The sequence below is a fragment of the Hylobates moloch genome, unplaced genomic scaffold, assembly GCF_009828535.3.
Source record: "Hylobates moloch isolate HMO894 unplaced genomic scaffold, HMol_V3 SCAFFOLD_24, whole genome shotgun sequence".
Taxonomy (NCBI): Eukaryota; Metazoa; Chordata; class Mammalia; order Primates; family Hylobatidae; genus Hylobates; species Hylobates moloch.
Window position 1 is genome coordinate 35848649 of NW_026652299.1, and position 69554 is coordinate 35918202.

A 69554-nucleotide genomic window follows, 5' to 3' on the forward strand; every position below is an offset into this window, starting at 1 on the left:
AAAAAAAAAAAAAAAAAGTTGCTGGATTTTCTGTCTGTGTGTGCTCTCTTCACACTGCACACACTGTAGTTAGATATGCTTAGTCGTTAATGAAACTGCCTTCTTCCTTTTCTGTTTTGTGGAGAGGACTCTGCCTTGCTAGGGATTTATCTCCCCACCAGCTCTCATTAGAGTCCTGTAAGGAACTGCTCCCACTGTCCTTGTTCACAGGTGAGGAGCCTGGGCTAGGAAGGCCCAGGTGAGCAGGCTAGTGGGTGTCAGAATGCAGTTACCTTCCTGAGCCACCGCGGACCACAGGCCTTCCAGATGCCCTTGCTGGCAGCACCTGTGGTGTCCTTCAGGTTCCTGTGACTTGATCTAAAGTTGTGTAGCTGGAGAAAGCTTGTGGAGGAGGTGCTTTGTAAACTGGGAAGTGCTACAGAAGATTTAAGAGAGAAGAAATGCCAATGAAATGTGTCATCTCAGGTATTTGTTGATGGTCTGAGGAGTGAAGCTGTGATAAGCCCTGGGCCACCTGGAAGCCCTGCCTGCTGCCTGCCCATAGAGGCCAGGACACCAGCTGGGCACGCTACCTGACTGTCCTGTAAAAGGGAAGCCACATCTGACTGCTGCAGGGAAACCAATGATTGTGTCGTCAAAATCTTAAGGAGAAGGCTAGGCCAAGACTTCAGGAGACCGATCCAAGACGGTCCTGAATGGGAGGACCCTGGGTCAGGGCAGACCCCCGTTCCTGCCATCAGTTAGAAGTGAGATGAGATTGGAGGTAACCAAGGAAACTCCAAACTCTTTAGTTTTAAAACTGATTTTTGGCCATGACCTGATTTTGAAAAGCCACAAGGTAAGGCCAGGTGCAGTGGCTCATGCCTGTAATCTCAGCACTTTGGGAGGCTGAGGCCCGCAAATTGCTTGAGCCTGGGAGTTTGAGACCAGCCGGGGCAACATGGTGAAACCCTGTCTCTACCAAAAATCAAAAAATTAGCTGGGTGTGGTAGTGTGTGCCTGTAGTCCCAGCTACTTGGGAGGCTGAGGTGGGAGGATTGCTTGAGCCCCGGAGGCAGAGGTTTCAGTAAGATGGTGCCACTGCTCTCCAGCCTGGGCGACAGAGTGAGACTCTGTCTCAAAAGAAAAAAAAAAAGCCACAAAGTGTATCTTTTTGGAGAGAATATTTGTTGGTGGGCCCCTGACACGGGTGTTTTAAAACCCTTCTAGATGATTCTTTTTTTTTTTTTTTTTTTTGAGACAAAGTCTCACTCTGTTATCCAGGCTTGAGTGCAGTGAGTGGCGCGATCTCAGCTCACTGCAACCTCTGTCTCCCAGGTTCAAGCGATTCTCCTGCCTCAGCCTCCCAAGTAGCAGGGACTATAGGCACATGCCACCATGCCCGGCTAATTTTTGTATTTTTAATAGAGACAGGGTTTCACCATATTGATCAGGCTGGTCTCCAACTCCTGACTTCAGGTGATCCATCCGCCTCTGCCCTTCAAAGTGCTAGGATTACAGGCCTGAGCCACGGCTGGGAAGGAGACCCACTGCTCACTGCCCAGGGGCAAAGGCTGTGCAGATGGAAGGGCCAGGCTAGAGGAGGTGACCAGCCTAATAAGTGATTGGTGAGTGGCAGAGTGGTGCCGTAATCTATCTGTCCTGACTCCAAAATCTTTCAGAATCCCAAAATCATGCAAATTACCTTAAAGACCACGAGGCTTCCACAGACCATGCATGGGTCTTATATTCTTGGCTGAGCTCTCTCATTTGATCTTCACTGCAGTCCTATGAAATTGGCACCTGTTGGCCGGGCGCGGTGGCTCACGCTTGTAATCCCAGCACTTTGGGAGGCCGAGGTGGGCGGATCACGAGGTCAGGAGATCGAGACCATGGTGAAACCCCGTCTCTACTACAAATACAAAAAATTAGCCGGGCGTGGTGGCGGGCGCCTGTAGTCCCAGCTACTCGGAGAGGCTGAGGCAGGAGAATGGTGTGAACTCGGGAGGCGGAGCTTGCAGTGAGCCGAGATTGTGCCACTGCACTCCAGCCTGGGCGACAGAGCGAGACTCCGTCTCAAAAAAAAAAAAAAAAGAAAAAAAGAAATTGGCACCTGTACTTTGATCTCCATTTTCTAGATGAGAAAAATGGAGACTTTGCCATATTAAGCAACGTGCCCAGCAACACGCAGCCAGGAGCCCAGAAAGCCTGACGCTGGAGGCGCCCCTGCGTGAGCTAACTGCAGCTCTGAGATGTGCTGTGAGTATAAAATTCTCATCGGATTTTGAAAACGTAGTCCTAAAAACAAGTAAAATATCTAATGAACAATTGTTCATATTGATTAATCGGTTAAATGATAATATTTTTGATACACTGGGTCACAAATCAATGTCATTTTTTTTGCTTTTTCAAAGTGGAAACTGGAAAATCTAAAAATGTGGGTTGTGCCTTCTTCCCAGTGGACAGCGTTGCTGGAAGCCTGCCCCTCCCCGCGCTCAGTCCAGGGACGCTGGCGTTTCTGCGGGGCGGTGCCAGGAGCCGCGAGAGCGCCAGGCAGGGCTCAGGCTTTCTGTCTGGGATTCATGTCCAGGTGCCGGCCTGATCCTGAGCAGGCGCTTCAGGTGCCCGAGAGTCCATTCCCAAATCTGAAGAAGGGGCGAAGAACTCTCCGCACAGAGAAGCGTCCAGCACAGCGCTAGGGAGGGCGGGGGTGCGGGGTCCGGGTGAGAGGACGGCGAGGGCGGACGTGGCGGCGCTCAGGGAGGCTCGCCCAGGGCCGATGCGCCTTCCAGACCCCCGGCGAACGGAAACGTTAGAACCTCCCTAGAACTGACTCGAAATAAGCCACGTAAGGGGCTGGGAGAGGAGCCATGTAGAAACTGATACAGTGCTGCCCGCGAGCCCGGAGGCCGCCAGAAGATTCCTGCGGGCCGCACAAGTCTCAGGGGCTGTGGAGGGGCCAGGAGCCTGCGGGGCTGCCCGTCCCTCTGGCCCCGCCCCGCCCCGACGCCGCCTGCTGCTGTCACCGCTATCCTATGATATAGGACATATGTCCTATGATATAGCTGGGCCATAGCTATGAAAACAGGCAGTGCTTAAGTAGATCAAAGCGGCTGTTCAGAAAGTACGGGCTCCTCCACGGGTGCAGTTCGCAGAGCAGCTCTGGGGAGATACACTGAGTCGTCTGTCAGCACGAGGGGACTGGTGGGCACCGGAAAATGGGGATGAGAAGAAGGGCGTAAAGGGGCGTTGGCGCAGGTGACAGGCTGCAAGTCAGCGCCCGAGGCTGCAGCACACTCCCACCCCGGGCCGGAAGGGCAGGGACTGCACGGGTACCCTGGGGACAGAGTGCAAGTGACTCCGTGTCCCCTACCCCAGAGTACAGCGTGTAACTGTACACCCTGGAGGTTTCCCAGCCAGCCTCCTGGGTTTCAGGCAGGTGGCTAGGGTGGGTGTGGGTCTGAAGGGAGACCCCAGCCAGGGCGCATTGCTGCAGCCGTAAACCCCCGCAGGTCTGTGTAGCTCCCCCAGCCACTCAGCCGCCCTAAAGAAGGAAGCTGGAAGCCGACATCCCTGGGTGTGTTCAGCTGCCCAAGGCCACCAGCACCTTGTGTGTTTCCCTCTTCCTGCTTGGCAGGGAACAGCTGGAAGCCGACATCCCTGGGTGTGTTCAGCTGCCCAAGGCCACCAGCAGCTTGTGTGTTTCCCTCTTCCTGCTTGGCAGGGAACAGCTGGAAGCCGACATCCCTGGGTGTGTTCAGCTGCCCAAGGCCACCAGCAGCTTGTGTGTTTCCCTCTTTCTGCTTGGCGGGGAACAGCTGGAAGCCATCTTGTGCTGAGACTGGTCGTTTCATGGCCACAGATGGCTGCACTCCACCAGGAAGGAGAAGGAGCACCGGCCGCCTTGCAAGCCTGTCTTCTGTGGAAGAAACCACTTCCCTGGGAGACCAGAACTAAGTCACTTGACTCCTCTCAGCTGCAAGAAGAATGGGCAGCCCTGATGGGCACACCCTCGATTCCCAGCTGTGGCTGGCACGGTTGCTGCAGTGTGGGTGGGAGGTATGTCAACAAGTGGGGGTGGCTGGGTGGGAGGACACTGTGAGGGCCTGGGTCACCAGTGACCCCAGAGACTGCAATGCACTCCAGGTAGGAAGTCTGCATTGCTCATCACAGTCTTTCAGTGCCCTAGAATGCCGGCAAAGAATCTGCTTTTAAACACAGGTTAAACGATGATGACGCTCAGTCGATGGGAGCTTGTCATTTGGGCAGAAAGTATGCAGTCCACTATTGGGGCTTCTGGGACTGGGAAATGGGAACACTCACATTTTGGTCTTGGAGAAAGATCCCAGTTACAACTGAAGTGATTCTAAAGTACCAGGTTAGCTCATCTTCTAGCATTTTTTCCTCCTAAGTAAAAAGCTTGAAAAGCATGAAAGATTTGGGCTCCTCAGCAGGGCTTGAGCCTTCAGAGGTAGGAGCGATCCACCCAGCTAACCACCCCACATGAGCCAAGCACATGTTAAACTCTTCCCAAACGAGCCGCTTGGCAGGACACCATCTAAGGGCAAAGGCTTTAGAGGTGGGTGAGTTACACTATACTCAGTGGTGCTGCGGGGCTGGAGCACTGCCATGGTCTCCCAAGCTTGTCAAGATCCTAGTTACCCGGAGCATTCACAGCCTGCTGTTTGCACTAACTGAAAATACTTAAGTGAAAGAGAAAGTCCTCATTCATCCCTTGGACAAGGAGGAAGCCCCATGGCACGCACTGTAGACCCTGCTCCCAGGTTGCCATCGTTCTGTTTATTGGCTCTCAAATACTTGAAAGTCCACTTAATAATAAGGTCATCCAGTGCGTTTCTCCTTGTCACACACAGAGCTATCATGAGGGAAACTTGTAAGTGCCTTGTTGAAAACCTGGAGCACTCTGGCTTTGTCACAGTGTTTCCCAAAGTATGTTCCTCCCAACAGTTGGGCCTGGGAGCAACTCTGTGGAAGGAGGTTCTGTGGTGACATCATGTCACCTTCATGTATCAACAGCTGTATGTCCCTTTGAAAATAAAACTCTTTAACAGAAAACTCCATTCCTTTTATTCATGTAATATTAATTAACATCTGTGGTGGGCAAAATAACGGCCCCTCAGAGATGTCCCTGTCACAATTGCTGGAATCTGTGACTATAGTGGTTTATATAACAAAGGGGAAATCAAGGTTGCAGGTAAGATTAAGGTTGCCAACTAGCTGATCCCAGATAAGGAGGGTATACTGGATGACTCATTGGCCCAGTGGAATCACAAGGGTCCTCAAATGTGGAAGAGGGAGGAAGGAAGTCAGAGGAGAGATGATGACAGAAGCAAGGTCAGAGAGAGATTTAAAGATGCTATGCAGCTAGCTTTGAAGATGGAGGAAGGGGCCACAGGCCAAGGACTGCTGCAGCCACTGGAAGCTGGAAGACACAGGATGTAGATTCTCCCCTAGAGCCCCCAGAAGGAAAGCAGCCTTGCTGATTCCTTGAGTTAGTCCAGTGAGATACATGCGGGACTTCTGATCCCCAGGTCAAATGTCTAGTGTGGCATCCACATGTTCGGGAGAGAATCGGGCGCCTAGACAACACACCGGACATTTGACCTAGAGCTAAGATAGGGAGTGAGAGCAGGCATGAAGATACGGTCTGAGATCAACATCGAACTCAGGAACAACAGGCAGCGCTTGCCTGCCTGAGGCACTCACATCTGTGTGTGAGGTGCCCATGGCATGAGCACACAGTTAACCTCCGAGTTGTCACGGAACCAACCACAGCAACCGCTGTGAGCAAAAAGTCACGAGCTTGTGCTCACTGTTGCTGCCATGCAAGCTAGCAGACTAGGCCCCTCTTTCCCTGATCTTATTTTTAATATCTCTGGCAATGAAACAGTGTGTGCTAACCCAAAGAAAAAGTAAGTCATGTCCATGGATAACCTTGGATGTGAGCTGGTCCCTTTTGAATGCTGTGCTCCTGTTTCTCCATGTCCACCCACTCTCTGGAGAGCAGCCAGGCAGATAACGTGGGAACGTGGAAATGTAAAGTGGAGACTCATACTCCCACTTCCAGTAGTAACGATTTCTTAAGTTTTTCCAGCTAGAGAGTAGGTGTACTCTGGATGCTGGGGAGCTGCAACCAAGCTTGGGGGCCATGGTTGTCACCCAGCATCTTTGCCATTTGCTTGTCAGAGTTCTCCCAAAGCTGGTGCTTTTATCCAGGTGGTTCATTCTTAAGAATATTTATCTCACCCACTGCTTAATTTTGGGTAAGAGACTCTGGAAAGAAACCATTTCTTGCACTTTGCTAAATCATCATCAGTCGTCAGTGGCCTCTAACACCAGGCTCTCCGCCCAGTGTCCATTGCCGACAGCCCTGCTGAGCTGGAGGCTCAGCATCTGCTCAGTGTGGCTCCAGGCATTTGCAGCCTTGCTGACCTGGTGGGGGCTCAGGGCAAAGCCACAAACAGGCTGTGTCCAGGAAGCTCCTCTGTTGGCTTGAGCACCATCTAAACTGAGCTCGTTCAACAGAACAGAAGTGTCAAGCCAACATGTAGTTCCTTGAGTCTCTTGCATTCCCCAGACCCTGGGGTGTGCACTTCTGGGGGTGATGTAATAATTACAGAGTACTCTGATGAAAAGTTTTTTTATTTTATTAATTGTACTGGTATTTATGATGTAAAAAGTAAAAAGAAGGATCAGATGACATCCAAAGAAAAATGTTAAGAAAAACAGAAAAAAATCAGAGACAGCCACGACAAACATCATAAAGTTGTGCCCTGTGACTGATGCTGGGGCACCCTGATAGGGCAGAGGGCTCCTTTCCAGTACCTTGGGGCAATGCCCAGTGAATGTCTTCTCTTGGAGGACACGTGCACCTCTGCGCACTTGCTTCCATCCCTCTCCACTTCTGGGCACATTATCTCCTGATTAATTTAAGTTTCTTGGTAAAAGGGTCTCCTGCAACTCCACCTGTTACACATCGCTTTCTATTTTTCCATATTCTTTTCCAGGAAGAGCCTATTTGCATGAGGAAATTTGCATATTTCTCTGTGGCTGTTATTCTCATGTAGCGAGTTTGCATTTGGCTTATTTCACTCAATATTGTATCGGAAGCATTTTCCATGGTGCATATCATCCCAAAATAATTCTCAACTGTAGGTGTGGTTGTTTCCTGTTTTTTAAAAGTTTTTAAATTTTTTGTAGAGATGAGGTCTCACCGTGCTTCCCAGCCTAGTCTCAAACTGCTGGGCTCAAGCCATCCTCCTGCCTCAGCCTGCCAAAGGCATGAGCCACCCCCACCCAGCCTGTTTCCTTTTTTTTTTTTTCTCTTTTTAAATGAATACCACTGGACGCACAGCTCTTGCCTTCTACTGAACTTTCAGTTATTTTTTGGGGAATAAATTATTGCAAGTGGGTCAAAGCACATAAATGTTCACACTTCTTAACTGCCTGCCCCACTAAGCTTGAGGCCTCTTCGCTCATAGAAACAATGGTGACCTTTTTTCTCAATATGCAAAGGAACTTATCAAAGAAACTTTTCAAAGAATGAGATTAAAAAAAAGTGGAAAAATGATGAAGGATATGAATGTTACCTCAGAAAAAAAGAATACACTTGGTCACAAGCATATGAGACATGCTCAACCTCACTGATAATTAAAAACATGCAAATTCAAGCAAAAAAAAAAAGTCTTATAAGCAAGGACTGAAAAGTTTGGTAATAGCCCCGATGGTAAGGTCTGGGGAACAGTCACTGTCATTATGCTCTGCAGACATGTCAATCGACAAAGCTGTAGGGGAGGATGACTTGGCAACCACTGTTCTCAGTGCTGGGGACAGCAGCACTGTCCAGTAGCACTTCCTGCCACCGTGGAATGTTCTGGACCTGGATCCAGCATGGCTGCCACAAGCCACGTGTGCTTACTGAGCACTTGAAATCTGACTGGCGGAGGCCGGGCGCGGTGGCTCACGCCTGTAATCCCAGCACTTTGGGAGGCCAAGGCAGGCAGATTACAAGGTCAGGAGATCGAGACCATCTTGGCTAACACGGTGAAACCCCGTCTTTACTAAAAATACAAAAAGTTAGCCAGGCGTGGTGGTGGGCGCCTGTAGTCCCAGCTACTCGGGAGGCTGAGGTAGAGAATGGTGTGAACCCGGGGGGCGGAGCTTGCAGTGAGCTGAGATGGCGCCACTGCACTACAGCCTGGGCGACAGTGTGAGACTCCGTCTCAAAAAAAAAAAAAAAAAAGAAATGTGACTGGTGCGATGGAGGGACTGGATTTTTAAAATTTTTATTTGCTTTTAATAAACGAACTGAAATAGCCACACATGGCTAGTGGCACCTGTATTAGATAAGTGACACCTGCATAAGGACGCTGGCTCTAGGAAGCCCAGCAGCCTGTGATGGATCTGCTTTGAGAACATGGCATAGCTGAGTGCCCTATGCTGGGCTGTGGTTAAGCCAGCTGAGTTAAGCACATCTCAGGGAACTTTGTGTGCAAAACAAGAAAGAGGAATTGAAAACAGAGAAATAGTGGGAAGAGGCAGAGGAGAAGAATGAGAATTGCCTGTTGCCACTTTTGAAGTGTGGCCTCCAGGCCTTGCAGCTGTATCTCAATGGCCAGGAGCAGCACCCTGGACCTGCGTGAAGTCTGGCTGAGTAGCCACTGAGAAGGGTCTTTGCTGCCTCAGGTCCCAGGTGTGGCCATCAGTACTTGTCAGGACCAGAGCAGGGGACTGTGCCTTACAGCTGGATCAGCTAACCAACACTCTCTGGCTGTTCCTGGCTCTTACATGTGGAACCAAAAATGTTATTGTGTAGTTTGGTAAAAACAAATCATTACCTCGTACATGATGGCTTATAAATCTGGATGCAATGGATTTGCACCAAATGAAGCATAGCTTAGTTTCTTCATGATCTGGTCTAGTGTAAAAAGAGGGGATGCTGTTTGTCATGTCAATGACAGGGGATGGGAGAGAGAGTGGCCACTCTGCCAGTGGTTTCCTGCACCGTCTGTGTTGTGCACTAGCGTTTCCCAAAGGGAGCAATATATTGGACCCTTTTCAAGGCAAATAGTCTTGACGATGCCTGATAATTCATCTAGGGACCCTAGTTAAGTGTTCTATAATTATTAAAGAGAGTTAGAATTATAAGCCAATTTTAGTTGACATATATATATACATACATATATATATATATATATATACACACACACACACACATATGTACACATATATATATATATATATATACACACACACACACACATATGTACACATATATATATTTTAACCTTTAAAAAATTCTTCCTGGCTGAGCGTGGTAGCTCACGCCTGTAATCCCAGCACTTTGGGAGGCTGAGGGGGGTGGATCACGAGGTCAAGATATCGAGACCATCCTGGCCAACATGGTGAAACCCTATCTCTGCTACAAATAACAACAACAACAACAACAATAGCTGGTCATGGTGGCAGGCGCCTGTAGTCCCAGTGACTTGGGAGGCTGAGGCAGGAGAATCGTTTGAACTCAGGAGGTGGAGGTTGCAGTGAGCCGAGATCGTACCACTGCACTCCAGCCTGGGCAACCAGAGTGAGACGCTGTCTCAAAAAAAAAAAAAAAAATTCTTCCATTCTTCTCATTTATTTTGATCACATGTATTACTTCCAAATATAGTCGTAAGAGAGATAGATGCTAGATAGGTGGATAGGCATTTTCTACCTCAAATGTATGTAATATTCCATATTTTCAAATGTACCTCTATAATTTTTTAAATATTTAGCTTCTTTTTTTTTGAGATGGAGTCTCACTCTGTTGCCCAGGCTGGAGCGCAGCGGTATGATCTCAGCTCACTGCAGGCTCCGCCTCCCGGGTTCACGCCACTGTCCTGCCTCAGCCTCCCAATCGGCTGGGACTACAGGTGCCCGCCACCACGCCCAGCTAATTTTTTGTATTTTTAGTAGAGACGGGGTTTCACCATGTTGGCCAGGATGGTCTCGATCTCCTGACCTCGTGTTCTGCCCGCCTTGGCCTCCCAAAGTGTTGGGATTACAGGCATGAGCCACCGCACCCAGCCCTAAATGTTTAGCTTTTAAAAATTCCTTGTGAAATCTGTCCAGGTGCAGTGGCTCACGCCTATAATCCCAGCACTTTGGGAGGTCGAGGCAGGTGGATCATGAGGTCAGGAGTTCAAGAGCAGCCTGGCTAATATGGTGAAACCGTGTCCTTACCAAAAATAAAAAAATTAGCTGGGTGTGGTGGTGTGCACCTGTAGTCCCAGCCACTTGGGAGGCTGAGGCAGAAGAATTGCTTGAACCTGGGAGGCGGAGGTTGCAGTGAGCCAAGATCATGCCATATTGTACTTCAGCCTGGGCTATAGAGTGAGACTCCATCTCAAAAGGAAAAAAAAAATCCTTGTGAAATGTATGTTTGTTAATGGTGAAAAACAGAGCTGCCAAATTATTTTTTTCCACCTTTGTAATCAGTTCTCTACACACCAATCTATTCCCTTTTCCCACCCACTCAAAACATCCCATAATCCCCAATATACGTGGGCTTTTTTTCAGACCTATATTTTGTTCCATTGCTCCATCTCTGCCATTTTAATTGCTATAGCTCTTTTTTCTTTCTTTTTTTTTTTTTTTTTGAGATGGAGTCTCACTCTGTCGCCCAGGCTGGAGTGCAGTGGCGTGATCTTGGCTCACTGCAACCTCCACCTTCTGGGTTCAAGCGATTCTCCTGCCTCAGCCTCCCGAGTAGCTGGGACTACAGGTGCCTGCCACCATGCCCAGCTAATTTTCTTTAGTTTTAGTAGAGAAGGGGTTTCGCCATTTCGGCCAGGCTGGTCTTGAACTCCTGACCTCGTGATCTGCCTGCCTCAGCCTCCCAAAGTGCTGGGATTACAGGCATGAGCCACCGCACCTGGCCTTAATTGCTATAGCTCTTAAAATTTAAAGCTGTTCCTGGACATTTTCTCTCATAGATGAATAGTAGAATCCATTTGTCAAATTTCATTTTCAAATTATTTTGGTAACTTGATTAAATATGCAGTATTTTCTAAGCTGACAACACAATATAGTCTGAAGGTGGAGGTGAGTCAATAGGTTTTCCTCCCTCACTCCCCAAACAGCCCCCATTTCCACATGGCCTCCCTCTGACATGCAGCCCTGGTCACTGGCCAAGAGAAATCTCTCTGCCCATGCCAGAGGCCTTCCTCTCCCTCACTCTCTAGTTTTCTTTATGGCATTGGTCAGCACCAAATAATATGTCACATTATTTATGCATCTTTTAGATTTATCGTCCATCTCTTCTTGCTATAAGTGAAAACTTTGAGTTAAAAAGGGCAGAGCTCTCATTGACTTATTCACTGATCTATCCCCAAGGCACATCATAGACACAGAATGTTCATAGAATGAATGAGTGAATTTGGAGTGATGGCATTTGAGATGTGAAATTTGCCATCTCATTTGAACACCAACCTTGGTCTTTAGGGCTAACTCCTCTCCAGGTGTAAGATCCTGGGAAGGTGCTCTCTGTTGAGGAAGAGCAACTTCCCCATGGAGAAAGGCCTTTGTTTGATCAACACCACATCATTTCATTTAATTTGATCTTCTCAACAATTCTGGAAGGAAGACAATGCAGATTCAACTGCAGGTGGGAATGTAAACTGGTACAACCTTTTGGAAAAAGAGTTTGGCTTAACATGTCTTAATCATGTTCTCCCCTACCCCTCAGTCAGAGACCACCAGAACACACTATAGGCTAATAAACTGGGCTTGTTCCTCGTTGCAGCAAGGAAGAACACATACCCTGAGGAGCCTTGTGTGTCCCACTCAGTAAGGTCGTTAGAAAGAAACGATGATAGGATTAGGGCTTGGGTGACCTGCAAGGGGGTTTGAGGAACCCGGGCTCTGCTTGGATGGATGCTGTCAGGAAGTGGGGCTAGCTCTAGGGTTGGGGGTCTTTCTTTACAAGCAGGAGGAAGGAAGCCAGGCGAGAGCTGCCCAGTAAGGCAGCTGCCATGCTCAAGCAGCCAGCACAGGGCATCGCGGTTTCTGTGGTGGGATGGTGCATTTGCGCTCAGATGTGAGTCCGGAGGGGCTTGGTCCTATCTCGATCCCTCATGGTCGGGGTGGACTTGCCTGACATGTTATGTTCCATGACATAGTTTACATTCAGCAGAATACCAGGGCACAGCTCCTGCATGTCAGGGGCTGCTGTCCTCTTTCTCACTGCCTTTTAACCCAAGGAGTCCACTTTTGGGCATCAATCATAAGCAAATAGACACACAGGCAAATGAAAAATGTAAGGCCGAGTGCAGTGACTCATGCCTGTAATCCCAGCTACTCGGGAGGCTGAGGCAGGAGAATCGCTTGAACCTGGGAGGCGAAGGTTGCAGTGAGCCGAGATTATACCACTGCACTCCAGCCTGGCGACAGACTCAAAAAAAAAAAAAAAAAAAGAAAAAAAAGAAAGAAAAAATGTATGTACATCTCACCATTATTATTAATAGAAAAAATGCCCTCCAAATATAGGTGCAGTAAAGAAGTTTTATAAAGCAAATACGTGCCACAGGCCATGCTGGGCAGGGCAGAGTGCAGATAAGGCTGAGGATGGCGTGACCACGAGCGGCCACCATAAGCTGGTGTGTGACGAAGCCCTGCAAAGATGGCTCACTGGCCCAGAGACACTCAAGGACAGTGCTAAATAGAGAAGTGAGACATACGACTATAAATACAGTGTACTATCAGTCATGTAAGGGAAAATCTTTATTCATTCAACAAATACTTCCTGAGGACTGTCTTTTCTCTGTGACTCATGATGATGGTATAGGAAGATGACACAGAATGTCCTAGAGGGAGACTGGCTAAGTTCCTGGACCTGGCATCATGAGGCCTAACTACCAGCTGCTGAGGTCCAGAAATTGGACGTTTTTCCCCATGTACTCCAAATTGATGACGCTTCTGAGAACCAAACAATGACAACCGAGTTCATGTTTTGGTGACTGCCAAGAGGGCGTGGGCACAGTTGTAAATCCACTCTGTTGACTGCCAGCTGGGGACGACTTCTCCAGTGAGAGGACAGCTCAGTCGTGCTCAGGAACTTTCTGGTAGCAGAAAGACCTGATTCGGCCTTGGCAGGGGTCGGGCTGGCCCTGGAATTAAAGCCAGGTGAGAAAGAGCATCTTGGACGAGAGTCACCAGGCCCCAGAGGGTGAGAGCAAATCCTGGGCGGGCTCCTGATCTAAAGGATGGATTTTGGGTGAGTCCCCAAACAGGCCATGTCCTTTCAGGTGACATGTTTTACATTTCATATCTACTGTGTAAAACAAATTATCCCCAATCTCAGAAGCTTGACAACAATACTTCTTATCTCACAGCTTCCCTGAGTCAGGAATCTGGGTGTGGCTATTTGGGGTCCTCCAGAACAGGGTGTCTCATGGCATCTCAGGCACAGTACAACCGCAGGTCTGGGTCTTCGCATCTCCTGCAACGTATGCTTTACATTCTGCTCTTTTTTTTCCAGCAAGGCCTTTCCATGTCCACATCTAAGCATACACAGCAAGTTTCTTGGCCTGCTTTTTAAGTCTGAGTATTCTAGGTAATCCAGTAACTCCTGGCCCTCAACTTCCCAACTCCTGACTGGGAGACCAATCTGATCCACCCGTGCTGGTTGCAGGCCGGTGCCTGAGCCATGGCCTGTCCAACAGGTCAGGTGAGTGGCTGGACGTGCCCTCAGCACCCTGCACAGCATCCCCTCCTTCCTCGCCTCCCACTTGCACCCTGCTCCCTGAGTGTGCCTAGCCCCTTGGCATGTCCTTTAATGCCAACAATTCCTTCCAGACCAGAGACACAGGCAGGAGCTGAATGCATGCCACCTCCTCGCAGGTCCATGGGGTCGAAAACTGGCCTTGCCCCCAGCCTGCCCTGTCCCAACACCTTGGCTCCTCCTTCCACTCATTCCGAGTGTCACCCCTGTGGGTGTGAATGTGGGAATGAGACCTGGTGTAGACAAAGCCACTGAAGCAAATTCTGTCCCTTAAACCTGTGGAACCAAAGCAAGACTGGCAACTCTGACCCTCCTGTGCCTGCTCTGCCCTCCCAGTGACTCTAGCTCCCTAAGCTGAAACCCAGATACAGCTTCAAAGGGCATCCAGAGGCCACACAGGATGTGGGCTTATCTCTTGCCCTCATGCAGGGGAACAGCTTCCCAGTGTGAATAAGACATTTAATCAGCCAGTCCTGCTCAGAGCCCTAGATCCACCCTGCTCTTGCTAACCTGAAGAACATACATTAGGCTGGGCATGGTGGCATGTGCCTGCAGTCCCATCAACCTGGGAGGCTGAAATGAGAGGATTGCTTGAGCTCAGGTGGCCAAGGCTGCAGTGAGCCATGATCCAGCCACTGCACTCCAGCCTGGGTGACAGAATGAGACCCTGTCCCTAAAAAAAAGAACAGACACTGCAACAAGCACTCTATCTTGTTATAAATTTCACCTGCGAAGAACTCCCTCCTTTGACCTGCTTGCCTGAAGGTCGTTGGCCCTGAGCAGGTAGTCAACGTTCTTTTACCACTTTGTAGTTGCACCTCCATTTCTGTTGCCCTTATCCTTCTTCACATCCACTGGTAACTGTCTCCTGACTGATTTCCTCACCACCACTACCTGCATCCTCTCCCCTTTCCCTCATCTAGGAAACACGGTGCTTTCTAGTTCTAACATATCATGATTTTCTGTCTCTCACCTACCCAAAACACCATGTCCTCAATTCCACATTAAAGCTAAAACTAGCTATTCATCTTAGAACCACAGAACTCAGCTGTCAAGAAGAAAACAGTGTTGTGCATCTCTCTTCAAAACTGCATACATCAAGAAGCTTCAGACTTGGGGAAAACATAAAAATAGCTGATGTTGGAAAGAGGAGGGGTGGGGCATTGGGGAGGAGAAAGGAGGAGCCAAAAATTGGTAGGAGATGGCCATGAAGCATATTCTGTCTTCCAGCAAATGGTGAAGCCATTCTAGAAATACACTCATTACTCCACTCAGTCCTGGGGAGTCTAAATTTCTTTGTAATACATCTCCAACTAGAAGCATTTATCAGACATAAAATCCCCTAGACATCTAACTTGCCTTTCCAGGAAAAAAAAAAAAGACAAATATAATTTAACAATAAACTTGTGTAGGAAGACAGACACTAATGGTGTGAGCTGCACATAGTTGGTGTTAATGGTAAATTTCTTGAAGTCTGATTATTCTAGTGTAATCAAAATCCTCCTCAATTCAAATACCTCTTAGGCTCTCTTGACCCATCACTAGACTGCCTGAAAAGCAGGAAAGTTCAGTCACTTAGAGAACACGTCTTAGGCACATTATTCTGTTGCTGGCACGTGGGACACATGAGCTGATGAACTGAGTGTGCCTATGGGGTCAGGTTTGTCTACGCAAAGACAAACGAACAAAGGCCTCTGAACGAATAGTTGCCAGCGGCCTATGCAGCGACTACTTCCTCCCCACTCACTCGGCAACTTGGGCCACATTTCTGTATTGCAGGGTTGGAATGGGCTTTGTTCAGCCTCAGTGAGGAAGGGACCAAACACATTTGTCCCAGGTTCAAGGAGAACATGAGATTCTCCCATTTTCCAAATGTCAACACTGGGGATGGTATGTATACAGCAGGCACATTTCTGGGGAAGTCGGCTATCTCACCAAAATATTCCAAATAATTGTTGATATTCTGGATGCTGACTGCTTTACTTAAAGGCATCCGCTGTACATATGACAATGCAAATTTGAAACATTGGCTGGTAGCAGCAGAGCTACTGATCCCAAACCCTGGTGGGGCTCTTTGACTGGTCTGAAAGTCAGGGTGGAGAAAGTTCAACTTTAGAGCTCTTTCCCACCAAGAGTTTTCTTTTCTTATTAAATTCAAAAAATGTTTATTGATCAACAACTCAGTGCTAAACCTATGGGAGAACCCAAAGACTTAAAAACCTGGGGTCCTGCTCTCCAAGACATGTTAAATGAGATAATATAAAAATTTCTATTTCTGGTACCTGAAAAAGGCTTAGGGCTGGAGAGGTGACATCGTTCAGCTTGCTGACCTCATCAATCATCTGTCCCCAGACAGGCAGACAGACCTCTTGGAGAAGTCATCCTCAAAAGTAAGGCTGCAGGGCCAGGGTCTGCTTGAGAGCAATGGAATCCAATGGAAATCACTTCTCAAGTACACTTTATGTTTGGACATTTCTCAGCTCTTAAAGCTTCTGACATTGATTGGATGCTGGTATGGCTTTATAAACACTTGTCTTTTTCATATATTCTTAAGGATTCATGTCTCCTCAACCATTTCGTATATTCTAAAATAACTATGCCATAAAATAAATAAAACAATTTCCACTTACTACATAGTTTATTCAGATATTGACCTTATGTTTGGGCTGAACTTAGCTATAATTGAACAAAGAGTGATAAGCCATCATTGCTTAGTGATATTTTCTATCATCTTCACTGAGGCTGCAGTTGGCATTCTCCAGGCTCTTTCCAACAAGACCATTTCTCTGGTACACAACTGAGCAATTACACTGACTGAGCTGAAATCCACAAGCATTTGCAGAGCACTGCTCTGTGCAGGGGAAGCTCCAAACACGTAGGTGGCAAAGAGGAGCAAGATCCATCCCTGACCCACAGAACCTGCCTGTAGCCTCCGGATCCTGCCGGCCCAGGGCAGGGGTGTGATGAGGTGGACACCAAGTGCTCTGAGGAGCAGTGTCGGGGAAGAGAAGTTCTGGAGAGGGAGAAGGCCCCACATCCCCAGGGTAGGTGAGATGTGAGCTGGGTTTCCCGGGATGAAGGAGACTGGCCGAAGGAGAGGGTAGGGAGGAGCACTCTAGGAAGGCAGTGGAGTTTGGTGGAGCACTGACTGTGGGTGGGAGGCAGGAGAGGAGGCGGGAGCAGGGCCTGGAGGGTAAGGTTACCAGGGACTGAGAAGCCATTAGACTCTCAGCAGCAGCCCTGAGCTCTTGGGCCTGCACTTTGTTTTTTATCAAGCCCCCGCACCATGTTAATATCAGAGAAGCTCAGGGGATCCCTATGTCAAGTGGCAATTCCTCACCTTCCCTTCTGCTGCATGAGGTCAGATATCAGCTGCTCAATATCCAGCAGCAACTTTTAATACCATGTTTTGTTTCTGAAGGTAGCAGGGACATGTAAGCTTGGGAGTAAGTGAAAAATGCACTGAATCGAGAGTAAGAAAACAGAAACAGTTTTCATCAATTATGTAAAGCAGCTCTCTGCCCCTGAGACTGAAAACAAACCTAGCCACAAATGGGGCCTAGTTTTCTCTCGGGACATCATGGTCTAAGACAAATGAATGCCATAGAAAGGAGAGAAGTCAAGGCAGGGGATGTTGAAGCACTGTCTGTGAGGGAGAATTGGCCAGGCCTCTCTCCTGGCCCCCGGCAGTTTGCTGGCAATCTTTGGCATTCCTTGGTTTGCAGACGCTTCATCCCCATCTCTGCCTCCATCTCCAATGACCTTCTTCTCTCCGTCTCTGCGTCTCCCTCTGCTTTCTCTTATAAAGACATCAGTCATTGGGCTTAGGGCCCATCCTAAATCCAGGATGATTTCATCTCTAGGTGTTTTAATTACATTTGCAAAGACCCTTTTTCCAAATAAGGTCACATTCACAGGTTCTAGAAGTTAGGACTTGGACCTATGTTTTTGGGGGCCACCATTCAACCCACTACCTCCAAGAAAGACCTGTAGGAGAGCAAGAGACGGGTGGAGGATTGCCTCTCCCATTGCTGAGCTTTCTTAACAAGAGAACGGTTTTTATATCAGCCTGAAGTAGTGATCTGCATGAGCAAAGACATGGGTCTGGAAAGGGGAAGAGAATATTTGAGACAAGGTATCATACTTTACTAGAAGTGAGGAAGCCCAGAGTAAATGGTGTGAGATAAATCAGCCTGCACACTTCCTAAGTGTCAGCGCTGTTCTAGGAGCTGGGACAGTAGCTGTAAATCAAACAAAAACTCCTGCCCTCAGGCAGCTTACATTCTGATCAGGAGAGACAGATAGGAAACAATATTAAGAGGTAAATGTTCAAATATATTAGAGGCAGAATCTAGGAGAAAAGTATCTAAGGCACAGAGAATAACCAGGGCAAATGCCTGAGTGGAAACTGTGCTTGCCATGCTGGGCCAGGAGTGAGGCTACTGGGTGTGAACTCGGAAACCAAGAAAGCGCAGAGACTGGACTCTCCTTGCACACTGACAAGGTGGCCTGCACAGCTCCACATCACATGCACATGTGTATAAAACACCAGACCAAGGCCAGGTGCAGTGACTCACGCCAGTAATCCCAGCACTTCATGAGGCAGGGGCAGGTAGATCACGAGGTCAGGAGTTCGAGACCAGCCTTGCCAATGTGGTGAAACCCCATCTCTACTAAAAATACAAATATTAGCTGGGCATAGTGGTACATGTGTTTAATCCCGGCTACTTGAGAGGCTGAGGCAGAAGAATTGCTTGAACCTGGGAGGCGGAGACAGAGGTTGCAGTGAACCAAGATTGCGACATTGCACTCCAGCCTGGGACACAAAGCAAGACTCCATCTTTGGGGAAGAAAACAAGGAAAAAAAAAACAGACCTCTGAATCGGAGAAATGGGCAGTTTATTACTCACAGTGAACACAGCAGCCAGAACAGTATCTTTAGCCACTTTCCCACGCCCCTATTCCCAAGAAGAGGGGATGTGGATCATGCCACCTGGGCAGGCAGTGGGTCTGCATCCCAGGAGAGGGACCCGAAACTGGGAGACTCGGAGATTTTATCAGGGCTGTGGAGGACCTGCCTTTCCTCTCCTCCAGAGATAAATGACTCATTATCCAGCAACATAGAGGTCAGCACCGACCTCACCAGCAGCAGGCTCACAGGAGTGGCAGGGGCATTGGGAGAGTGGGAGGCAGCACAGGGTCAGCTCTTTCACCAAAACAGAGAAACAGGGCAGCTCTAGAGTGGAAGTAGGGGCACAGAGAACAGGAAGGAAAGGCGGCCGGCAAAGGTATGACATCACACCAGCTCCCACTGTGGGCACCCAAACCCAAGCCTCTTGGGAAAGTCTGGGAACTGTTAAAAATCCACACCTCAGCATCACCTTGCCAAGGGGTGGGGCGGGGTATGTACACATCCCCATCATTCCCTGATTGAAGGCTGCAGGAGAGTGGAGTTCATGCCAAGGCACTTGAGATCAACCACGGATGCAGCCAGGCAGAGGCAGAGGAAGGCCGGCCCTCACCCAGAGAAGGGCAGGACAGGGGTGGACATGGGGCCCAGGGCACTGCGGCAGTGCATACAGGGACCTGGGCAGGCACAGTGTCAGTCAGAGGTCCAGAGACCTGAAAGTGAGAGGGGCGGGACCCTTGAGGTTCAGGGAAAGAGCATCTTATACTTTTTCCATTTTGCAGTGACTTGGAGATTTGTCCACACCAGTGCAGAGAGACGCGTCCTCCTTTTTTTTCTTTTAACAGCTGCTTAACGTTTTATCCTAGCAGGAACCCTAGCATGGGTCATTTAAAGTGTTTCAAATCTTAGGGGGCTGAACCTGGTGGCTCACACCTGTAATCTCAGCACTTTGGGAGGCTGAGGCAGGAGGATTTCTTGAGCTTGGGAGTTCAAGACCAGTCTGGGCAACATGGCAAAAACTCATCTCTTAAAAAAAAAAAAAATAGATCTGTAGTCCCAGCTACTCGGCAGGCTGTGTGAACAGCAAGGGGCCAGTCTGGTTTGGAGTCTGTCTGGCGGGGGTCTGGCTGGGGTCTGTCTAGATAGGGCCTGATTTGCTGGGGGTCCATCTGTCTGAATAGCTGGAGATGTGTACTCATTTGGGGGACTTGTCTGTCAATCTGGAGGATGATGTCTGACCAGCTGGGGTCCATCCATCAAGATGAGAGTCTGGCCAGCTGGCTGGGATGTCAGGATTCCCTGTGGCTGATGTCTGTCTGTCTGGCAGTCCATCTGGTTGGTTAGGAGTCTGTCTGGCCAGAAGGTCTGTCAGCCAGCTAGCCCACCTGAGGGTGGGGGTGGTGTCTAACTGAGAAGTCTGTGTGTCTGTTCAGCTGGGGATCTGTTTATATCTGTCTAGTAATCTGTCTAACTTAGGGGGTCCACCTGGCTGTCCAGCTAGCAGAGGTGTCTGTCTTTTGGGGGCTCTGTTTGGTGGTCTCTCTGGCTGCACTGGTCTATCAAGCTGTTGGCTGGTCTCTCTCTCTCTCTCTGGCTGGGGGTCCCTTTGTCCACCTGTGGACTGTATCGCTGAGGGTTTGGCTGTCTGTCCAGGTTGGTGGTCCATCTGTCTGTCTGCCTATCTGGAGGTCTTTTTGTCGGTCTGCCTGGGGTTAATCTGCTTGGCTGTGGTTATGCCTGGCTTAGTTCTCCCTGGATGGCAAAGTGTCCATCCACTTCTCTGTGTGGTCCCCCGAGTGTCCAAGTGAGGGAGGCTCAGGTGCTGAGGATGGACTAGTGCTATGTGGTGAGGAGAGCAGTCTCTGAAAGCTCATCTGTCCCTTCTCCCCTTCATAACTCAGGGGTCATGCCCCTTCCTGATCTTCTTTCTTGAATCTGCTCTGTGCAGCCTCACCAGCCATTATACCCTAGCTACCTCCTCCAGCCTCAAGCCTTCAATGCTACAGTCACTGGGGCAAAGCCCCCACATTTCCCACCCTGAGAAACGTTTACTTTGATCCAGGCCCACTGTTTCCATTCTGCACACGGCGCTCAGCAGCGCCAGGGCATCAGCAGTCCGAGCTCACAAGAGGCAACAAGCAGGAGCTGGCGTAGACTTACACCTGGGTCCACTCAGCAGGCGGGTCCCGGGGCCCCTTCGGCCTCCCAATGCGCAGGTTGAAACCTGGGGGAAGAAGGGTGCCGTGGGTCTCATGGAGAAGCTGAGGTGTGTGGAGGCTGGCAGACATGAAGAAGACCATCCCCCCGCCTCCAGGTCCTCCTGGTTCACTGCAGCCACATCCACAGGACTGAGCTCCATGCCCCATCAACCCCAGACTCCTGGGGTTCACTCAAAGCAGCAAAGTCCCAGCAACCCAGGCTCTACCTGACTTACCTAGCCCACCGGTCTGAGCTCCACCCGCCACGTCCTCGTAGGCGCTAGATCCGGCAGGACTTTGGTCAGCAGGAACTGAGGGCAGGAGACCCCCCACGGGTCAGCTCCGGAAGCCCCAGGGAGTCCCAAGACCCCACCCCTGGCGGGGACGCTTCCCCCGAAGCCCGAAGGGGAGAGCCGAGGGCGCCGGGCGGGAGAAGGCGCACACCCCGGACGTGGCCTCCAGCCTTTGGGCGCGGCCGAGACAAGTATTGCCAGGAACCCTGCCCCTGGACCGCGACTGCGACCGCCAGGGGGCGCTTCCGGGGCGTGGCCAGGGACGCCTGGACGTCAGCGTCGGAGCGTGGCCAGGCTAGCGGCTGGGGTCCCCGCGGCCGCCAGGGCCTGGCGGACCACTGCAGGATGGTGCCGCCCTGCGGATCACAGCAGGATGATGCCCTGAGAAGGAGCAAGCCTCGACTCACCGCGGCTAGGCAGCGTCCCCCGCGCGTCCTCCGCGTGCGCCCCGGGCCGCTGAGCGCGCGGCGTCACCTGGCTGTAGAGCGGCGCCTCCTCCGCGCTGCGCGTCCCCGTCCCCGTCCCCGTCTCCGTCCCCCGCCCGGCGCCCGCTGGAGCCCCACGCTTCTGCACCACCGCGTAGGTGTCAGCCATGGCGTGGCCCGGGCACCCGGGCACAGAGATGCTCCTGCAGGCAGGGAGGGCCGGGAGGAAGTGAAACGGCGGCGCTGGGCAGGGCGGGAGTGGGGAGGCTGCTCAGCGCGCAAACCACGGGCTTCCTTCCCGCCGAGGCGGTGCGCTAGATGGGAGGGAGGGTTCCCTGGGTGGGGGGCCTCTCTTCTGTGTCCCTAGCGCCCTGCAAGTTAGGGGGATGAAGGAAGAACGGGGTCAGCCTGGAAGGCAATTGGGGCAGAGTGTTGGTTTGAGGGGTGGTCATTTCTGTGTAAATGTCTACTGAATAAAAGAATGCGGAAGTGGCATAGAAGACAGGAAGGGATGGCCGCAAGGACAAGGGCCTTACATCTCCGCTGCGAAGGCGGCTCAATCCCATGGCCGCAGCACCCAACGTGCGGCCTGACAAGAAGGCGGCGTCTAGAATTATTTGCTGAATTTTTTGGTGGTTGTTTTTTTGAGACAGGATCTCGCTCTGTCGCCCAGGCTGGACTGCCGTGGTGCGATCTCGGCTACTGCAACCTCCACCTCCCAGGCTCAAGCGACTCTCCTGCCTCAGCCAACGGAGTAGCTGGGACTACAGGCTCCCTACAGCACGCCTGGCTAATTTTTGTATTTTTAGTAGAGACAGGGTTTCACCATGTTAACCAGGCGGGTCTCCAGCTGGCCTCAAGTGATCCGCCCTCCTTGGCCTCCTGGAGTGCTGGGATTACAGGCGTGAGCCACCTGAATTAAGGTTTGATTGGAGGATCCAGGAAAGGCCTAACTCAGAAGGCAGGGCAAGCCTTAGAGACAGAGGCAAGGGGACCACTGGGATAAATGAATCATCTTGGGGTGGGTTCCCAGTGCTCAATTCGAAGAAAGGGCCAGCGAACACTTGGCGAAGTGAACAAGGAACGGACTGGTGTTCCAAGGATGAAAAAGGGGTTAGCCTGAGAAATTGGGCAAGGAAGAATGCGGGGATGGAGCCGGGTACCTGAGGACCCCTCCTGGTGGGCGGGGTATGGCGAGAAGTGCCTGGGGAGTCCGGAGGAAGAGGTCATCGTCGTAGAGTGGGGCACAATTCTGAAGAAAAACAGGAGGGGAGGCTCCTGAGGGAGGAAGTTGGCTAGGCCTCTCACGGGGCTCTGGGAGAAAGCTTAAGACGGGAGAGCCCGGTAAGGATGTCCGGAGGAGGGCACAGGTGGATGTCACAGTCAGTGCCTGCTCCCAGTAGTCCTGGGGGCTGGGCCCTGCTCGGGGTCCTGGTCTCTGAGGGTGCTGATGGTGGACAGGAGAGTGGGAAAGGGGCCTCTGTACCTCTTTGATGTTCTGGTAGTGGGGGCTGGCATTCTGGAGCGTGGAGCAGAACATCTGAGCCACCGTGTGGTACAGGAACCTGTACTGCTCCTGTTGGGGTTAGGGACCATCAAGAAGGGAAGGCGGGGGCAAATGACAGCAGCGGGCCACTGTCCCTGAAGATTAGGACACCCAGGGTTCACCTCTGTCTGCACGGCCGCAGGCCGCTGCTTCCTCATCTCAAGGACCACATCAAAGAGACTGAAGTCAGGTGGGATCATCTGGGGCAGACAGACAAGGCACTTGAGCAGGACACGTGGTCATGGGCAGCACACTGCACACACAGGATGCCTGCATCGTACCTGGGTCAGGAGCAGCTGCCTCACATGATCCACGGTGCACAGGACGCCTGTTCGCCCACAGCCCGCACTGACAAGAGAATCAGAGTGTGCCTGGTCAGGTCCTGACCACAACCCCTTTTAGATGGGGCATTTGAGGATGGGGGTGAGGGTCCTGATGGATCCCCTGCAGAGCCTCTTGATTCCCAGAATCTCCAGATTATATCTGAACAAGGAAAACCTTTTTAATCACTTACATTTTGTTGAGCAGCAGCTGTGTGCTTATTCCCCAGCTAAGTCTGTGCTGAACAAGTGCTCACAATTATAGTCCATGGAGGTGAGCAAGGTTTCTCAAAATAGGCACTCAGACTACAAGACTAGCCCCATGCCCTGTACTCCCCTCCATGCTCTGTCCCCTCTGCCTCACCAGACCCTCCTGAAGCCCATTTCCGAAACCTGCAGTGGACACAGAGGGGTTCAGGGCCAGATCCCTGGAGGCGACGGGCTTCCTCCACCATGGCGAGCACGTGGTCAGGACTGCTAGGGACCCCACGGTCTGGCCAGGACATATACTGTAGCTGGTACACGGAACGGGACTCCTGAAACACAGAAAAAGATGAGCAAAAGACTTAGAAAAAAAAAGAAAAAAAGCATTAATTGGGCATCTACTATACACCAGGCCCACTTCTAGGCATCTTCCGTTTATGTCTACCAGATAATAACTGAGGAGGTGGGTACTAGTATGATGCCCATTTTTACAGGGGAGGAAACCGCTCCCCTTTCAGGAGCCCCTTTACCTCCTCCTCCCCTGTCACGGTACCTTCTGGAATGTGACCCTGAGGGTCCTGAGCATGATGTCCTCATTCAGCCACTTCTCCTTTAACTGAGTAAGGGGCGGGTGGGGCAAGTAAGAAGAGGGAGGAGAACAAAGATCATAGGTACCGGAAGACATTTATAGAAAGCAAAGCATTCCTGATTAAAAAGTCAAATACAGAAAACATTTAAAAAATTCATATAGCCCAAACTTTCCCCAAAGCTTTCATTAAGGAAACATTTGACACAGGAGAAATAGAGGAACTATTCTAAAAACTCAAGCCCTTTTGCAGTGAAAAGAGATGTCTTTCGTTCTAAAATGAAACTTTTATTGTATTTATTAAGTACTAACTGTATATATGACTTGAGAGAGTTCCCCAAGCTCTTTTGAAATGGTAAGAGAAGTAAGAATTTCAAGAACCTAACCAGGCACATTTACATGACAGAGATAACTGTGATTGTAGCCAAAATAAAAATGCAAAGGCTATCCCTATATTAAGTTATAACTATTTGCAGGCTAACACCAGAGGGTTTCCTGCAGTATGAGTGGACTGTGGGTTAAATCATTCATCCTTTTAGGCCCAACCCAAAGCCTTTCCCCCCTGGGAATCTTCCTTGAAACCTCCCACAGCTCACCAGAGTGATGCAGAAAAGCCCAGTCTGCAGTGGCTCCTGCTCCTGGGCCCAGTACCGCTCACACCTTTTCTGCAAAAGGTAAGGGAGAAAAGGCAGGGAGTGAGAAGAGGGAGTCAGCTTCAGAGCTAGCTCAGTCCTGCCACAAGACACCCCAACTGCTCGTGGTGGAAGCACAGGCAGCTGTACTTATAACCTATAACAGAGGCCAGCCAACAGAGCCATCAGATGAAACACATGCAGACTCAATGGAGGTGCGCTGCTGACCATGCAGGGGAGATACAGTCCAGGATACCCTCCCACTGTAAGCAACTAGAAACTGGACAAAATACATGAGCCGCTATTTTCAGACACTGGTTGGCAGGCGTTGCAGTACTGTGGTCACTGAACAGACCACTCTGGCTTATTGCATGGAAGTGTCACCAGGCTGTAAGACATGAGTCTAAGGATCCCACTGAGTTGAGCCAGAGACCATGGCTCAAGGAGGCCAAGGCAGCTAGAATTTGCAGGGCAGAGTCCTGGAAGGAACAGAGGTATGCAAATAAAAACAAAACAATAACTTGCATAGAAGTCCCCTCCTTGATTCTTTGGTTGAATAATCTGAATATATACAGCATGAAACCCCATGAGGCCAGGCAAGAATAGCTTACCATGAAAGAATAGTAGGGATCTGTAGGATGAACATTTCCTTGAGCTCATGATGAGAAAGAATTCACATTCCCTCTAGCTAGAGTGTAGAGGCATTATCAACTATAAGGGGCATTTAGTAGGGCACCTAGAATGACCACGCATTAGAAGTATGGCTAAATTAATTCTAGAACAAAGGCTACTTGATCAATCATCCAAAAGTTCCGGAAAAGGCAAAAAACACTAAAGAAAACAATCCAACACTTACCTGTGCAAAATTCAAAATATCAAGCATCCAATAAAATTTTGCTGGACATACAAAGAAGCAGGAAAGTGTGACCCATAACCAGGAGAAAAATCAGTCAATAGGAAAGGGCCCAGAAATAACAGTTCAGGAAAGAAGCAAAAATCTTAAAATAGCTATTACAAATATACTCAAAGATGAAAAGGAAAACATGAACATGATGCAGAGTGGAATGAAAGATACAAAAAATAACCTGAATGGAATTTATAAAGAGGAAAAATAAAATATATGAAATGAAAAATCCACTAATAGCAGAGTAGACACTAGAAGAAAAGATCAATAGACATGAAAACATAGCAATATAAATAATTCAAAATGAAAAAAATGAAGAGAATCAGTTCTCTGTAGAGATATACCAAATAGTCTAGTGTATGTGCACGTGGAGTCCAGAAGGAAAGGAGAAAGGGGGATAAAAAAACTTTATGTGAAGAAATAATAGGTGAAAAATTTCCCAAATTCGATGAAACTATAAACCCACAAATTCAAGAAACCAGAGGGAGAATAAACCTAAACCTAAAGAAAGCCATGCCAAGGCAGATCATGATCAAATTACTGAAAAAGAATGAAGAAGAGAAAAAAAAATTTTTTTTTGAGACCCTTGCTCTGTTGCCCAGGCTTGGAGTGCAGTGGCACAATCTCGGCTCACTGCAACCTCCAACTCCCGGGTTCAAGCGATTCTCCTGCCTCAGGCTTCTGAGTAGCTGGGATTACAGACACACACCACCACGTCCAACTTTTTTTGGTATTTTTAGTAGAGACACGGTTTCACCAGGTTAGCCAGGCTGGTCTCGAACTCCTGACCTCAAGTGATACACCTGCCTTGGACTCCCAAAGTGCTGGGATTACAGGCATGAGCCACCACACCCGGCCCCAGAAGAGAAAATCTTAAAAGCATTACGCACAAAAAGGCACATCACATACTGAGGAACAAAGTTAAGAATTATAGCAACATTTTGTCAGAAACGGCAAGTCAATGGTATGATATCCTAAAAATGCTGAAAACCTTTTCAGACAAATGAAAGCTGAGGGAATTCATCACAAACAAATCTGCATTATGAGAAATATTAGAGTAAGCTCTTCAGATGCTTACAGACAGTGGCTGCTGCCTGTAATCCCAGCTATTTGAGAGGCTAAGGCAGGAGGATTGCTTGAGGCCACTTCAACACCAGCCTGAGCAACATAGCCTGTATCTTAAAAAAAAAAAAAAAAAAAAAATTAAAATTAGCTAGGTGTGTTGGCAACATAGCTAGCCTGCATCCAAAAAAATTTTTTTTTTTAATTAGCTAAGTGCAGTGGCACACCTGTACTCCCAACTACTTGGCAGGCTGAGGTGGGAGGATTGCTTAAGCCCAGGAGTTTGAGGCTGCAGTGAGTGGTGACTGCACACTGCACTCCAGCCTGTGTGACAGAGTGAGACCCTATCTCTTAAATAAATAGAATAAGTAAGCTCTGCATACAAAAGGAACATGATACAAATGGAAATACAGATCTACACAAAATAACAGGGAGAAAAGTAAGTGGCTAAATGTAAAAGATATTTCATTTTAAACATCTTTAAAAGATAATCTAGTGAATTTTATCAAACAAAGAGGAATTAATACCAGCCTTTCACAAACTCTTGCAAAAAACTGAGAGGAACCATTTCCCAACATATTGTATGAGGCAAGTATTACCCTGGCACCAAAACCAAAGACCTCACAAGAAAAGAAAACTACTAACCAATATCTCACAAATATAGACACAAAAATTCTCAATGAAATACTAGCAAAGTGTGCCGGGCGTGGTGGCTCACGCTTGTAATCCCAGCACTTTGGGAGGCAGAGGCGGGCGGATCCCGAGGTCAGGAGATCGAGACCACGGTGAAACCCCGTCTCTACTAAAAATACAAAAAAATTAGCCGGGCGCGGTGGGGGGCGCCTGTAGTCCCAGCTACTCGGAGAGGCTGAGGCAGGAGAATGGCGTGAACCCGGGAGGCGGAGCTTGCAGTGAGCCGAGACTGCGCCACTGCACTCCAGCCTGGGCGACAGAGCGAGACTCCGTCTAAAAAAAAAAAAAGAAATACTAGCAAAGTGTTCAACACCATGACTAAGTGGGATTAATTCCAGGAATGCAAGATTGGTTCAACATATGAAAGTCAATGTTATACACCATATTAGTAGAATACAAAACAAATGATCATCTGAATAGATGCAAAGAACAAAATTTGACAAAACCCAACAGTCTTTCATAAAAAAGTTCATTAGAAACTCAGTGCCCAGGATTTTTATTGGGGCACCTTCTGCACAGAATGTAGGCACACTCTGCCTAGCCTGTACCAAAATGTCAGACTACCAGCAGGAGAACAGGTGTTCTGCATAAAGCATATTGTTTGTATTAACAGTTCAAGCATAGTGAGCCACTGTTATCAGAAACCTAGGTTTCTAGAGGCCACCAAAGAGTCAACCTTACAGGAAGGCCTTTCTAAGCATAAACAGTTATGTTTGCCATGTTTAACTCTTCTGCACAGCAACGGACCTACCCAAAACAGCCAAAACAATCTTGGAAAAAAGAACAAATTTGGAAGACTCATACTTCCTGATTTCGGAACTTCTACAAAGGTATAATAATCAAAACTGTTACACTGGCACAAGGATAAACACATCAATCAACTTAATAAAATTGAGAGTTCAGAAATAAACCCTTATATTTATGGCCAATTAATTTTCAACAAAGGGGCCAAGACCGTTCAATGGGCAAAGCATAGTCTTTTCAACAAATGGTGCTGGAACAACTGGATAGTCACATGCAAAGGAGTGAATGTGGACCCCTATCTCACATCACATAAAATGTTCATTCAAAGTAAATCTGAGACCCAAATGTAAGCAAGAAAACTACAAAACACTTAGAAGAAAAAACAGAGTCTTTATGACCTCTGATTAGACGATGACTTCTTAGATACACCAAAAGCACAGCAACACAATAGATTGGAATTAAAATTTCACAAAATGTTTGTGCTTCAAAACACACCATCAAGAAAGTGGAATGACAACCCACAGAATGGGAAAGACATTTTAAATCATGTACTGATAAGGGACTTATATACAGAGTAACGCTTACAACTCAATAATAAAAAGACAATCCCAAATAACCCAATTTTAAAATGAATAAATGACCTGAATAGACATTTGGCCAGAGAAGATATACAAATGGACGAATAAGCACATGAAAACCAAAACCACAATGAGGTACCACTTCCCACTCATTAGGATGGCATATATGTCATTGTCATATGCCACATAATGATGTTTTGGTTAACAACAGACCACATATACGACGGTGATGCCATAGATTATAATGGAGCATATGTAGAAACCTGATACATGGCACTCGATATCGACACTGCACATTAAGTTGGGGAAATGACTGATACTCAGTAATGGTGCTGGGACATTTGGTTTTCCATATGAAAAATACGTAAATAAAAAATGTATATACTATCTATGTTTGTGTAAGTATACTCTATGATGTTTACACAATGACAAGATAGTCTAACAATGTAGACCATATCCCTGTCATTAAACTACACATGTCCTTCCCTCTCTCTCTCTCTGCTGATGGGAACGTAAAATGGTACAGCCACTGTGGAAAACAAAATGTTAAACATAGAGTTATCATATGATCCAGCAACTCCACTCTAGGTGCATACCCAGGGAACTGAAAACAGGGATTCAAACAGATACTTGTACACCATTTTGTTGTTGTTGTTGTTTTGAGACAGAGTCTCGCTCTGTCGCCCAGACTGGAGTGTGGTGGCGCGATCTCGGCTCACTGCAAGCTCCGCCTCATGGGTTCACGCCATTCTCCTGCCTCAGCCTCCTGAGTAGCTGGGACTACAGGCGCCTGCCACCATGCTTGGCTAATTTTTTGTATTTTTAGTAGAGACGGGGTTTCACCTTGTTAACCAGGCGGGTCTCGATCTCCTGACCTCGTGATCTGCCCACTTTGGCCTCCCAAAGTGCTGGGATTACAGGAGTGAGCCACTGCGTCCAGCCCGTATACCAATGTTTGTAGCCGCATTATTTACAATAGTCAAAAGGTACAAACAACCCAGATGTCCAACAGGTGAATGGATAAACATACTGTGATATATACATACAATGAAATATTATTTGGCCTTGAAAACAGTGAAATTCTGATACACACTGCAACATGGATGAACCTTGAAAAAAGGACAAGTATTGCATATTAGTGTATTCCTGATTCCACTTGCATGAGGTACCTAGAATAGGCAAATTCATATGGACAGAAAGGAGAATAGAGGTTACCTAGAAATGGGGGGAATGGGAGTTATTGTTTAATGAGTACAGAATTACTGTTTGGGATGATGAACATGTTCTGAAAATAGACAGTAGGAATGGTTAATCCATTGTGAATGTACTTAATTCAATAGAATTTTACACTTGAAATGGTTTAAATGGCAAAATTATTTTTAACATTCCTCACTGAGCACCTATAAACTGGCAACTTTTATGTTATGTATATTTTACCACATCATTTAAAGAAAGACACAATGGCATACTACTTCACATCCCCTAGGATGGCTATAATTTTAAAAAAAGACAGACAGTAACAAGCACCAGGGAGAAGAAATGGGGACCCTTAAAACATTGCCGTGGAAATGTAAAATGATGCTGCCACTGTGGAAAACAGTTTGGCAGTTCCTCAAAATGTTAAAAATAGAGTTTCCATATGGCCCAGCAATTCCCAGCAATACCCAAGAGACATGAAAACACACATCTACACAGAGACTTGTATATCAGTGTTGATAGCAGCATTGTTCTTAATAGCCAAAAAGTAGAAAGAACCCAAATTCTGTCAACCGATAAGTAAAATGTGGTAGATCCATTCAATGGAATAGTATTCAGCAAAACAAAACAAAGCAAAAAAAAATGCTAAGCAAAAAAAGGCTACATATTATATGATTCAATTTATATGAAATGTCCAAAGTAAGCAAATCTATAAAGACAAAAATAGATTAGGGATTGCCTAGGGCTGTAGAGGTTGCTGGGAAATGGGGAGTGACTGCTAATGGATATAGGATTTCTTTTCTTTTTCTTTTTTCTTTTTTCTTGCTCTGTCGCCAGGCTGCAGTGTAGTGGCACAATCTCGGCTCACTGCAACCTCCAACTCCCTGGTTCAAGCTATTCTCCTGCCTCAGCCTCCCGAGTTGCTGGGATTATAGGCGCCCACCACCATGCCCAGCTAATGTTTGTATTTTTAGTAGAGACGGGGTTTCACTATGTTGGCCAGGATGATCTCGATCTCCTGACCTCGTGATCCACCGGCCTCAGCCTCCCAAAGTGCTGGGATTACAGGCATGAGCCACCATGCCTGGCCTGGATTTTTTTATGGAATGATGAAAATGTTCAAAAACTTATTGTGGTAGGCCGGGCACGGTGGCTCACGCCTGTAATCCCAGCACTTTGGGAGGCCGAGGTGGGCGGATCACGAGGTCAGGAGATCGAGACCATCCTGGCTAACACAGTGAAACCCTGTCTCTACTAAAAATACAAAAAATTAGCCAGGCGTGGCGGCAGGGGCCTGTAGTCCCACCTACTCAGGAGGCAGGGGAATGGCGTGAACCCGGGAGGCGGAGCTTGCAGTGAGCTGAGATCCCGCCACTGCATTCCAGCCTGGACAACAGAGCGAGACTCCGTCTCAAAACAAAAACAAAAACAAAAATCTTACTGTGGTAATAGTTGCATAACTCAGGAATATAGAAAAATGATGGCATTTTACACTTTAAATGACTGAATTATATATCAATAAAGCTGTTTAAAAAGATATTCTAAAGCAACTATAATAGCAGTGTACTGTGGAGTATATATATAGGACTAAAATATATAGTAACAATAGCACAAAGCATGGAAAGGGGTAATTGAAATATACTACGGTAAAGTTCTGACATTTTACATGAAATGTGGAATATTATTTGACTATATAGACTATAAGTTAAAGATATATATTGTAAACTCTAAAGCCACAACTACATATTTAAAATAAAGATGTATAGCTAATAAGGGAATAATTACTATGCAATAGATTAATAAAAAATTCTCACTCTGAAAGAGAAAAAAAGAAGAAAAGAGCAAACAGAGCAAATAGAAAACAAATAGCAAGATGGTAGGTTTAAACCCAACATTATGCCGGGCGTGGTGGCTCACACTTGTAATCCCAGCACTTTGGGAGGCTGAGGCGGGCGGATCACGAGGTCAGGAGATCGAGACCATGGTGAAACCTCGTCTCTACTAAAAATATAAAAAAATTAGCCGGGCGTGGTGGCGGGCGCCTGTAGTCCCAACTACTCGGAGAGGCTGAGGCAGGAGAATGGCGTGAACCCGGGAGGCGGAGCTTGCAGTGAGCCGAGATCGCGCCACTGCACTCCAGCCTGGGCGACAGAGCGAGACTCCGTCTCAAAAAAAAAAAAACCCAACATTATTGATAATTACATTAAAGGCTGAATATTCCAATTAAAGGCAGAGACTGTCAGATTAGATTTAAAAGTAAGTCCTGGCTAGATGCAATGGCTCATGCCTGTAATCTCAGCACTTTGGGAGGCAGAGGTGGAAGAACAGCTTGAGGCCAGGAGTTCGAGACCAGCCTGGACTATACAGTGAGACTTAATCTCTACAAGAAATAAAAAACAATTAATCAGGCATGGTGGTGTATGACTGTAGTCCCAACTCCTTAGGGAGGCTGAGGTAGGATGATCACTTGAGCCCAGGAGTTTGAGGTTACAGTGAACTATGATTGCACCACTGCATTCCCCTCTGTCTTAAAAAAAAAAAAAAAAAAATCCCTACGATACACCACCTACAAGAAGCACACTAAAAAATAAAGATGAACATAGATATAAAGTAAAAGAATGGGAAAAGACATATGCAAACTCTAAAGAAATTTAAGGCCGAGGGCGGTGGCTCATGCCTGTAATCTCAGGACTTTGGGAGGCTGAGGCGGGTGGATCACCTGAGGTCAGGAGTTTGAGACCAGCCTGGCCAACATGGTGAAACCCCATCTCTACTAAAAATACAAAAATTAGCTGGGCGTGGCGGCAGGCACCTGCAATCCCAGCTACTCGAAAGGCTGAGGCAGGAGAATCGCTTGAACCTGGGAGGTAAAGGTTGCAGTGAGCCAAGATTGCGCCATTGCACTCTAGCCTGGGCGACAAGAGGGAAACTGCATCTCAAAAAGAGAAAGAGAGAGAAAGAAAGAAAGGAAAGAAGGAAGGAAGGAAGGAAGGAAGGAAGGAAGGAAGAAATTTAAATGGCTGTATTAATATCAAAGTACTGTTCAGAAAAAAATATTAACAGAAATAAAGAGAGTCATTACATATTAGAAAGGGATCCAATCATTAGGAAGACATAATCCTAAATGTATATGTACTCAATCATAAAGTTTCAAAACATGAAAAGTAAAACTGAAAGAATAGTTATACAGATTTCAACATTCCTCTTTCAGCAAATAATAGGGCAAGCAGACAAAAAAAATTGTCAGAAATAAGACTTGAATAGTGCTGTTGACAAACTTGACCTAATTAATACTTATTGAACAGTTGGTAATTTCAACACTCTTCTCTAAGCAATCCATACATTTAGAGAAAATAAATCAGTAAAGATATAAAATATACAGTAAAGATATAAAAGTGTCTTTTAAAAAAGTCTGTCAATTGACCTAATTGGTATTTACAGGACACTCCAGCCAACCAAAGCAGAATACACATTGTTTTCAAGTACACTTGAAATTAAAGTAGAAAATGAATTAGTTGGGCGTGGTGGCATGTGCCTGTATTCCTAGCTACTCAGGAGTCTGAGGCAAAATTGCTTGAACTTGGGAGGCAGAGGTTGCAGTGAGCTAGATTGCACCACTGCACTCCAGTCTGGGCAACAGAGCAAGACTCTGTCTCAAAAAAAAAAAGTGGAAAATGAAAAAACCAATAGAGAAAATGAATGCAAATGAATACAACCAAAGCAGGTTCTTTGAAAAAATAATAAATGATAAACCTCTAGTCCAAAGATTGGCTGACATTTTTATAAAGGGTCACATAAATACTTTAGAATTTACAGACCATATAATTTATTCAACTTGCAACTACTCATATCTGCCACTGTAGCATAAAAGCAGGCATACACAATATGCAAATAAGTGAGTGTGGCTGTGTTCTAATACACTGTTTACAAAAAACAGGCAGGAGCATGAAAAAAGAGATAGCGAAATAGAGAGATGAGACAGAGAGAGAGAGAGAACACAAATTATCAAAATCAGGAATGAGAAAGAGACATGACTACAGATCATACAGGCTCCACCATCAGCTAGTCACCCCAGGGAACCCCCACCCCATCCATGGAGCAGGCAAGAATGTAGAAACCACATGAAGCTATGTGTCTTCAGCCTTCAATGTTGACATGCATTTATTTATTTAGTAACTAATTTATGTTAACAGGCAAAACAAAAATCCCTGGCCTTGTGGATCTTACCTTCTAAATCAGGGAGATTAAGAATAAACAATGTACGTAATACATTTGTAGATTATCCAGTGTGTTAGGAGTTCATAAGAACTGTGAAGAAAAAAGGAAAAGTAGGACAAGGGAGGGAGAATGGAAGTGCTGAGAGTTTAAAATGGTGTGAAGACCCACCCAGGAAGGTCTCATTGAGGAATTAACACTTGAGCAAAGACCTGAAGGAGGTGATAGAGCAAGCCACAGGGAAGGATGTCCTAGGCTGAAGGAATAGCCAAGGCACAGGCCCTGAGGCAGAGCCATCCCTGGAACATGTGGGGAACAGCAGAGACCAGAGTTGTTAGAGTGGAGTGAATAAAGGGAAGAGAGGTGGAAAGAGAGATCAGAGCCTACAGGGGAAGCAGTCAGAATAGGGCCTTATGGTCTAAGGTGTGAAATGGCTGGAAAGCCCAGCAGGAGAGGGGTTGCCAACACTGGGGGATGAATAACATATCAACAAAAACTTAGAGGAACAATGGGGCTTCCCACGGAGCCACAGTAAGGTCACTCCAAGAGCTGGACCCTCGGGTCCTGGGGTCAAGGAGGAGCTAGCAAGATCCCTCCTCCCTCCTCCTTGAACAAGGACATGAAACCTGGGGGCAGAGGACACCTACCCGTCCATTCTCTATCTCTCGACAGGCCATCAGGATCACCTAGACAAGGAGGGTCAGGGGAGAGGAAGGTGATTTGGGTGAGGGGGCCAGGGAAACCGCCGAGGGAGTACTTAGATGTTGACCCCACCATTGTGCCCCACCCCCAAGTGCTGACCTTGACCTCAAACTCCCAGACCAGTCTCCAGAAGTCTAGCAGGGTGTGAGGCAAGGGTCCCTGCGTGGCAATGTAGGCCAGGCTTCCATCCACGCCCTGGTGAAGGCCGAATTCACTACTGAGATTCCGATGCCCACCCCTGGCCACTCCCAGTCCACCTCCTTCCGTGACCCCAACCCTCACCCGGATGAAGTTGCCATTAATGTAGTCGCTGTGTCCCTCTTCCCGGAGCAGGGAGAGGATTACTCGCGTCTGATCATCTGTCAGCAGATAAGGTGAGAAACGTGGAGTTTGGGGAGGATAGGGTAGGACTGAGGCTCTGACAGCCCCGTGGCTGAAAGCCAGCAGGGGATCACACACATGCAGAGATCCCACCAAGGTGCCCTTGTGGGCTGCTGAGCAGTGCAGAGGGTGAGGCTCTGGGAGGAGAGCACAGTGAGTGACTCCAGTGCACACTGACGCCTGGACAGTGGCGGGGCGTGCGAGGCTGCACCGACTCCCTACGGAAGCCCCGACTTACATGGCAGCACGTCTTTGTAGCGGTTCTTCCTCACGTTCTCTGGCCGACTGCCGGCCTCGGTGGAGCACACGCCGTCAGCCTTCCAGGCGGCCGAGCGGGCCTGGATGTCCTGGTAGAGCATTATGAGTGGGCCGGGGAGGGGAGGAGACAGGAGAGGAGCCAGGTAAGAGTCCCGGGCCACCTAGGCACGCTTGCAGGATACAAAGCCAGTGGCCTGGGGAGGTGAGTGCAGACCCCGACGGCACGGGGCCTGCCTAATAATAATGATACAGAAATAGCGACCCAGGGCACCTTCTCTGTGCCAGTCTCTGTGCTAAGGGCATGTAATCATCACAGGTTCCTAGGACATGGGTACTATTATTGACGTCCCCATTGTGCAGGCAGGAAAGTTTATGCACCACGTGGTTCAGCGACTTGTGGAAGGTCCCAACCAGGAAGTAACAAGGTGAGGGTTGAACTCAGACCTCTCGGCATCCACCCCCTGCACACTCAATCTGTGACATTGTCTTGTAAGCAATAACTGTAATGAAATATATTATGGGTTATGTAGCTAAACATATAAGACAATGTAGAATGCATAGGCATTATAATGGATAACATACTATGTACAAGATACTATAGGCACTGTGTTACTGGGAGATTATAATAATAATCAGTGAATCGTGTATTACCATCTTAGTCAGGTATTCGTAATCTCAATGATAATAAGTAACACCCATGCCACCACTGTGTGCCAGCCACTATTCTAAGTGCTTTACTTGTGTCCATCGGGTCATTTAAGGCCTCATGATGCCCTTGTGTAGTGGGAACACCTAGTAGAGCGCAGTGATTCCTGCATATGCGGGAGGCAGGCTTGGGGAGCAGGGGTGCCCTCACCACCCAGCCTTCCGCATGTGAGGCCCTCAGCGCTGTACATGGTTCAGAACCCACCCAGTCGCATGATGTCATATATCACATGGGTATTATGTTTACGTTTGTTACACACATTCTTATATTGTATATTTATATATTTTACATTTATTATGCATTTCTTAGTTTCTTATATACAATGTTTCTACGTGTGTAAATTACTTAGGTTTATAATGATCTGTTACATTTTTTTTTTTTTTTTTTGAGACAGAGTCTCGCTCTGTTGCCCAGGCTGGAGTGCAGTGGCACGGTCTCGGCTCACTGCGAGCTCCGCCTCCCGGGTTCACATCATTCTCCTGCCTCAGCCTCCCGAGTAGCTGGGACTACAGGCGCCCGCCACCACGCCCGGCTAATTTTTTGTATGTTTAGTAGAGACGGGGTTTCACCATGTTAGCCAGGATGGTCTGGATCTCCTGACCTCGTGATCCGCCAGCCTCAGCCTCCCAAAGTGCTGGGATTACAGGCGTGAGCCACCGCGCCTGGCCATCTGTTACACATTTTATATCTACTTATGAATTTATCAAATAACTTTGGTCATTTTACAAATTATAATCTTTGTTATATTCATTTGTTGTATTGTTTTATGCAATTATACAATGTTTATTGTATAAACAGTCATTTATAATACTTTTATATATTTGTCATATATTTCTAAACTTGATATGCATCACCATATATCAGTTTATGCGTTTGTATGGTATGTTTCTATGTCTGGTACCTAAGCTATTACACTTTAAACGCGTCATCGACTGTAATGTACAGTGCCTACGATGCTGCGTGAGCCTTCCTAACGCTGGGCTTGCACTACCTGTATTGTAACGTTTAGATTTTTTGTTTGGTTTTGTTTTGTTTGAGATGGGGTCTCACTCTGTCGCCCAGGCTGGAGTGCAGTCGCACCATCTCAGCTGTGTAGTGGAACCATCTCAGCTCACTGCAACCTCTGCCTCCCAGGTTCAAGCTAGTCCCCTGTCTCTGCTCCCTAGTAGCTGGGATTACAGGCATGCGCCTATGCCCAGTTGATTTTTGTATTTTTAGTAGAGACGGGGTTTCGCTGTGTTGCCCAGGCTGGTCTCGAACTCCCGAGCTCAAACGATCCTCCCGCCTCGGCCTCCCAACGTGCTGGGATTACAGGCGTGAGCCACCGCACCCGGCCCACGTTTAGAATCTTTATAGGCAGTGAGGAACGCCCCTACGAAGTGCGCGCCCAATATGTGCTAAGCGCTTTTCACCCACATCATTTAATCCTTAGGCCAGTTTGGTCATTCATGTCCCCATTTCACCAAGGGAGAAGCCGAGGTCAGAGGGGCCAGGTAGACCGCCTGGACCACACGCGGTTGGCCCGGACACGGATTCGGGCCCAGACGCGGATTCGAGCCCGGCGTTCACACCCTCACCACGCAACGGCCTCCGTGTTCCTCTTCGCCCTGCTGCAGCCCCTTCCTTCCTGTGGTCACAGGGGACAGTCAGGTCGCCAGAAGCGGCGGGGCCGGGGCTGTCCAGCGCAGCAGGGCCGCCCGCCCTCTCCTGCGGCGCCCGCCCCGCCTGTCCCTCCCGCAGCCAGGTTGTTCCGGGAGCGCGACGAGGACACCGGGAGCGAGGGTGTGCACGGTCCGTCCTGGCCTGGCCGTGGACGTCGCGCTCCGGGGCCGGTGGGCAAAGAGTGAAGACGGAGACAGAGCGACAGAGAAGTGCTGGGGAGAGAAACACGGAGAGATCCCCCCCAAGGCGGGGAGACACCGGGGACACCGAGACAGAAAGGCAGAGCCCGCCGGGCGCGGAGGACAGGCATCCGCGGGGCCAGGGCCGGGGCGCGCCGCTCGCGGACCCCGTGCGCCACTCACGCTGAACTCGCCGGCGAGGACTGCCCCCTCCCGGCCGCCCCGCGCTTCCAGCCGCTCCAGGAAGCTCCGCGCCGCGTCCAGGCTGCGGCTCATGGCGCCGCGGGCCGGCAAAGTCCAGCCCGGCCGCCGCGCGCGCCGCGAGTGTGGACGCCGCGGGAGGCGGAGGCCGGTGACTGAGCCCCCGCCCTGGCCTCGGCAGCCAATGGAAGCGCGCAGCGGCGGGCAGGGCGCCCCAGCCACCATGTTCTGAGCCCGCGTAGCTCCACCCCGGGCGCTCGGGCTGCTGTGGTGGGAGCCCTCGGTCCTCGCGGGCTGCCCTGAGCAGAGCCCAGGGCCGGCGCTTCCCCTTTTTTTCGGCTGCCGCGCCCACTGGTGGGGGGTGGCACGGTCCCAGGTACGCTCCCTGCCGCTTGGGACCCGCCCCCAGCTCGGGATCCGCGCCCCGGGGCCGACCTCCGGGGGCTGGCTCTGGGCGGACGGCCGAGCGGTCTCGCCGGGCCCTCTCGCCGGTCTCCTGGGAGCCAGGCCGCGCGGAGTCCGAGCTGGGGCGGGCAGCAGCCTTGGGTGGAGACGGTCGCCGAGATCAGGCTGCCCCTCGTGCCAGAGGCCCCGGGTCGGGGGCGTCCCGCGCTGTGCGCTCCAGCCGGGCCCAAGGGAGGCCGGGGCAGGGGCAGCCACGCCGTGGGAAAGGCTAGGTGGCAGCGGGATCTTCTCTATCTGTGTATTTCCCCAGGAACTTGTGGTTCCTCCTTTTCCCGGATGCGCTGGGGCACCAGGGTCAGTCCTGTGTGAGCATCTCGACCTGCACAAGCCTGCTGGGAAACAGAACTGAGGCACTGGAAGTGGGTTCTGGGGAACGAAGAGTTTCTCTTTTTTGCCTGCCCTGACACTCCCATCTTCAGAAAGTGTGCAGAGGAGGCCGGGCGCGGTGGCTCACGCTTGTAATCCCAGCACTTTGGGAGGCCGAGGCGGGCGGATCACGAGGTCAGGAGATCGAGACCACGGTGAAACCCCGTCTCTACTAAAAATACAAAAAAATTAGCCGGGCGTGGTGGCGGGCGCCTGTAGTCCCAGCTACTTGGAGAGGCTGAGGCAGGAGAATGGCGTGAACCCAGGAGGTGGAGCTTGCAGTGAGCCGAGATTGCGCCAGTGCACTCCAGCCTGGGAGACAGAGCGAGACTCCGTCTCAAAAAAAAAAAAAAAAAAGTGTGCAGAGGTCAGAGGAGAGCCGCCGTTCCAGCTTCCGGGATCACCGAGGGGAGGCTGGAGAGAATGGACTGGCACCTGGGTCTCTTCAGGTACAGGCCTAGGTTAGCCCCCTTCTCGCCGAGGTCGGAAGAATTAAGAGGGGTGTCACTGGAAGGGGCGTCAGTGGACACCAGTTTGAGGTCGTTGAGGGGTTGAAAGGTAGCATTGGGGCCTGGATGTGTGCCTGAGTCTCTGAAGGGTCAACAGGGGCATGATGTCAGGTGGTCAATTTAATTCACTAAGGGCCATCAGAGTATTTAAGGGCACACTTTCTTAAAGGTCCCGGTAGGAAGTGGTTTTGGCTTTGCTATCTCTGCCCCAGCTGCTTAACTCAGCTGTGGCAGCATGAAAGCAGACAACATAGTCTGCTTTGATGGAGAGATCAAAGTGGCTCTGTGGGGATCAGCAGCTAGGGCTGTTTGATTTATTGTGGAGTCCGCAGGGGTCACTGTGAAATCCATGTTCATCATTTATCAGTTTCATCTTTGAGCATTCTCAGGGAGGTCGGAGGTCAACAGTAATCGTTTAGGATGGTGGTGATAGGGAATTCATTGGAAGTCAGTCAGGGTCCCTTGGATGTTCATGGGGGGGGGTGTCAGTAGATATTAATGACAGTCATTGGGAGGCCAGTGGATACTTGGGACAAGAAGTGAAAGTAATTGTGGGGCCATTGGGATTTGGAGTGTTAATAATTGAAGGGTCAGAAGAGTCTGGGAAGTCATTGAGAGCTCTGCTCAGTGCACGATAGTGATTCTCAGTATAATCACTGAGGGTTCGTGGATGGCCATGGAGATCCAGGTAGGTAGAATACAGAAGCATCAGTGAGCTTTCAGAAAATAAGGGCATTTGCTGGGAAAGTTATGGAGGCCGAGCCCCCGAGCACATATGGTTATTAAGGGCAGTTGTTATGGGCTATAGGATCTCTGTCCAGCAGCAGGGATCCTGTTGAGGGTCTGTTCTCATAGGCTGAGGTCTGTCTGATTGGTGGAGGGCATGTCGTCCAGCTGAAGGTCTGGTTGACTAGGTGGGTGGGGTGTTCTCTCCTCTGGGGTAATGTCTTTGTCCATTTTGGGAAGGGAGCCTGTCCTTGAGGGATTCTGACCTTTGCCTGGCTGGGGGGCCCAGGTGTCTCTCTGGCCAAAGGCCTATTTGGATGTCTGGCTGAGGGTCTTCCCATCTGTCAGTAATCCATCTGTTTGTCCAGCTGGGTGTTTCCCTGGGATTCTGTCCATCTGGAAGTCTGTCCAGCCAGGGTGTGTGTGTGTGTGTTTGGTGGTTTGTCTATTAGAGGATCTGAGTGACTAGCCAGATGCTGCCTTGTGGCCTGTGAACATTAAGTGGCTGAGGCTGTGGTCTGCCATTTGTACTTCCAGCTGCCTTGAGTGTCTTTCTGCCCTCGTGTTCACCCTCACTCCAAGCCCCACCTTGTTGTTTAACCCACCTGTCCTCCTGACACCTGACCATTCCTCATGTCTCTTCAAACATCCAAACTCTTAGCTTGCCCTCTGTTCAGCTCAGGCTAGGTGTGGGGGATGGGAAGACCCCACATCTTCCAGAGGCCCTGGCCCACCCCGGCATTTCTCTCCCGGAGGACTGCCAGCTGTGTTCTTGCAATGAGACTCACTGCTGCCGGTGGCCCTCCTGTTCATGCTGCCAGCAGCAGTCTTGCACAGTGGGAGCAGCTGGCACTGCTGCAGAGACCCCAAGCGTGCCAAAGCCCACGTGCCACGTGCCAGTCTGTCACCTACCCACCATCAGTGTGGCTGCATGGGGCCACTCAACAGAGCCAAGAGGACGAGGTGCAGGAAGATGCACAGGGACAGGTGCACAAGGCTCTGAGTTCAGCCTGCTCTGAAGCTGCAAAGGGGAAAAGAGAAACTACAGTGGAGACCCCTGGCAGACACCCCTTCCTCTGGGATGCTTGCGGGGAGCTCCTTGGAGACTGCTGGCATCTCCAGGGTACAGTTCTTCTCCAGCTTCCTTTTTTGCTTAGTTAAAAAAGGGCAGAAGACTGGAACCAAAATGTTTGAGTTAGAATTCTGGCACCATGACTTTCTCAGTATGACCTTGGGCAAGTCATTTAATTTCTATGTCTCAATTTCCTTCTCTGTAGGACTGTGTCTCTTCTTGTTGCTTTATTGTGAGAATTTAAGGAAATCATTGTATATAAAGCATTTAGACAGAACAGCACTTGGCTTGCAGTATACACTTGGTGCTATTAATATTATTACACTGCTAGTTTCCCTTTCTGATACTGCTGCGCCCACCTCCTTACTCCCTCCTCTAAGTTAAAACAAAAGTGGAGGGGAGGGGGGCAGAAATTTGAAAACATTTTTCCATTGCTTCATTCTGTGAAAAACCTTCAAGCTGGGCGAGCTGTCCTGTTGGTCCATCCACAAGTCTGGCATTCAGCAAACAGGAAAAAGGCACCCCTCTTCAGTGCAGGAGGAAGCATGTGGCTGTGTCTCCCTCCCATCCGATGCCTGAGAGCTCTAAGTCCTCTGGGAGAGCTTTTGTTCCTGTCTCCTCTAACTCTCCTCAGGTGTGGCAGGTTTCAGTGTTCTGAATCAAAGACTCCTCCTGGTCCCTCCATGGGAAAGGGTCAGCAGCTCAACGCGGGGGAAACAGGCCAAAGAGAAAGCCACCCTACCCCTTCTCAGCGCTACCACCAAACCCCACAACCCCTAGCTCTTTGTGGAGGCTGACTTGCTGCCCTCGGGAGCTGTCCTGCAATTCTGCTTCAGAAAGGAGGGGAAACCACTAGGAATAGAGGGGAAAGCCCTCTTCCCCATCTTTAAAATGCTTGTACCAACTTTTCCCCCACTTCTCTAGGGCAGAGCCTGGGCATCTGCATGGCCCAGAGCAGGCCCCTGATGTGCCCCTGGAGGAAATAAACTTGGACAGACAAGTGCTCTAACAGCAACGCTGGCAGCGCTCTGGGACTTCTGTGACTGACAGGCCAGGTCAGGCTGCTGCCTCCTCAGCCTGCAGTTTCTACACCTGATACTAGCCCAGCCTCAGCATACTTCCTCTGTATGCGGTGCTTTATTTAGAAAAGACCAACTGGCCACGTTATTGTCAGCAAATGCTGGCCAGGGTCCTGCACAGTCTGCGGGCCCTGATTGCACAGCCCATGTGTCACGGCTGAGCGCAGTTCCCAGGACAACCAAAGGGATGCATGGATCCGTGTGCATTGCTGTCTGCCCATCAATTATAACACCAGAGAGAAATGAGTGTGCATCCATACTTGGGTGAGTGTAAACACCTCTGGAAGGATTCCTGTAATGAGGGGGCACCCTCACTGCTGCTGCTGACCAGGGTGTTCTGCAGTCCTAGGCAATGCAGGGTGGCAAGGAGAAAGGAGGGAGGGGCCCATCAGAAATGCTAATTGGCATATAGCATAATCAGCTACAAAGTTTTAGAAGCTCTTATGAAAAACTGTAAGGACTTATGAGAAAATTTAATAAGGTAGCTAGTTAAAATACACTAACTAGGCTGGGCGTGGTGGCTCATGCCTGTAATCCTAGTACTTTGGGAAGCCAAGGCAGGTGGATCACGAGGTCAGGAGATCGAGACCATCCTGGCTAACATGGTGAAACCTCATCTCTACTAAAAATACAAAAAATTAGCCAGGCATGGTGGCGGGCGCCTGTAGTCCCAGCTACTTGGGAGGCTGAGGCAGGAGAATCGCTTGAACCCCCGAGACGAAGTGAGCCGAGATTGCACCACTGTACTCCAGCCTGGGCGACAGAACGAGACTCCATCTCAAAAAAAAAAAAGAAAAAAATACACTAAGTACTTACACATACCAGTTTAATAAATTTGAAACTATAATGCAAAAAGCTTCCATATTAATTTCTTGAGAAACAGGCACCAAGTTTGAACCCATAATAAATTAATGGAGCTAAGCAATAATACTGCCTACTGACATCACAAAAATGACTCCCAGGCAGGCACTGAGACTCCTAATGAAAGAACATAACACCCTCATCAAGTATTACTGCTAAAAAAATTTGAAGGTATATCTGATGGAGCCTCTAGATCTCAATATTAATTCAGAGGAAACACAACGGCAGACAAAAATGTTAAATGACACCACAGTGTTAAGATCAGCAACATCCAGACAGGTGAAAGGTCTATTAAGACAAACCAGTTTCCTAACTGAGTAAACTGCAAAGAAACAGACAATCTTATAAAGAGACTCAAGACTTAACACACAAATGCTCATAGCAGCATTGTTCACAATGGCCCAAACGTGGCAAACAATCTAAATTTCATTAACTGATGGATCAAATGTGGCATATAATAATACCCCATGTATAGGGACATACGTGGAATATTATTTGGCAATGAAAAGAAATGAAGTGCTGACATAAGTTACACTGTAAATAAGCTTAGAAAACATTATGCTAAGTGGAAGAAGCCAGACAGAAAAGACATATTTCATTTACATGAAATGTTCAGAAGTAGCAGATCTATAGAGACCAAAAGTATTAATTAAAAAAAAAAAATCCTGTTCTAAGGCTGGGCACAGTGGTGCACGCCTGTAATCCCAGCACTTTGGGAGGCCAAGGCGGGCAGATCATGAGGTCAGGAGATCGAGCCCATCCTGGCTGTCGAGAAACCCCGTCTCTACTAAAAATACAAAAAATGAGCCGGGCGTGGTGGCAGGCACCTGTAGTCCCAGCTACTTGGGAGGCTGAGGCGGGAGAATGGTGTGAACCTGGGAGGCGGAGCTTGCAGTGAGCCGAGGTTGCGCCACTGCACTCCAGCCTGGGCGACAGAGCAAGACTCTGTCTCAAAAAAAAAAAAAAAAAAAAATTCCTGTTCTAATGTCTCAGCAGAGTCTGGCCAAAAGTAGATTAGTGGTTGCCAGAGGGGCTGGGGGCCTGGTGGGAGGGAGGGGATTGGAGTGACAGCTAATGGGTATGGGGTTTCTCCCTGGGGCAGGGGGGGCAGAGGGGGACAAAAAATGTTCCAAAATTAGATTGTGGTGATGGTTACACAGCCCTGTGAATGATTTTTAAAAAATCACTGATGCACAGGGACGGGCGCACAAGGCTGTGAGTTCAACCTGCGCTGTGAATTGTATAATATGTTGACTATCGCAATAAAGCTGTTTTTAAAAAATGACTTGTCAATCATTTGCAATGAATGAACCTGATGTCGATCTTAGTCGAAACAAACACACTCTAATCAAGGCAAGCTGAACATTAACTGGATATCTGATGATATAAAGGAATAATCATTGATAATTTTAAGTGTAATAATTTTTTTTTGCTGAGTCCTTATCTTTTAGAGATATACATAGAACTGTACCCCAAAGAAAAACGGGCAGAGAACTCAGAAGGCAGCTCTCCATGGTCAAGTGGATACAATGTTCACCCGCTAACATTACGGTAAAGAACCTCCCTCCTCCCTGTGTGCCCAGTGCACCAGCAAGGCGTCCAGCCTTCTGGGGACGATGCAGCACATACACACAAGTGCAGGGCCCTCCCTGCCTCTTTTGCACACTGACAGCATATCACACATGGCGTTTCACACCATGCTTCTTTGTATTTAACGTCTGTCTTGAGGAGCTTCTCAATGGCTGCATCTACAGAATGGGAAAAACTATTTGCAAACCATGTATCTGATAAAGTGTTACTACCTGTCTCAATTTGGGCTTTTATAACAAAATACCACAGACTGGGTAGCTTAAACAACAGGCATTTATTTCTCACAGCTCTGGAGGCTGGTAAGTCCAAGATGGTGGCTCCAGCAGATTCAGTGTCTGGTGAGGGGGGCTTCCTGGTACACAGATGGTAGCTTCTAGCTGTGTCCGCATATGGCAGGAGGGGCAAAAGAGCTCCCTCGGGCATCTTTTATAAGAGCACTAATTCTATGCATGAGGGCAGAGTCCTCATGACCTAATCGCTTCCCTAAACTGTTGACCTTAGGGATGAGAGTTCAATATATGAATTTCTGGGGGACACAAACATTCAGGCCACTGTAGTATCCAAACTATATAAGGGACTCAAGTCAACAACAAAGAACAAATGACCTGGTGTATGCAAAAATGCTCAGTATCACCAACTGTTAGGGAAATGCAAATCAAAACCGCAACGACAGAGATCACCTCATACCTGTTAGGATAGCTGTTATTAAAAAACACAAGATAAAAAATGTTGGCAACGATGTGGAGAAAAGAGAACCCTAGTGAACTGTTGTTGTGAGAATGGAAATTAGTACAGCCTTTATGGAAAACAGTATGGAGGTTCCTCAAAAAATTAAAAATAGAACCACCATTTGATGCAGCAATCCCACTTCTGAGTATACATATAAAAAGGAAATGAAATCATTATCTTGAAAAGATAGCTATACTCCCATGTTTACTGCAGCATTTCCACAACTGCCGAACTATGAAAACGACCTAAGTGTCTGTTGGTGGATGGATCGGTAAGAAAATGTGGCATGTATATCTTTTACAAAGAAAGAAATCCTATCATTTCCAATAACATGGAGGAACCTGGAGGACACTATGTTAATAGAAATAAGCCAGTCACAGGACAAATACCACATGATGCCACTTACATGAGGAATCAGCTGCTGAGCACCGGGTGTGGCCCGTCCCTTCCACGCTGGCACACTGGCGGCTTCCACTCAGTGAGTTAACTTGGTGGGCTGCCCCTGACATGGGCTGGCCCTGCTACCCACATCTGCCTGCTGAAGAGCTCATAGGACCCTGACCCTTGAGGGGACCTTAGCATCAAATCTCTGACTATGTTAACCCCCACACTGACTCCGGGCCCAAGCACGTCCCACAGCCATCAGGTCCCCACCCAAGGGGACCCCCTGGGCTTTGCCCTGCACACTTGGCCTGACCACTCAGAGGCAAGCGGGGCCATGACACGGATGTTTTATTCAGACCTCTCCACCCGCCACAGTTCCACATCCCAGTTCGGCAGGCTATTCTGTGACAGTTCCTACTGGCAGGTCCATCCATGACAGCCCCATATGAGTTCCAAGTCCATGTCCTGACTGAGTGGTGAGTGGGCTCACTCAGCGCTCAGGAAGACCCTCTTGCGTGCGGTATTGGTGTAAGGGTGCCAGCGCCACTCCATGTCTGCTGTAGCCTCCTGCTCCAGCGTGCCCAGACGGATCATGTACACTGCAGGCAGGAATGGCATCAGCCCCGGCACAGCCAACCTCGCCTCCCTACCCTAGACAAGGGATTCAGCCTCAAACTCACGCTTCAGCTCAAAGCGGGGCCCGACCTCAGTGAGCTCCACGTTGCGGTGGTCTGTTTTCTTGTACACGTGGTGCCTGGGAGGGAACAGCTGTGGGTCAACGGCAAGCAGCATGAGGTACACAGGGTGGGGATGCTCTCCTGGGGCATGGCCTGTGGACCCACCGGAATGATATGTAGTCGTCCTGGTTTGCGAAGGTGATGACCCGGTGGCTGTCATCTTTGGGCACAGGAAATAGGTATCGGAGGATGTCAGAGACCTGGGGCACAAGGAAAGAGAGGGAAACAGAGTGGCAAATGCCTGGCCTGGCCCACAGCCCCAGCCTGAAGGCCCCCAGACTCACCCGCTTGCCCAGGCGGGAGGAGAAGCCGTGTGTGATGAGGTGGGGCTTGGCCTCTGACATGGTGCCCAGGTCTGGGATGTCATGCCGCATGACCACATTGCACAGCGTGAAGTAGGCAGTAGGGCCAAAGGGCAGGTGGCTGATGATGAGCCCCACTGGTGGGGAAAGGTGGCTGTCAGAGACCCCGTCTGCCCTCAGATGGCTCCCACCCGGACTCCCTCCCTCCGGCCTCACCAGGTGTGCCCCGATGCTCGTGAACGACCAGCAGATCGGTGACGCCGTTGGCTTTGCAGGCTCGCACCAGTGCCCCCACTTCATGTCGACCTCGGTTCATTCGCTGGGCGCCCGGGAACACCAGCTTCAGCTCCTGGGCATAGATGGCAGTATATAGTCAGGACTGGGGCTGTGTGTCCTGGGCGTCTCCCCCTCACTCCCTGCTCACCAGTACCTTTGCAAACATCTTGAGGCGGGAACTGGGGTCTCGGGAGGTAGTGATCATAACCTTGGGATCCTCCACTCCTGCCCATCGGTATTCATCATCCACGTGGCTGGTCACGCCTGTCAGAAGCACGAGGGGCAAGAACATGACAGTTTTGGGAATGAAATGCTAACTTGGGGGCAGCCAAGACTGCCTGGATGGCGCTGTCTGCTGAAGCCTTCAACAATAGGAATGCTCCACACGCACACCGGGCAAGAGGGCAGCCTCCAACTATGGCTGCTGAGCACAAGTGTGTCTGAGGAACAGAATCTTTTGTTTAATTGTAGTTCGCTTAAGCTATATTAGTCACATGGGGCTAAGCAGCTACTCTATGACACAACGAAGTCCACGCTCTGCTAAGGCCAACGGTGACAAACTCCTTTTCCTTATAACAAGTATCTATAATGTTTGGGATTCCTTTCTTGTTTCTTGAATAATGCAGTGAATAAACGTATGGGCACCAATGATGTGTGAGGGACACTGTCTTGCCCTGGCAGGCACTCCAGTGGGGGAGGTAATTAACAAGCCAGGCGCAGAGTCAGTGGGGCACTCCTATGTGTGCCATGTAAGTGGGACAGGGCACACTCAGGGAGAGCCCTGCGATGCCATCTGTGCAGTGAAAAGGGCATGGGGGACAGTTCCAGGAGCAGTTTCCTCTGATGGGACCGTGCCTGGTGTGTCTGAGGAAGGACTGGAGACCAGCCAGCTCAGTGTTGGGGAGGGCTACCTTGTATAGTTACCTTCACCTCCGGCATCATCAAACTCCAGGGACCCCTGTAAGGCCAGAGCCTCTCGGCGTAACTCAGTGGGAATCAGGCGGTTTTCTGCAGAGGGAAGAGAGGGGGGCTGAGTGAGTCACAAGCATGGAGACCTCAGCTCGTCCAATACACCACAGCTTACAAGCCTGTACACGCTTGAAATAAAAATACCTCAGCCCTTTCTGGGCTTGGATACAGCATGGATAGAGGTGACAAAACTTTCTATGGGCCAACCCCCATAAACAGTGGTTACTAGGACTTCATTTTCTTTAGTCTCATGACTTCAGGACTTTCTAAAATATCTTAACGTACTGTATTGCTTTTATAATCAGGTAGAAACCCAGCAACTTTTTTTTTTTTTTTTGAGACGGACTGTCCCCAGGCGAGTGCAGTTGGTCCGCCATTCAGTCTGCAAGTCCTCGTTCACACCTTTCCCTGGCTCCCAGTGATTTTTTTTTTTTTTTTTTTTTTTTTTGAGAAAGAGTCTAACCCTGTCGCCCAGGCTGGAGTGCAGTGGCATGATCTCAGCTCACTGCAACCTCCGCCTCCCAGGTTCAAGCGATTCTCCTGCCTCAGCCTCCCGAGTAGCTGGGATTAGAGACACGCGCCACTACATCCGGCTAATTTTTGTATTTTCAGTAGAGACGGCGTTTCACTATGTTGGCCAGGCTGGTCTCGAACTCCTGACTTCAAGTGATCCGTCCGCCTCGGCCTCCCAAAGTGCTGGGATTACAGGCGCGAGCCATCGCGCTCGGCCTTAAAAATTACTTTTGAAAAGAAATATAGACTGTTCTGTACGTATGATGGTGGACCAGAGACCTTTAAGCTCTCAAACAGCAAAACTGCTGGTCACGATGCCCACAGCGCTGCGAAGCCATGGCTTCAGCGGGCCCTGGACCGCAGGCTGCCCACCGCAGAGCACAGCACTCCAGGTGCACACTGGGCGCCAGCACTGTTCTCCACGGAGCTCAGAGGAACTCCTGCAGGGAAGATGGGCAGCGCAGTCTGCAGCACCAGCGCTATTCACATAGTCTTTAGAGAGAATTTTTTTTTTTTTGAGACGGAGTCTTGCTCTTGCCCAGGCTGGAGTGCAGTGGCAGGATCTCGGCTCACTGCAACCTCCGCCTCCCGAGTTCAAGCGATTCTCCTGCCTCAGCCTCCTGACTAGCTGAGTACAGGCGCGTGCCACTACGGCCAGCTAATTTTTGTATTTTTAGTAGAGACGGGGTTTCACCATGTTGGTCAGGCTGGTCTCGAACTTCTGACCTCATGATCCGCCCGCCTCGGCCTCCCAAAGTGCTGGGATTACAGGCGTGAGCCACCGCTCTAGAGAGAATTTCTATAGGACAAGGTAAAGTCTTTAAAACTTGGGACGAACTTGACACACTATACACAGCGGGCAAGCTGCAAAACCCGGGTACTGCAACGTCAGTGGCAAGTAATTAACACCATCACACGGAAGAAACACTCTCAAAACCAACAGGAGAACCCAATGGGCAAGGAAAACGGCCGGCAAGCATTTGGAAAGACGCTCGGATATCCCAACACAAATGCGTGCGGGGGTGGTTTACCGCGCAGACGCCCGCGGGGCCGCCGCCGTACCTTCCAGCGCGCGCCGCAGCCGCTCCTTCTTCTCCTGGGCTGAGCGCTGCGCCTCCTCCCGGGCCTTGCGGTACAGGTACTCGCGGCGCAGGCGGGCCTCGCGGCGCAGCTGTGGGAAGAGCGGGCCCAGTCACTACTCGCTCCCGAGCCCCGGAGCCCCGGAGCCTCCAAGGCCCCAGAGCCACATCCCCAGCACTTCACGCGCCCCAGGCCTCCGAAATAGGAGCTCAAACATTCTCCTACCATCTTGAGTGCCGCTTCCAAGTGGGTCCGGGAGACTCTGTGGGCTCCTACAGCGCGACACAGTCCTGACTTCCGCCCCCAACCAAGATGGTCCCTTAGACGCTTCCCTGGTGCCTGCAGCTGTGGGGAATGCCCTATGTTAAGATGGCGAATAGGGCGGAGGCATCTCAAGGCGGTTGGCCATTCCGGCAGGGCGTTCTCCTTGGGACAACCAATAGACTGGATACAGAATGTCACACGTGGCTTAGGACTGCAGCTAATAAATATGTCCGCCGAGGCTCCTCCAACCCCGCCCTGCCCCCACCACCGCCGTGCAGAATGCACAGTTTTCAGATGATGAACCGCTAAAACAATCATTAGCGGATGGAAACAGTTCCACTGTAAACACCTCACACCGACTGATCTGGAGGTTGCTTGCCGGCTCCTTTCCAAATTAACTTTGAAACCACTCTTCCCTCAACCAAAATGGTTTCTGTACAGCTTCGCCTTCTTCCATCGCCACAGCAGTGGCCCGACTTCTAAGATTCGGCAGCTTCCGGAGGGACTCAGAACCACCTATAACTCTAGCCGACAGTTCAGCTGGCTGATCCACTTGGGGGCTAACTGGAGAAACCAGTTGATTGGTTGGTTCCGTGCTGCTTCTCTAAGGGCGCTTGCCCTTAAAGGAGCTGACCCAGAGGCCTTGGTGCTGCCCGCGTGGGGATCCCCAGCTGGGAACGCCCCTTGATGGAGGATCTCGTGTGCCGATTGGCTGTCCTGCCAAACCGCGGATGGTGACAAGGAAGAAGGTGGCTCCAGATCTGAAGGTTTCTCCAGATCTGAAGGTGTGTCCATGGCGGCGCTTGACCTGCGAGCGGAGCTGGATTCGCTGCTCCTGCAGCTGCTTGGGGACCTGGAGGAGCTGGAGGGGAAACGAGCGGTGTTGAACGCCCGGGTGGAGGAGGTAGGCGCCTGGGGCGGGCAGGAGGGTACACGGGCGTAAACTGAGTCTCACTGCTGTCCTCCCCCTGCAGGGCTGGCTCTCGCTTGCCAAGGCTCGCTACGCGATGGGCGCCAAGTCCGTGGGGCCCCTGCAGTATGCTTCCCACATGGAGCCCCAGGTCTGCCTCCACGCCAGGTGAGGAAGCTTCCATGCTGGGCTGGGTGGGCGGCCGCGTTCTAGGCCCGGGCTGCCAAAGCTCCATCCTCCCTTCTCGTCCTTCAGCGAGGCCCAGCAGGGACTCCAGAAGTTCAAGGTGGTGAGAGCTGGTGTCCACGCCCCAGAGGAGGTGGGGTCTCGCGAAGCAGGTGAGCCCCCTCTTCCTTCTGCAGAACCCCTTCCCAATGTCAAAGACAAAATGCAAATTATGGAGATGATTTAAATTAGGTTTTTGCGATAAGAGAGAGCATCCCAGAGCTGAAGAACAGGATGTTTTTGTAGGGCGGTTTTGCCTTAGACTTTTATAGGAAGTAGAGAAATTGTTGGTGAGTTGCTTTACACTAGGAATAGTTTTACAATCACATAAGTTTCAGTCAGCTGAACAGAAAATATTCATCTGTGTGTCTAGCTAGTTTCAGAGGGACAAACTTCTAATCCCAGTTAATCATTCCTGAGACAAAGAATGGGGAGTTGGAACGTCTATGTCTGGTCTGTTGGCATGTTCAGGTACAATGGGTAAGGTCAGTGTCACAGGCAAACAGGGTCATCAGTGGGTCTTACAGGAGTCACGGGAAAGAGTGGACAGTCTCATCTGAATCACAAGGGGAAAGGCTGTGTTTTGTGGTAAGCTGTTTCCCGGACCCCAAAGTTGGAATTTTCCAACCAACAGTGTTTTATAGAATTAAGAGCTCAGATCAAGCTCAACATTGTCACCAAGATGATAAAGGTGAGGGAGTAAGATCCCAGCCTCCTCCAACCTGTCTTTCCTCAGCTCTGCGGAGACGCAAGGGCCCCACGAAGACCCCAGAACCGGAGTCCTCTGAGGCCCCTCAGGACCCCCTGAACTGGTTTGGAATCCTAGTTCCTCACAGTCTACGTCAGGCTCAAGCAAGCTTCCGGGATGGTGAGTGGACCCTGTCGTTTGGCTCTGTGGCCCTCAGACCCTCTATTCACGGGGAACACTTGAGCACTTCTGCCATGGCTGGGGTTAGTCTGTGAAAGGCTTTGCAGGTTTTTCTCCATCCAAACTTCTGTTGTACACCCATTTTTTTTCCAAAAGCATTTACTGGTTGTTGGCAGCATTCGGGTTCATGCTAGCTGCTGGGGATACAGCAGGGAACAAAAGAGACAAACACCTTTCATGTAATGTTTAGAAGCAGAGAAAGGCAATGTGCAAATAAGTAGGCCCTTAACATAAGTCAGGCTGTGAAAATTGTTAAGAAAAACACATAATGGAGTGGGACAGGAGTGGGCCAGGGGAGGTCTCTCTGAGGACGTGAAGGAAAAGCTTTGTGGGTGATTTTGGGGAACAATGCTCTAGATGGAGGAACCAGCCAGGACAAAAGCCCTGAAGCCAGATATATCTGGTATATGCCGAGGCCGGTGGCCTAGAGTGGAGTCAGGTGACGTAAGCCCTGATGAAGACTGTGGGACCCACAGAGAGGCTCTGAGCAGAGGATGGTGCAACTGGCTGTACACGGTCACAGGAATGCTTGGGTGCTGGGCAGGGACACAGAGCAGAGGGAGGAAGCAGGTATCAGGGAGCAGCCAGTGTAAGAAGCAGATAGCGTCACTGGAGGAGGAGGTAAGTGATGGGAACCTGCACAGGTTTTAAGAACAGAAGCCCCAGAATTTGCTGACAGATAAGATATGGGAGTAAGGGAAGCAAAGGAGTCCAGGAGAGCTAGCGGTCTCCACCCAGAACCCCTGGGAGGATGGAGCGACCCTCACCGGCTGTGGGCAGCTGAGGGGATGCCGGAAGGCAGGAGTTGGTGTGGTCTGTGTGGTGTCCACTGACGCCCTGCTGGAGAGTCTGAGTGGGCACTTGGGCACATATATCTGGAGTCTGGGAGAGGCCTGGGCTGGAAAGAGATTTGGGAGTCCACTGCATAGCACTGGTGTTCAAATTCCAAAGTTTTTGACACAAACACTGGTTTAAAGCTGAGATAGGATGAGATCAGCAGAGGGCCTGGGGAGTATGGACGAGAGGTGAGGGAGAGGAGGGGAGGAGCCAGTCAAGGAAACTGAGGAGCAACACCCGGGGGCAGGTGTCCTGGAGGCCGAGAAGAGAAAGTGTTTCCTGGAGCGAGTGATCCAGTGTGTGGTCAGCCCTGCTGCTGAACAGGAGGCTGAAGACGAGAGCTGCCCGGAGGACTGGGCAGCAGCTGTTCCCGCAGAGACATCAGCAAAAGCCATCTAGAGGTGGATCTAGAGTGTGGACTAGCAGAGAAAAGAAGTGGAGGGAGAGCAGGTGAGGGCAGCGAGAGGCTGTAATAATGGGGGAAGGAAGGAAATGAGGGCATGAGATGGTATTACTATCTGTGAATTTGTAGTTCCTGGTGGGTGATATAATGGGTCCAGGAAGTCTGAGGAGGTGACATTTTAGCAAAGACCTGAAGGAGGTGTAAGGCCACAGAGGTTCTGGAGCAGCCAATGCAGGGCCGTACCTGGAATGTTTTGGGACAAGGTTGGGGGCAGAGAGGCCTAAAGCCTTTCCAATTTCTGGGGATATCCAGATCCTCCTGGGTCGTGTGTTACACCACAGATACCATGGTGACCTTCTCTCCTTTCCTCCAGGCCTGCAGCTGGCCGCAGACATAGCCAGCCTCCAGAATCGCATTGACTGGGGTCGAAGCCAGCTCCGGGGACTCCAAGAGAAACTCAAGCGGCTGGAGCCTGGGGCTGCCTGACATGCGTGCACAGAGGCAGGGCAGGGAGCACAGCTGTTCTCCAACATGGCTACTTGATCTCAGGCCTTCTTCCTTCACAAATAGCTCTTGCCCCTACCCCATGCCAGCTAATGCCCCCTCTGTGTCCCTGCTCTGCATGTTTCCATCTTCCTTAGGTGTGAAGTTTGAAGAGGCAAACAGTAATTTTGAAAGCCACTACTTTGAAACCATTCCAAGGCCTGAGTTCCTATAGGACACACTCACATAGGCAGGTACACGTTAGTCAACAATTGGAACTGCCTCTTGGATCACTCAGCTGTGCTTTCATGGCTAGGTGACGGAACACTGTGCGAAGAGAGATGGGTGTGGACCGGAAGTAGCGCTTCATGCTTAGTACATCCTCCAAATTGTCTTTGCTGGAGGAGAAAACCGTACTCGGCCAAAAGATCAGGACAATATGACTTGAGTCCACAAGGACACAAACACCTAGGCAGCCCTTGGCAGGGTCTAAGCCAGGAAGTAAAAACGATCCGGCCTAGATTTTTAAGGGAACTCTAGGAAGAGGCGTAGGTTTTTAAAATCCTGTCTCTTTGTCTTACCATAAGAGGCTGAGGCTCTCTTCATTTTTTTGAAGGGCCACTTGTGTTTTCTGCTCTGGGAACTTCATTCATTTTTTCTACTGGGTTGTTGATCTTTGCAATAATTTCTAGGAGCTGTTTATGTTTGGAGGTAATCGGTCCTTTGTCCATATATATGAGATGTAAGTCTTATTTTCCAGTTTATCTTTTTGCTTATGTTTTTTTGACTTTTTATTGTAAAATAAAGCATTACATCAAACTGCACAGAACAGTTGAATAGCTTAATGAATAACTACAGTAAAAGCTATGGTAACCACTACCCAACTTTTGTGTTTTTTGATCATTATTTGTATGTACAGTTGAATGTGTCCAGCTGTCACATGATTCTGAATTTGGGTTTGTAACTGATAAGGCAATCAGGGAATTCTCCAGCATTTTCAAGAACCTCTGTGGTTTCAGTTGAAATGTCCAGTGAGTCATGTCCAGCTTTTCCACCGTCCGCCCACGTGCTGTATGTCGGTTAATGCTGCCCTTTTGTTTTGCTAACTCCCAGTGTAAACCTAATGTAATTTGGGGGTTTTCATTCTGTTTCATAGAACATTATTGTCAATACACCAGTACCACATTGTTTTACTTCTTGAACTTTAACATAATCCCTGTAGGGCAGATTTGCGTTGGGTTGAGGGGTCGTTTATTGGCCCTGTTGACCTTGAGTTGCCAGGGAAAAGACTAATGGGGGAACTCAAATGGAACACCTGTGACTGCAGGAAAAACGGGCATCTGCCCCCAAACCTCACCAAAGGTTGCCTTTCATAACAAGATCCTATCCACAAGGTTCCAGCTAGTGAGATTCTGAAGCCAAAGTAAGGAAAAAAATAAGTCAATTTTGCTGGGGCCACAAATTCTTCCAGAAGGAGGTGCGACCCCGTTTAGCACGCCCTTCGCTGCTGGTTGTGGGCGGGCACTGGGGTGGGCACGTGCCTCCCACTGCTGGCTTGGGGCTGGACTCACAGGTGGCCATCCTCCTGTCGCGGGGAGGCCGTGGGCTCTGCAAATGGGGTTGATGAAGACAGCAAATCTTTAGCAAAGCATCCTTAACTCGCTGCGCTGACCTTCTGCCCTAACTCCAGCTCTTGGGGAGACCGCCAGGAAAGGGGGTTCTGGCTGCCGAGGGGAGGTGGCTTGTCCCACCAGGGCTAAGTCGGGAGAAGGGGTTCATGCAGCGAGTCTGGCACGGCTGCAGTCAAACGAGTTTCTACAGGGACAGCAGGAGCTCAGTGCTGCTTAGTGGTACTTGGGAGACGCTGGCGGCGAAGCTGACGCATGTCACGTATACAGACACCGTGGCTCCTTCTTTCAGCAGTTCCCATATGGTCTAGCGGTTAGGATTCCTGGTTTTCACCCAGGCGGCCCGGGTTCGACTCCCGGTATGGGAACAAAAGTGGGTTTTAACGTGCCGGTGTATTTTTTTTCTTTCGACTTGAAAATGTTCGCCAGAAGAACTTTGACTCTTCGCCACTAGAATGCCCCAGGCCAGATTGGGTATTTCCTCTTCATTTGGACTTGGAGAAACCCAGGGAGATCCGGGCCCCATCGCTGTGTGTTTTGATGGCAGTGACCATTTTCATCATGGCATTAGCTAGTTCTTTTGACCATCAATAGCTTACTGAGTATATTAGATGCCATATGCATCGCAGGTGTGAATATTAGAAGTAGTGAAATACCTGGTAACAGTGAAAATATTCAAAATGTGTTGCTGTGGAACCAGCAGCAGAAGGCAGATCCCCACTGGCCCCCATCATGCTCCAGTGCACTTGCTCACGTTGGCAGGGGCCACCTCGGGTCTGTGAGCTGCCTCTGCAAGGCAGGGATAGGAAGTCCTAGGAAGTCTACTGGGAGCATAGCACTCTGGAAAAATTTACCTTTCTCTCTTGCTGCTGCTTTGTTTTGTCCAGTAGTCAGGGTTCCTGTTTTCTCACTGGGACAGTCCGGACTTGACTCCACTCCCCCAGCAGAAAACCAACTTCAAACTTCAATGATACCTTCGTGCCAGCACACACACACACACACACACACACACACACACACACACACACGTCCTGTGGAAAGGAGAACCCAGCTGGGTGAGGCGGCACCTTCAGTCCCAGCTGCTAAGGAGGCTGAGGCTGGAGGATCGCCTGAGCCCAGGAGGTTGAGGCTGCAGTGAGCCGAGGTCGCGCCAGTACCCTCCAACCTGGGCTACAGAGTCAGACCTCTTACCTAAAAAAGACATTGTTTTTTGGCTTGCTTGCTCAATTAATCCAGGGAGATTATATGTAGGGCTGAGGTCATGTCTTCAGGAATTACTGCCACACTCATTCATTCATTCATTCATTCATTCATACCTTTGTTTTTTATAATTATCGCTAGTAAGCATACCAATGAAAATTTTTGTTCTGGCACATAAAGAACTTCAAAATCATCACTTCCATCCTTACAACAAGAAAAAAGCTGAACAAACTGGAAAATCAACAACTCTTCGATTCCTCAGAAAATTGAGGTCACGTGGCAAACCACTCCCCTGAAAATTAGAAGGAAAGGCAAATACAGAGCTACAGCTTGCCAGGCACAGAAGCTGCTGCTGCAGCCAGCAACTTGTAGGAAAACTTAAAGGGTAACTGAGTAACTGCTAGAGCCTGGGCATGTAAGCATAGGAGAGAAAAAATGCTGGGGACATAGCCTTAAGGGGCCCCCCACAGTCTCATGGGTTTTATCTCCAGGAATTCTATCATGTTCTTGGGTGAAAATCAGAGAAAAATCTGCTGGAGCATCTGGCAAGGGGAGGGAAGTGTAACCACTTTGAAATGCACACATAATGTCCTGTCCTCTTTAACAAAGGCTTAAAGTCAGAGCAACTACCAGAGCCTACCCAACCCAAGGGAAGGAAAATATCCACCTCCAGTCTGCTTTAGTCTTCCAACTCACATTAAAAAAAAGCTGAGAAGCCGGGCGCGGTGGCTCACGCTTGTAATCCCAGCACTTTGGGAGGCCGAGGCGGGCGGATCACGAGGTCAGGAGATCGAGACCACGGTGAAACCCCGTCTCTACTAAAAATACAAAAAATTAGCCGGGCGTGGTGGCGGGCGCCTGTAGTCCCAGCTACTCGGAGAGGCTGAGGCAGGAGAATGGCGTGAACCCGGGAGGCGGAGCTTGCAGTGAGCTGAGATTGCGCCACTGCACTCCAGCCTGGGTGACAGAGTGAGACTCCGTCTCAAAAAAAAAAAAAAAAAAAAAAAAAAGCTGAGAAGCACTTGTAAGTGGCACAGCCTAGGGACCACTGGTTCACAAGAAGACTGGGCCCTGATCATGAGTTTATAGACCACTCCCTGCTGTCCCCACATCTTACTGCCACATCACTTAGGGCTCCCATATATTAGCAGGGGATTGCAGCTGAAAGAACTTCAAGGCCCAGAATTTATGTAAGAAGCAGTCTCTAGGGAAACCCAAAGGCAACAGGGGATGCAAAAACAAGGACACTAGAGGAAATTTTAGCCTCTGACATTTACAGCTACAGCAAACAAGAAACACAGCCTTGCTCCTTAAATAAATATAAAACTTCACACTAAAAGCCTATTTTTACCTCAGTTCCTCTCACCTTATGCATGTTTGGCTTTCAACAGAAAATTACAAGATGGGAGATAAAACATTTCTGCAGCATAATGCCTCCATCAGCCAGTTGCCTGCCTGTGGAATTTTGGAAGCCCCATGGCCTTCCTTTACTCCATTCCATCTCTGTCCCTTAGAGTCCAGGCTGCCATGTTTCTACTGCTATCAGAGTCTCAAAACCTTTGTCTCTTGCATAATTCATGGGGTTTCAGCCAACAGACAAAGGGGCCCTCCACAGATCTTTCCTTGGTAACCCCATCTCTATTTCTGGCTTCTGCTGAGATGGTGGAGTGGTTCCAGGAGTCACATGTCCAGTCTCTTTAGCAAAATGTTGTCCAGCCACACCCTTGGTCCTCTTTCCAGAGTACACTTTCTAACAGTGAGTTTCCTAATTTTTGTAGTCTTTGTAATCTGGACATCCTGAGAGCCCCTAAATCATTAAGTGCCAGCTCCTTTCTGCTTGACTGTTCTTTATTCGATGTACGTTTTTCCTCTCACAGTTCCTATTAGCAGCAAGCAGGTTGTACCTTCAACACTTCCCTCAACTAAATATCCAAGCTTTTTTTTTTTTTTGAGACGGAGTCTCGCTCTGTCACCCAGGCACCTAGGCTGGAGTGCAGTGGCGCGATCTCAGCTCACTGCAAGCTCCGCCTCCCGGGTTCACGCCATTCTCCTGCCTCAGCCTCTCCGAGTAGCTGGGACTACAGGCGCCCACCACCACGCCCGGCTAATTTTTTGTATTTTTAGTAGAGACGGGGTTTCACCGTGGTCTCGATCTCCTGACCTCGTGATCCGCCCGCCTCGGCCTCCCAAAGTGCTGGGATTACAAGCGTGAGCCACCGCGCCCGGCTATTATCCAAGCTTTTTTAATATCCAAGCTTATTATTTATCATGTCTACTTTCCATATAACAATAGAACACAATTTAGTCAAGTTCTCTACCAGTTTATAACAAAGATCTCTTTTACTCAGCTGTCAAAGAACATGTTCCTCATTCCTTTCTAAGACCTCACTAGAAGCACCTTTAACATTACGTTTCTACTAACATTCTGTTCATGACAATATATGTATTCTCTAAGAGCATCAGTCCCCAACCTTTTTGGCACCAGGGATGGGAGCTGGGGGGCTGGGAGGATGATGGGATGGTTTCAGGATGAAACTGTTCCACCTTAGATCATCAGGCATTAGTTAGAGTCTCATTAGGACTGCACAGCTTCGATCCTCGGCATGCACAGTTCCCAATAGTGTTCGTGCTCCTATGAGAATCTGATGTCCCGCTGGTATGACAGGAGGCGGAGCTCAGGTGGTAATGCTGGATTGCTGGTCGCTCACCTCCTGCTGTGTGGCCTGGTTCCTAACAGGCTGGGGACCTGTACCAGTCCTTGGCCTGGGGGTTGGGGACCCCTGCTAAGAGGATAGAAGCTTCTCTACAGCTCTTCTCACTTCCTTCTGAGCTTTCGTTAGAATTACTGTCCACATCTCCATCAACTGTTTCCTCAATGGATTCTAGGCTTTTTCTATCATGTGCCTCAAACTTCTTCCAGCCTCTCCCCGATTCCAAAGCTCCTTCCACGTTTTAAGTATTTGTTACAGAAACATCCTACTTCCTGGCACCAACGTCTGTATTGGTTTCCTAGGCTGCCACAGTAATTTAACACAAACTTCATGATTTATCTTCTCACAGTTTTGAAAGTCAGAAGTCTGGAATCCAGGTGCTGGCAGACCTGTGTGTCCTCTGAAGCCTCTGGGGAAGAACGCTTCTCTACTTGTCCTAGCTTCTGGTGGTTCTGATAGTCCCTGGCATTCCTTGAGTTGTAGCTACATCGCTCTGGCCCCATCTCTGGCCCCATCCTTCACGTGACCATCTTCTCCATATGTATCCATGTGTCCCCTCCTCCTCCTGCAAGAACAGCAGTCACTGGATATAGAACCTACTCTAAGCTGGGTGTGGTGGCTCACGCCCGTAATCCCAGCAATTTGGGAGGCCGAGGCAGGTGGATCACCTGAGGTTGGGAGTTGGAGACCAGCCTGACCAACATGGAGAAACCCCGTCTCTACTGAAAATACAAAATTAGCTGGGCATGGTGGCGCATGCCTGTAATCCCAGCTACTCGGGAGGCTGAGGCAGGAGAATCACTTGAACCCAGGAGGCGGAGGTTGCTGTGAGCCGAGATAGGGCCATTGCACTCCAGCCTGGGCAACAAGAGCAGAACTCCGTCTCCAAACAAATAAACAAACAAACAAAAAAAACAGAAAAAAAGAGCCTACTCTAATCCAGTACAAATCGCCTTAACTTAATTACATCTGCAAGATTCTATTCCCAAATAAAATCATGTTCTGAGGTTGTGGGTAGACACGATTTTTTTTTTCTTTTTTATGGGGAAGACACTGTTCAACCCAAGACAGAGCACTTGGAGCAACAAACTGAAAAACAAGTGGATTCCTATCACAAAGTTTTAAAAACGCTGCCTTGACCCACTTTTGAGGCCCTGGCTAGACGCCCGTTTCCCTTCTTGGGCACCCAATTAAGTTCCTACTTGCAAACACTGGACTCTCTCACTCTGAGCTAATCAAACCCCTCCCCACCCCACAACACATGCTGTCTCGGGAACTGTGGGTAAAATGTTTCAGCGTCACTCATGTCTTATCTTTTCAATATCAGTCATTTCCTAATCTGAATAATGTTACCTAAATAATAATAAAACCTATCAAAGCAGCGGCCCCAGCAAGCAGGCTACAATGACAGCCACTAGGCCGCCCTTTCTTACAGACTGGCCCCACCAGGTGGCAGCACCAGTCCGGGGCACAGCTACGTTTTGCTGTCTAACGGGTGCCTGGTGAATCTCATTCCCAAACTGTGAAACTTTGAGTCATCTCGAGTTTCTCCTAAACCAAGGTATCGAGAGCTTCGGGCAGCTCAAATTAATTGGCTACTTCTGGTTGTCAAAAGACTCCACAGAAGCGGGCAAGGAGTGAGGAGGGAGTGTGGCTCTCCTCCAGGTGCCATGGAGCCGGCTGAGTGGCTAATCAGGCAACGCGGACACATGGCTGGCAACACCATCACTCTCTACGGCCCATTCCACTTTACAGCGGGAGACCGCACTGCCAGGACGGCCCAGGGCCTGGTGGTTCACGGGGTCGGTGCGCCAGCAGCCTCTTCCGGGATCCACGGCATCCCGCGAGTCCTTGATAGTATTTGTAGACTGCTAAGGTGTTGTCTGCCTTGATGCTGTCGCAGTTTGTCCCTCGAACCCCGTGCAGTACAAGGGCTCACACCCACGGAGACCGCTGGCACAGTGCTTAATAAAAAAATGAAGGCCGGGCGCGGTGGCTCACGCCTGTAATCCCAGCACTTTGGGAGGCCGAAGCAGGCGGATCACGAGGTCCAGCGATCGAGACCATCCTGGCCAACATGGTGAAACCCCGTCTCTACTAAAAATACAAAAAATTAGCTGGGCGTGGTGGCGGGCCCCTATAGTCCCAGCTACTGGGGAGGCTGAGGCAGGAGAATCGCTTGAACCCAGGAGGTGGAGCTTGCAGTGACCCAAGATTGCGCCACTGCACTCCAGCCTGGGAGACAAAGCGAGACTCCGTCTCAAAAACAAACAAACAAACAAACAAAACCAAAAAATAAATAAAAAATAAATCAAAGGGGAGGGAACACCTTCTTCCTGCCCTGTCTGAGACCCCCAACAAGGAGGTCATGCAGTTGATTCAGGAATGGGAAGCCTGGGACACTGGCTTTGCAGAGCAGTGATGGTTGGGTTAGGCTGGTGAAAGTAGAAATGAAGAAATGTAGGTGAGTTCAAGAGATACTGATCTGGTGGAAAATTAGTGTGTCTTTGCAATGTTTTGGATGTGAGGGGTGAAAGAGCAGTTAAAGCTGTTTTCCAGATTTCTGCCTCATGCAAGTGTTTGTGCCTTTCACTGCAGAAACTGGAGACTAAACTGGGCTGGAAGTGGGTAGTTTTTTTGTTTTTGTTTTTTGGAGATAGGGTCTTGCTATGCTTTCCATGCTGGACTTGAATTCCAAGGCTGAAAGGATACCATCCTCCCACCTCAGCCTCCTGAGTAGCTGGGACTACAGGTGTGTGCCCCTGTACCCAGCTTCATGAGTTTAGTTTTATACACGTTGAATTGTAGCCATCTTGGTTAAAGATTTCGAGGTAGAATATGTGGGTCTGTAGCTCAGTGGAGAGGTTGGTTATGTTGGTTATGTGTTCCATCTCGATGTTGAAGTTACTGATCCTTTCAGGGAGGTCTTGGAATGAAGAGGAATACTGAGCTAAGAGCCAGAGTCCCTAGTGAATGAAGAATGTAATTAGGGTATTTGTTAGATGGCACAACAAAGGGGGTTGGATAGAACTTTGGTTGAATGGTTTGGTCTCTTCACAGCAAGACTGCTTTCTATAAGAGGATGGGTTAGTAACGGTCTGGAAGTGGTGATGGGTACAAAGAGCTCACTGCTTCACCCTCCAGTGAAGAAGTAACACTTGAGAGGACTTAGGAAAGGTAGTCTTGGCAGGAGAGAGCCAGGTTTTAATTTGAGGAGGTCGAAGGAAAGCTTTAGACTAGTTAAGGATATGAAAGTTTGTATAATGGAAAGGTTTAGGGACTGTCAGAAGATGAGATCTCTGCCTTTCTGGAATGCATATTCTCTTTTCCTTACTATTTATGATGCACAAATTATTTACACTACAAAACCAAGCTTTTATAAATTTAAATCTATAGATTTCACATTTTTAAGGATATATAAAGTTTTTATTGCTTTACCCATTGAGTTTGGTTTTTGTTTCCCCTACATTTCTCTTTCCTTTCCTTCCTTTTTTATCTTTCATCTTTCTTTCTCTCTTTCCTTTCTTTCTTTCTCCTTCCTTCCTTCCTTCCTCCTTTTTTTTGAGACAAGGTCTGCCCTCTGTCACTTGGACTAGAGTGCAATGGCATGATCTCGGCTCACTGCAACCTCTGTCTTCCAGGTTTGAGTGATCCTCCTGCCTCAGCCTCCTGCGTAGCTGAGACAACAGGAGTGTGATACCATGCCTGGCTAATTTTTTTTTGTATTTTTTGTAGAGATGGGGTTTTGCCATGTTGCCCAGGCTGGTCTCCTACTCCTGAGGGTCAAGCGATCCACCTGCCTCAGTCTCCCAAAGTACTGGGATTACAAGCATGAGCCACCGCGCCCAGCCCACATTTTCTGCTTTTTATGTATCTGCTTTTCTATTTCAGGACTCATATGAATGAGCAAAACATATCTTGAACGCTCATGCAAAAGAGTGTAAGAATCTAGCAGAGGCTTTATTGGCCTCTGAGACTTTGGATGCCAAAGAGATTCAAGTTGTTCTTGAAGGGAAGAAAGAAACTGGAAGTGAGATAACGCTCTTCTTGATAGGGATGTATTACTAGTTTCACTGAAGAATGGAAGCATTAGTCTCTTCGGCAGTGCTTTCCCATCCATTCTTGAGTTAGTATAATTCAAGGGTATGAGATACTTTGTCAGTCTATTGTCATGATGACACCTATTGCAAGTTAGCAACCTTGCAGCACGCATATTTAAAAAAAGAACAATCAGGATTTGGAACAGCTTATTTGAGAAATGTCAGTCATAAAGTTGAAAGAAATGATTTTATGGTTGGTGACTCTACTAGATGCGAATAAAAATTTTTCCCTTAGCTCTTGGGAAGCATTTTTAATTTGCAAGCTAAAATTGTTGAAGGATATCCATTATCTCTTGATATTACCATTTATCTAACAAAATATTTGGTTGTTGGTAAATCATAATTTTATGTACATCAATGGAAACTTAAGATGCAGTAATTATGCTTCAAATTAGCTGCATATAAAATGTTTAAATCTAAGAGTAGAGAGTTGTAATTCAGTTACAATCAGAATTTAAATGGCTGTAACATTTTAAAATGGACAATAAAAAAGGCAGACCATAAGAAGTACCGTAAAAGATGTGGAGAAACTATAACCCTCATACACTGCTTGTTAGAATAAAAAATTCTACAGTCACTTTGAAAACCACATCCATTTAGTTATGAGCATATTTCTTAATTTTAATGTGTCATGTTTTAATAAAATATGTTGGAATAAAGACTTTGGATTGAAAAAATAATACTGAGTAGTGGACATGATTTGGAGAGTTGGTACCTTTGAAACAAATATTTTATTTCTATGCAAATACCTTTCTGTCCCCACTCTGTTACACATGAATCCTTATTTTAGTCAGGAATATAATCTTTCCTCCCCTTTCACAACAGAAACTTAATTAAATTATATATAAAAGCGATGTTTTCTGAACTACTTCCATCTTCCATCACCATGACAATATAACAGGTAGCTAATCTGTTATGAATGTGAGAATGCATTTCATTAAAAAAATTACTAAGTTGCCAAACAGGGAGGTTGGGAGGGCACTTATTTCTTAAATAAATCCTACTTCAGAGAGCTCGATGTGAATGTTCTGCTTCTGGAAGCAGGTATTTGACTCATCCAGGAAATCAAGGCTGAGAGAAGGGCTGGTGAGCTTTGTCTGAGAAAGGGAGAATTTTTACTGTGTTGAGACTAGTCTGCACTCTCCGAATTCGTTTTGGCAAAGAATGCTTGAGTGTTTACAGAGGTCCAGATGTTGGTCAAGGGCAAAAGACAGTGAGCCATTAAGGGGAGGGAGGATCCATTTTAAATCCCATGTGAAAGGGCCTATTAAACGTGTGAAGAGGCCTCAGAAGAGTATAATTCAAAGCGGATCTCTGCATGCCTTAGGAGCTATGAGAAAATAAAGGCCAGGATGGAGTGCGTTCATTCAGGTTAAAGCAATTGGAGGTGAGGACACCTGTAGGCAGAGAAGTACTCCTGAGAGAGTTGGTTTTAAAATAAACGTTGTGGCCGGGCGCGGTGGCTCACGCTTGTAATCCCAGCACTTTGGGAGGCTGAGGCGGGTGGATCACGAGGTCAGGAGGTCGAGACCACGGTGAAACCCCGTCTCTAGTGAAAAATACAAAAAATTAGCCGGGCGTGGTGGCGGGCGCCTGTAGTCCCAGCTACTCGGAGAGGCTGAGGCAGGAGAATGGCGTGAACCCGGGAGGCGGAGCTTGCAGTGAGCCGAGACTGCGCCACTGCACTCCAGCCTGGGCGACAGAGCGAGACTCCGTCTCAAAAAAAAAAAAAGAAAAAAAAAAAAGAAATGATTTTATGGAGAAAGGAAGGCGGGTGGAGGATAACGAGTCAAATGCGCATTCGTAAGGGCTGGATTTTTCTGTATAAATATTAAGTTGTGGGAGTCAGAATGTAATAGGTGTAAGTGACAGGACTAGTAGGGTATTGATTACTAGGGCTAGCATTAGGTTAATTACTCTTCTTCAGATACCATCGAAACTAATTGATTGGAAGTCAATGGTACTGTTTATATTAAAAGAGTAAGACCCTCATCAGTAGATAGAAATATACAAGCATAGTCATAGTACATCTACAAAGTGTCAATATCAGGCGGTGGCTTCAAGGCCAAAATGATGGCTAGATGTAAAGTGGTATTTTAATTGGTGGAGAAGGCAGATAGTAAGGAATGTTGATCCAATAATGACCTGAAGTCCATAAAAGCCTGTAGCTATAAAAAATGTTGGGCCATAAATTCCATCAGAAATAACAAAGGGAGCCTCTAAGTATTCTGAGACTTGTAGGAGGGTGAAGAAAATGCCTAAGATAATTGTGAAAAGTAGTGCTTGAATTACTTGTTTTCAATTATTTTCTATTAGGCTGTGATGGGCTCAAGTAATTGAAATGTGTTCAGGAGGGGTGCTTCCAGGGGGTTGAGGGGAGAAATGCCTGTTGGAGGTCAGTGACCTCCTAATTCTGGAGTTGGGGCTAGACTAGAATGGTAGAATGCTCAAAAGAATCCAGCAAAGAAAAATACTTCTGAGATAACAAATAGGACTATTCCATATCGGAGGCCTTTTTGAACAGTTGTCATATGATGGCCTTGAAATGTACTTTCTCGGATAATGTCACATCACCATTGATATATAGTCAGTGTATTGGTTAGTAGGCCTAGGGTTAAAAGAGTAATAGAGTTAAAGTGAAATCATATAGCTAGGCCGGATGTTATTAGGAGAGCTGAGAGAGCCCTGCTAACAGTCAAGGGCTGGGTTTGACTAAACGATAGGCGTGCGTTTGGTGGGTCATTATGTATTGTCATATAAATAAAGGCTTACTAAAAGCGTAAAGACATAAGCTTGGATAAGGGCCACAGCAGATTCGAGCATGGTTAATAGAATTAGAATAATAAAGGTGATTGAAGCTGTGGGAAGGTTAATAGTTGATAATACTAGTGTGGTTCCTCCAATTAAGTGCATGAGTGACTGGCTGTAATGTTGGCTGTTAGACGTACAGCTAGTGCTATTGGTTGAATAAATAGACTAATGGGTTCAACGAATACTGGTATAGGAATAAGTGGTATGCGTGTGCCTTGTGGTAGGAAGTGAGCTAAGGAGTTATTAGTTTTAAAGCGGAAGCCCGTGATTACTGTGCCTACTCATAAGGGAATTGCTATAGCTAGATTTATTGATGGTTGAGTAGTTGGTGTAAATGAGTCTGGTAGGAGTCCAAGGAGACTGGTTAAGGCAATAAAGAGAATTAGAGCTATCAGTATAAGGGATCAGGCTTGTCCTTTAATGTTATGTGTAATTATTTGTTTTAGGATAAGTTGAACTAGTCATTGTTGAATAGAAATTAATCAGTTATTGCTTAGATAGTTGGAGGTTGGAAGGAGTGTGGGGGGGAACAAGATGATTAGTGCTGCTGCAGGTAACCCTAGGATTGTTGGGGCAATAAATGAGGTGAACAGATTTTTGTTCATTTAGTTCTCAAGGGTTGTTATGTTTTTGTACTTTATTTTTGGTGAAGGGGGTGTATGGTAGATGAAATTTAATATTTTTACTTGAATAATGGAAAATAAAGTTACGATTATTGATACAATAATAGGTCATGTGGAAGTATCCAGCTGAGGCATTCACTCTACAGAGGTATGATTTCTCTCGGTCTTTAAAAGGTTAACACTGGGGTAACTTTACAGTGATATTATGGTGTGGATACAGATCAAGTTTCAAAAGTTTTTAATGGAACGAATTCTAGAACAATAGGTATAAAACTGTGATTAGATCCACACATTTCTGAGCGTTGTCCATAGTAGAGGCCTGGTTGTGTAGTGGTTGAGGTAAATTGGTTTAAGCGTCCAGGGATTGCATCTGTTTTTAAACCTAATGAGGGAATAGTTCATGAGTGCAGGACATCTTCAGATGAGGTTAACAGCGGATGGGAATTTCTATTGGGTGGATTGTTCGGTTATCGACTTCAAGGAGTCTATGTTCTTCTGGTTTTAGGTCTGCTGTTGGAAGCATATAAGAATCAAAGCTTAACTCTTCATAATGTGTATACTTGTAGCTTCTATACCATTGATGTCCAATTGTTTTAATGGTGAGAGAAGGCTTATTGACTTCATCTGTTATAACAGACGTAGGGATGGGAGGGCAGTTAAGATTAAGATGATAGCAGGCAAGATAATTCAGACGGTCTCTATTTCTTGGGCATCTATGGTGCTATTGTTGGTCAGTTTTGTTGTGAGTATTAGAGAAATAATGTATAGAACCAGGGAACTAATTAGGAAAACAATTATAAGGGTGTGGTCATGGAAGGTAAGTAGTTCTTCTATAATAGGAGATGAAGCATCTTGAAGACCTAATTGAACCGGATGGGCCATTAAGATATATACGGCTTAACCTATAACTTAACTTTGACAAAGTTATGAAATAATTTTACTAATATTTTATTGAGAAGGTCGTAGAGGTTATGGGATTGGCTTGAAACCAGTCTCTGGGGGGTTCGATTCCTTCCTTTTTCACTTAGGTCTTCATGTAGGTTGGTTCTTTGAATGTGTGATGGGTTGGTGGACAGTCATATAGTCTCTAAGTTGGTAGATGGTTGCTCAACTATTAACTTTTCATTTTGAAGTGAAGGCTTCTCAGACCATGAAAATTATTAGTATTACTGCTGTTAGGGAAATAAATGAGCCTACAGATGAAATAATATTTCATGCGGTGTACGCGTCAGGATAGCTGGAGTAACGTCGAGGCATACCAGATAGGCCAAGGAAGTGCTGTGGGAAAAAAGTTAAATTCACATTACAAATATAATAGCAAAGTGAGTTTTAGCATGGATTTGATTGAGTGTATAACCTGAAAATAGGCGGAATCAGTGAACAAAGCCTCCCATAATGGCAGATACGGCTCCTTTTGATAAGACATAATGGAAAGGGGCTACAACATAATATGTATCATGTAGTACAATATCCAGTGATGAACTGGCTAGTACAATGCCCGTTAGGCCTCCTATTGTAAAAAGGAAAATAAATCCCAGGGCTCAGAGCATTGTGGGGGATCATTTGATAACTACTGCTGTGAAGTGTAGCTAGCCAGCTAAAGACTTTAACGCCAGGAGGAATAGCAATAATTATAGTAGCAGAGGTGAAATATGATCATGTATCTACATCTATTCCTACTGTAAATATGTGGTGGGCCCATACGATAAACCCTAAGAAGCCAATTGATATTATGGCTCATACTCTGCCCATATACCCAAATGGTCCCTTTTTTTCCAGAATAATATGTTACGATATGGGAAATTATCCTAAGCCCAGTAAGATGAGGATGTACACTTCAGGGTCACCAAAGAATCAGAATGAATGCTGATGTAAGATAGGATCACCTCCACTAGCTGGGTTGAAAAAAGTAGTATTAAGATTGCAGTCAGTTAACAATATAGTAATGCCGGCAGCTAGGACTGGGAGAGAAAGGAGTAGAAGAACTGCTATAATTAAGACTGATCAGATGAAGAGGGGTGTGTGATATTGGGACATGGCTGGGGGTTTATATTAATAATTGTGGTAATAAAGTTAATAGGCCCTAAAATAGAACAAACACCTGCCAAATGGAGTGAAAAGATGGTTAAATCTACAGAGGCTCCCGCATGTGTTAGATTTCCTGCTAAGGGGTGGCGGGGTAGACTGTTCAGCTGGTTCCAGTGCCTGCCTCTACTGTAGTGGATGCAAGTAATAGTAGGAAAGAGGGTGAGAGGAGTCAGAAACTCCTATTATTTATGCAGGAAAATGCTATATGGGGGGGGAGAGGCAATTATCAGAGGAACTAATCAGTTGCCGAAGCCTCCAATTATAATTGGTATTACTATAAAGAAAATTATGACAAATGCATGAACTGTAACGATGACATTATAAATTTGAT

General features: G+C 48.3%; 3 protein-coding genes, 1 non-coding gene and 1 pseudogene across 9 annotated transcripts; 2 read left to right on the forward strand and 3 right to left on the reverse strand.

Moving 5' to 3' along the window:
* Positions 1–18639: 18639 nt before the first annotated feature.
* PTPN18 (protein tyrosine phosphatase non-receptor type 18) lies at positions 18640–38481 on the reverse strand. 4 transcript variants are annotated; one of them, XM_032145824.2, is made up of 16 exons: positions 38337–38470; positions 35587–35695; positions 35250–35326; positions 35067–35162; positions 34913–34951; positions 24837–24905; positions 24208–24270; positions 23844–23986; positions 23412–23478; positions 23253–23330; positions 23071–23160; positions 22748–22836; positions 21567–21787; positions 21103–21177; positions 20829–20892; positions 18640–19381 (listed from the first exon to the last, which is right to left on the reverse strand). In XM_032145824.2, exons 1-16 carry the CDS (start codon positions 38427–38429, stop codon positions 19366–19368), a joined length of 1389 nt encoding a protein of 462 aa, XP_032001715.1. In that variant the 5' UTR covers positions 38430–38470; the 3' UTR covers positions 18640–19365. The 4 variants fall into 4 exon arrangements, with proteins under 4 accessions (XP_032001715.1, XP_032001717.1, XP_032001716.1 ...); XM_032145826.2 differs by having other exon boundaries at positions 18640–20892; positions 38337–38481; XM_032145825.2 differs by lacking the exon at positions 35067–35162 and having other exon boundaries at positions 38337–38448.
* A 6796-nt stretch (positions 38482–45277) lies between these two features.
* IMP4 (IMP U3 small nucleolar ribonucleoprotein 4) lies at positions 45278–50689 on the reverse strand. Of its 2 annotated transcripts, XM_032145828.2 has the most exons (9): positions 50238–50689; positions 49995–50103; positions 48375–48458; positions 47605–47714; positions 47391–47523; positions 47157–47311; positions 46978–47072; positions 46816–46889; positions 45278–46734 (listed from the first exon to the last, which is right to left on the reverse strand). In XM_032145828.2, exons 1-9 carry the CDS (start codon positions 50592–50594, stop codon positions 46622–46624), a joined length of 1230 nt encoding a protein of 409 aa, XP_032001719.1. In that variant the 5' UTR covers positions 50595–50689; the 3' UTR covers positions 45278–46621. The 2 variants fall into 2 exon arrangements, with proteins under 2 accessions (XP_032001719.1, XP_032001718.1); XM_032145827.2 differs by having other exon boundaries at positions 46978–47311.
* Positions 50690–50844: 155 nt separating this feature from the next.
* CCDC115 (coiled-coil domain containing 115) lies at positions 50845–55255 on the forward strand. Of its 2 annotated transcripts, none has more exons than XM_032145831.2 (5): positions 50845–51061; positions 51251–51354; positions 51442–51524; positions 52148–52279; positions 53953–55255. In XM_032145831.2, the coding sequence occupies exons 1-5, from the start codon at positions 51008–51010 to the stop codon at positions 54063–54065; spliced, it is 486 nt and encodes a 161-aa protein (XP_032001722.1). In that variant the 5' UTR covers positions 50845–51007; the 3' UTR covers positions 54066–55255. The 2 variants fall into 2 exon arrangements, with proteins under 2 accessions (XP_032001722.1, XP_032001720.1); XM_032145829.2 differs by having other exon boundaries at positions 50913–51180.
* Positions 55256–55986: 731 nt separating this feature from the next.
* On the forward strand, positions 55987–56058 carry TRNAE-UUC (transfer RNA glutamic acid (anticodon UUC)). The gene has a single exon. It is a non-coding gene; the product is annotated as a tRNA-Glu (tRNA).
* A 10385-nt stretch (positions 56059–66443) lies between these two features.
* On the reverse strand, positions 66444–67117 carry LOC116810130 (ATP synthase subunit a-like; annotated as a pseudogene).
* Between the last annotated feature and the right edge of the window lie 2437 nt (positions 67118–69554).

Excerpts from the sequence above, each read along its gene's own strand:
- CCDC115 (XM_032145829.2), top strand. The coding sequence starts at position 51,070 with ATGGCGGCGCTTGACCTGCGAGCGGAGCTGGATTCGCTGCTCCTGCAG. Across the intron at positions 51,525-52,147 it reads GGTGGGGTCTCGCGAAGCAG|CTCTGCGGAGACGCAAGGGC; the intron begins GTGAGCCCCCTC and ends GTCTTTCCTCAG. Across the intron at positions 52,280-53,952 it reads TCAAGCAAGCTTCCGGGATG|GCCTGCAGCTGGCCGCAGAC; the intron begins GTGAGTGGACCC and ends CCTTTCCTCCAG.
- PTPN18 (XM_032145824.2), bottom strand. The coding sequence starts at position 38,429 with ATGAGCCGCAGCCTGGACGCGGCGCGGAGCTTCCTGGAGCGGCTGGAA. Across the intron at positions 23,987-24,207 it reads TCAGGGTCACATTCCAGAAG|GAGTCCCGTTCCGTGTACCA; the intron begins GTACCGTGACAG and ends TCTGTGTTTCAG. Across the intron at positions 23,331-23,411 it reads GGCAGCTGCTCCTGACCCAG|ATGATCCCACCTGACTTCAG; the intron begins GTACGATGCAGG and ends TGTCTGCCCCAG.
- IMP4 (XM_032145827.2), bottom strand. The coding sequence starts at position 50,594 with ATGATTGTTTTAGCGGTTCATCATCTGAAAACTGTGCATTCTGCACGG. Across the intron at positions 50,104-50,237 it reads TGGAAGCGGCACTCAAGATG|CTGCGCCGCGAGGCCCGCCT; the intron begins GTAGGAGAATGT and ends CTCTTCCCACAG. Across the intron at positions 46,890-46,977 it reads GACGACTACATATCATTCCG|GCACCACGTGTACAAGAAAA; the intron begins GTGGGTCCACAG and ends GTTCCCTCCCAG.